The sequence below is a fragment of the Tursiops truncatus genome, chromosome 1 (assembly GCF_011762595.2).
Source record: "Tursiops truncatus isolate mTurTru1 chromosome 1, mTurTru1.mat.Y, whole genome shotgun sequence".
NCBI lineage: Eukaryota > Metazoa > Chordata > Mammalia > Artiodactyla > Delphinidae > Tursiops > Tursiops truncatus.
This window is the reverse complement of record NC_047034.1, coordinates 22,267,781-22,329,743: the sequence shown is the minus strand read 5'-3', so window position 1 is coordinate 22,329,743 and position 61,963 is coordinate 22,267,781. Positions and strand designations below refer to the sequence as shown.

Sequence of the window (61,963 nt, the reverse complement as noted above, 5' to 3'; positions counted from 1 at the left end):
GTGTCCACGCCTCAGCTCATCGTCCCTCTTCCCGCATCCCTCTCTGTAACATAGCATCTCAGGTGCACGTGGCTTTGGAGCGTCCTTCCAGTTCACAATAACCCCCTTAATCACAGCCACCTGTCCACCTCCAGCCATGTTACCCCCTCCCCTCCCTTGGTGCTGGGTCACTTCCCGTGGTTCAGCAGGACACCTCTGCCCAGGTGAGCGCGAGCCAGCTGGCCATTCAGTCTCTTCCCTGGGAATTTGGAACCAGGTGGTGCTGGTGTTTCTTCAGGTGAATTGGCCTATTCTCTGTGGGTGGGAGCTATGGGAGAGGCATTTTCCACCACCCTGGGGCCTGGAGAAGCAGTGGGAGTCAGTCTGAGGAGAGCTGTGCAGGCAAGATCAAAGGTGAGAAGGCTGAGGCTGAGGCCGAGGCCGGAACGTGAGGTGGCAGGGCAGGGGTCATGCGCCCATTGTACAGATGCTGAAGGAGAGTCCAAGGGAAGAACGATGTGGTCCCCAGGTCAGTAATCCAGGCTTTTCGGCCTTGACCCTCCTTCCCTCAAGTTCATCCCGTGCCCCTGAGCTTTTGCTCTCTGCAAGCAGGAGGGTCCCCTGAATCATCTGAAAGCCCGTCATGCTTTGGGTGGCTGGACCCCCCTGCATCTCTGCAGCTGTGCCCCTCTGCTGTTCCTGCCTCTTCCCCAGTGCACTCCTGACAAAGGGGTTGAGAGCAGGGAGGGCGGGACTGACCTGCTGAGTCTGGGCTGGTTTAGGGCCAGGTCATTCTTTATCTGGGTTTTCACAGAACAAAGCTGTGCTGTTCCTCCCGGCAGCAGGGGTCCTGAGGTGAGGAGGGGCGCGTACGCCTCCCGCTGGCTCTGGCTTTTGTGTTCTCTTCTAGCCTGGCCTGCGAGCCCAGCAGGCCCAAGATGCTGCAACCCGGACCGGCACAGCCGGCAGCGACTGGGGAGGGCCGCATAGTCCCAGCAGAGTAGCAGAATGTTTGCCAGAAAACTCCAACAGACCATCTGCTTCCAGAGAGCAGAGCACACGGTCTTGAGAGAGGCAGCCAGCAGGAGCTGTGGAGCCACAGAGGGCTGTCCTAAGGGAGTTCCTTTTTTAAAGGTTTGTTTTATCTATCGTTGGTTCATTTGGGTTTGAATGTGTTTGAAAGCAGCCCCTCTAGGCCTTGGCCAGCTGCTGCCCTGCCCCGCACCTGCCCTCCAGACCCTAGCAGACATCCTCAGACGGAGAAGGGATGAGGGACGAACAGTGGATGCAAGGCGAAGGAGAAGGGCGTGGGTCCTCCAGGTCCTTCAAAAGCAATCTATCCCTCTGGGTTAGCTCTGGCAGGGGCAGGAAGCCCCACACGCTGTTCACGCCCAAAACACTCAAGGGCAGCTGGAGGGGAGAGAAGTACCTCAAAGGAAAAGTGGAATCACCTCCCTAGCTGGGCCATTGCAGTGGCCATGGTTCGCAGCAGGGCCGTGAAAGACCCCCGCTGGGGGAGAGGACCCGCACTCTCTGTCACTTTTACCCTGTAGATGCTGATTAGCAATTCAACCCTGGAAAGTTTTGCTTCTTCATTTTTATTTAATCATATTTTATTTATTGATATTTATTTATTTATTTTTGGCTGCACTGTGCGGCCTTCAGTGCAGGGATCTCAGTTCCCTGACCAGGAATCGAACCCGTGCCCCCTGCAGTGGAAGCGTGGAGCCTTAGCCGTAGGAAAGTCCCAGGTTTTGCTTCTTGGGCTAAAAAAAAGCAACAAAGGTGGAGCCCTCATTGGGGTAATAGTGAGAAGCGACCCCCATTTTCGCCTGAAAGCCCTGGTGGGGAGAGCTGCTCCCAGGTGGGCAGGTCATTCAGTCATTCAGCAAGTGTTTATCTAGAGGCGGTGACGTGAAAGGGTCCTGAAGGATAGGTGGTGTCCTATGTGGAGGGTTTGGACGTGGCGGCAGAGGAGAGGAGCTTGCGGAGGTTAAGGGCGGGTGGGGGGTGATGGGTGGCGGCTGGCTGGCCATTGTGGCTGTGTGTGGAGTGTTTGGACGTGGCGGCAGAGGTTAAGAGCAGGTGGGGGGTGATGGGTGGCGGCTGGCTAGCCATTTTGGCTGTAGTTGCCGCTTTTACGTGAGATCAGGTTTTCCTCAAGCGTGACAAACAAGAAAGAGTAGTGGCACAGGCTGGCTTTCTGAGCAGAATTCAAACTTTGGTCAAAGCCCATTACAACCAATTTTGTGTCACAATAAACATACTCTACAGTTTAAAAACCCTCAGCTAACTATTCGATATTGTTGAAATCCTGAATATGCTCCCAAAGCAGTAAACCAGAAACCCCGGCTGTTCCTCGCTCTCGGTTGAGAGGCCGTGGTCATCTGTATCCTTCCGTGAGCATTTGCATTCTTCGCAGCAGGAAGGGCCGCCCGGGAGCCTCCAGATACAGACACCCACCGGGGCTCAGCTGGTGTCTGGAGGCATCCAGGACTGGAGGATTAGACACTCTCTCTCCTGCTCTCCCTACCAGGTGCCGGTAGGAGGACTGTCTTCAGTGGTTCTCACATAGGTCTGCGCTCCCCGTCTACTAACCTCACCCTCACTCACTCCTCCCACGACTGTGATCTGAAACGTCCCTCCTCTGACTCCCAGTGGCTGCCTGTCCTCACCCCACCTAAGGGCTGACACCTCCAGCCTCCCCTTCTGGGTGCCCAGGGCTCAGTCCCCGGTGAGCCTTTCCCTTTGCTTCCTGACTGTTCACCACATCCTTCTCTGGCTGCTCTTCCTCTGCCCCCCACCCTTAGTATCAGGAACCTCAGGTCTCCATCGTTGTTTCTCTCCTCTTCCCCTCTTCCGACTAGACTCTTACGCGTGCTCTCATTCACTCCCGAGGAGAACAAATATATCCGATGGTGTGGAAATCTGTCATTTCCTGGCCTCCTCTCTCAAGCTCCTTTTCCATTAACCCGTTGTTACTTGGAATATCTACTGGCTATCCCAGGGGCATCTCAAATTCATCATGTCCCAGGCTAAACTTGTCCCCTTCCCCCCAAATCCTTGCCCCTCCGTCAGTATTATTTTTTTTTGAAAAACTATATATAGTTTATATATAATTTGGTTTAAATATTAATTTTATATAGGACCCCTTGTTCCAAGTTTGGAATGCTCTAGCTTGTCCCAGTTTGGTCCTAATATATAGGTGATTCAAACTTTGTCTGCCACCTGATATGTGCCTGGTGATTCCCACAGTATTTCTCCCTCCCTTCCTTCCTTCCTTCCTTCCTCCCTCCCTCCCTCTCTCCCTCCCTCCCTTTCTTTCTTTACTGGGGTATAGTTGTTTTACAATGTTGTGTGAGTTTCTACTGTACAGCGAAGTACAGTTCCCTGTGCTATACAGCAGGTTCTCGTTAGTTATCTATTTTATACATATTAGTGTATATATGTCAATCCTAATCTCCCGATTCATCCCCAACCCCCTTTCTCCCCTTGGAGTCCAAACGTTTGTTCTCTACGTTTGTGTCTCTGTTTCTGCCTTGCAAACCGGTTCATCTCTCAGAGAGAGACGTCCCCTCCTCCAGCTAACCCACCCAGAAGCCAGGGGTTAGAGGAATGAGGCTTCAGAGTCGAACCACTTGGTGCAAATTCCAGTTCCACCACATCCTGTGTTAGCCTGGCAAATTCCTGAATCCCTCTGTGCCTCAGTTTCCCAGAATAAAAACAGCCCTTCTTAGAGAGTTACAGTGAGGAACAGAGGAGATGTTCCATGGGTCACGGCCATACAGAAGGCGCTCAATAAATACGAGCTGTTATTAGCTCCCTTCCAACGAGAACGAGAATGACAACAATACACACACACACACACACACACAACCCTGTGGGCTCTACCTCGTCTCCACATTCAGGCCCCTGTTCTCCACCCTCATAACCACAGCCTTGACTCAGACCTTCCTTATTTCTGCCCTGAACTGCTGCAATAGACTCCCTCACCCTCCATGTTCCCTCTACTCCAGTCCAGCTGGAAAATCCTTTTTTTTAAAAAAATATATATAACAGCTTTATTGAGATATAATTCACATACCACATAATTCATTCATTTAAAATGTATAGTCAGTGGGTTTTAGTATATTCACAGAGTTGTGCAAACATCTCCACCACCATTCTCCTCTCCCCAGAGCATGTCTGACAAGTTGGGACAAAGCAATGGGAGTTTGAAGATTTCTGACAGGCACGGTTCCTAGAAACTTTTAAAAAATTTTAAAATAAATGTTCCAGGAGGACTTCCCTGGGGGCGTAGTGGTTAGGAATCCACCTGCCAATGCAGGGGACTTGGGTTTGAGCCCTGGTCCGGGAAGATCCCACATGCCAAGGAGCAACTAAGCCTGTGTGCCACAACTACTGAGCCTGCGTTCTAGAGCCCACAAGCCACAACTACTGAAGCCCACGAGCCACAACTACTGAAGCCCACGCCCCTAGAGCCCGTGCTCCGCAACAAGAGAAGCCACCGTGATGAGAAGCCCGCGCACCATAACAAAGAGTAGCCCCCGCTTGCTGCAACTAGAGAAAACCCGTGCAGAGCAACAAAGACCCAACGCAGCCAAATAAATAAAATTAGAAAAAAAAAAAAAGGTTCCAGGAGATACGGTTCTGCCCTAACAAAAGAGTCTCTCAGGTGCGGGTCTCCAAAAGGTCACCAGGTTACATTACTCAGCGCTGGGTGAGGAAGTAACTGAATGGCAGGGGACTGGCTGCAAAGGGCCACCACTCCAGGAAGGGAGACTTTTCTTTCTCCACACTTGCTATTCAGAGGGCATCTTATTATACCACCACCGCATCTGTCCTTGTGAAGAAAGGACAACAAGCTGCCTCACGCACCAGGGCAGTGTGTTCAGTCTTTCACTCCCTTAGCATTTGGGGAGCACCTGCTCTGCCTTGTTCTAGGGCTGGGAAAACAGACAAACTCCCTGCCCTGCAGGAACGATTCTACCTTGGAAAAACTGATGAATGGAGTGACACGGGCGGAAAGGGCTCTGGAGAAAAGGAAAGGAAGTATGGGGTGGTGGGGAGCTGTCATTTTCAACGGAGTGGTCAAGAAAGACCTCACTGGGAAAGTAACATTGGGGTAAGACCTGAAGAAGAGAGAGAGAGCACCCGGCAGTGCTGGAGGATGTTCAGGCAGAGAAGGCAGCATGTGCAAAGGCCCTGCGGTGGAAGCCAACAGCTAGGAAGCCAGGGTGGCTGGAGCTGAGTGGGCAGAGGGGGAATGTCAGGGGATGAGGCCAGTGAAGGGGGTGGGCGTGGGCTTCTGCACCACTGTGAAAGAAGGGAAGCCACCGGAAGGTTTGAAGCAGACACATGACATGTCCTCAAGTTTTAAGAAGAGAACATCAATTGGTGGCTGTGTGGAAAGCAGCCTTCAGGGCAAGGGCAAATACAAGGGATCAGTTACAAGGCTGTTACAATAATTCAGGCAAGAGATGGTGGCAGTGAGGGTATGAGAAGTGGTCAGTTTCTGGATATGCAGCACTTTGGAGGTAAAGCTAACAGGATTTCCTGACAGGTCAGATATTTCTATTTTAACACAGAATAGAAACAAATAAAAGAGCCCTGGATTCGATTTCAACAAGCCTGGCTTATAGTTCTGGCTCTGCCTCCTGCTAGCCATGAGACGAGGCTAAGCAAATCAGCCCCTTAGATCCCAGCTCCCTTATTTGTAAAAAGGAAGTGAGAAATACCTGCCCCTTTACCCGACAGGTTTTGTTGAGAGGCTCAAAAGAGAAACTGAGGGTGACCACTCACTGAAAGCTACAGAGTGCCATGCTTCTGCCAAATAAAAAAACCTGATGATTTGTTTTAATGACAATTATATTTCTCTCCATCGGTGGAGTCTCTTACCTTGGGGAGGGCGTGCCAGAGGGATCAGCTCCCTCTCTTTGCCTCCCCTCTGGGTGCTGGTGTGCTGGGGTCGGGGACCTTCCCCTTCCTATAACCTACCAAAAGTGCCACGGACAGCTCTTCAGTTTGTGCCCTGTCCAAGGGCTCCTGGGTGAGATGCAGTGGGTGCTGAAATGCAGCCTGTGTGTGCCCTGCTTCAGACCTTGTACCCTGATGGGGGGCTGCATCTGCCCCAGGACTGTTCCTTGTTTTATTTTTTTTCTCTTATTTGCACAAGACAGAGGACCAGGCAGCCCCAGCTGCCCCTAATTCAGCAGCTGAGGCAGAGAAGGGAAGATGCAGGTAGGGGATGACGTGGTGAGCTCATATCTTCCCTGTTAGAGTAGTTTCTGTGGCCAGTCTTACAGGAGAAAACATTCTCTGGGGAAATCTTTTTTTTTTTTTTTAATAAATTTATTTATTTATTTTTGGCTGCGTTGGGTCTTTGTTGCTGCGCGCAGGCTTTCTCTAGTTGTGGCGAGCGGGGGCTACCCTTCGTTGCGATGCGTGGGTTTCTCCTTGCAATGGCTTTTCTTGTTGTGGAGCACGGGCTCTAGGCGCGCGGGCTTCAGTAGTTGTGGCGCATGGGCTTAGCTGCTCCGCGGCATGTGGGATCTTCCCGGCCCAGGGCTCGAACCCATGTCCCCTGCAGTGGCAGGTGGATTCTTAACCACTGCGCCACCAGGGAAGCCCGGGAAGTCCTTTTAACTTGGATGGACGTGGGTTGCCCAAGGCAAAATTGGGGCTCTGGAATCATTTGAATGCTAGAGAAGGAAAGGAAAAAAAAGCAAATTAGGGATCCTGCCACCGGCCCCTTTCAAAGTGACGCCACTGTAGAGAAAAGATGGAAACTCGAGATTTAGGCGGATGTGTTACACTGCGTCCCACCCGATCGGGTGCTTAGGGCGCCGAGGGCCGGATCCCACCTTGTCCTGGCCCCCTGCTTTGACCGCTCATCTTCTGAACCTGAAGTGCAAGTGTGGCTCCCCTTTGGCGTGATCTGTGCCCAGCCTCTGGCTCGGTTAGCAGCTGGCCGCTCTAGCGGGCAGGCCTGGTGTCCCAGCCTGGCCTCAGGCCATGGTGAGAGGGCTGCACATTTTCAAGGTCATTGTCTCTCCTCCAGGTTCCCCAAACCAGGCGAGAAGCAACTTCGGTAGAATGGGTTTGGTAATGTATTGTGTGTAGGGTGAGCCTCTGTTTTTCTCCGTCTTTCCTCTGCACGCTTCTCCTGGAAGGAGTACCCTAATTACCCTCTGGAGTAGCACCCCTCCCCCACTCCTAGATCATGACCTTTGGGCCGGGGGTGGGGGGTTAAATCCAGCTTAGCAACATGGCGGCCGTGGGACTTGCGAGCTTCTCACTGGGGAGGGGTAAATGTCCCAGGCAGAGCAATGACATGAAATGAGCCTTCCCAGAGGATCTTTGGGTCAGACGTTCCCTACTGGACCTAACGACAGGAAGGATGGCCTGAATCTTGAGCTGCTGGGGCCTGACAATGAAACCAACCTTCAGCAGAGGTGGAGCGAAGAGCTGCCTCTCTCCTGATGGCATCACGTAAGCCACTGGATCAAGCTCTACTGGAAGTACCAGATCTATCCCTGCCCTTCCCCCAAAGGCACCAATAAAGTAATTTCCTTTTTGTTTTTTTTTTTTGCATAAGTCACTTTTTTTTCTCCTTGCAAATTACTGCAAAGATCCTTGCTGCATAGACCACAGTTCAGAGAGGGCTGCTGCCCATAGCGGTGTAGCAGAGTGAGGTTATATGGGCCACTGTGACCTTCCTTTGACATAAAGCCGAAGGCTTTGGCTGGGACAGTTGGTAAAGCTGGAGTTACACTGGCTAATGGTGAGCTATGCCTCCGGAGCTTGTCCTGCCTCAGAGGGGACTGGCGGGTCAGACACAGGGGCTGCCTCTTCAGATGACCTGGGCCCCTCCTGGACCATCAGCCTCCCCTGAGGCCTGGCCTGCACTTCCTGTCTCTCTGACTCACTCTGCCCCCACCTTTTCTACATCTGCTGAAATCCTGCCCACCCCTCGAGGCCCATCTGGAACGCCGCCTGCTCCTGTCACCCCTGCTGCTCCTGTCACCCCTGCTGGCGCGTCCCCAGCACAGGAGGCCTCTCACTGTGGTGGGGACAGCACTGCGTAACAGGAGGGCCAGGCTGCCTTGAGGCCGGAGGGCTGAGGCCTGGCTCTGCAGCCTTCCAACTGTGTGAACCTGGGCACGCGGCTTGACCTCTTTGAATCTGATTGGCCTCATCTGTAAAATGGGAACGACACTCTACCTTGAGAGTACAGACCTCGAAGGACCTGGATGCAAGGTCCAAGAGAGGCAATGAGACTCCTGAGAGAGGTAGGGTGCAGGCAGAGGGGCCCAAATCACCGCTCACAGAGCCCCGTGCTGTAGCGTGGGATGCAGCTGCAGAATGATTCCCGCAGGCTCACGCTCCCCCAAAGTCCTCCACGGGGGCCTGGGGACAGCATGGAGGTGGGCCTAGGTGAGAAGGGTATCTGTGCCCTGAGCTACACACCCCCTGTGGCCGGGCACTTGCACCCCACATTTCCTCCTTTCTCCGGACCTCAGTCGAGAGGGCAGATTCTGCAGGGACAAGGGTGGATTCTTCCCCATCCTGTGAGCTCGACAGGTGAGCCCAGCCCAGTGGCATACAGATGCCTCTTTAACTGGATTGAGAAAGTGGAGTGTTTCCCCTCCCCATTAAAAAAAAAAAAGTTGAATTAAGGAGAGCTCCAGGCAAATGCAGAGGCTGAGAACAAGAAAGGTCACGTTTGTTGTTCCTCAGATACAGCCCGGCAATCTCAGCTCTCCACCCTGTTGCGGGTTCCTTCACTCATTCAGCTTTACAGAAAGCGTGTTTCTAGAATTCCTAGTCTGAGGGAGGCTCCTGAGGCAGAGTGAGGAGGGGCAGGTCTGTTCTCAGGCTGCACAAACAGCGGGCACCCTAGGCAGAAGGCCTCAGACACCATGAGGAACATCCAGACAGACGGAGGGGCTGGACCCCAGAGGCCGGCCGGATGCCAGACCCTGCAAGGGCTGACCCTGGCCTCCCCCGCTAAGCTGACTCTTCCTTTCCTCCCTAGAGTGGACAGACAAGCTGAAAACCAAGTCGGTTGAGCTTCCTTCTCCTTAAATCTCTGGCAGGGACAGGATGGAAGCTGGGGGCTGGGAAGGAAGGGAAGCCAAGGTCTGGCCGCAAACCTCTGATCACGGCGGCAGAGGGGCCAGACCCTAGGGGGCAGGAGGGCAGTGCCCTTCACGTGCTTATCCGGCTGTCAAATAGCCGAATGCTTGGGTCCAAGTGCCAGAGGATGAGAGGCTTTTGAGAACAGAGAGCTGTGAGAAATCTCCGAGTCAGATTTACACCAGGACAATAAACTTCTGGGAGAATTGCAAGACCCTTAACCAGCACAGCTTTGCAAAAATCCCCCAAGCCTCGCATCCTCTGCTGTGTGCTTGGCTCAAGGTATAAATATTCACTGTGATTCAGTCAGATGAAGCAAAGAATAAATATTATTCTGGGCTAAAGGAATAAAAAGTCCAGAGGCAAACGACAGGGATGTGTCTAAGACGACTGAATGTTTTCCTTGAACATTGTGGGTTTCCAAAGATCTCTTGATCCCAAAGAGATGCTTTTAGTCAATAAAATACTGAATAAAATGCATCATGTTTCCAGAACCAAGTCCAATTCCATTGGGAGGAAAAACGAAATCAGACCACATGGTGATGCTTGGAATACTGGGAAGAAGGCCCTTTATAGTGGGTACTGTTCTGAATCTTTGGATGAGAAGGGACAGAAAGACAGACTGACCAGCTGTGACTGCCCACCATTTCACCGTGGTGTGTGCTCAATTCCAGACCAGCCCCTAATCTGGGGAGGGAGGTCAAGGCCAGATCAGAGGGCAGCAGACGAGGGAGGGGCAGTGGAGATGCCTCACAGCCCCAGGGAGACCCTGGGTCCTGGGAGGGCAGGGATTAGTGTCTCCCTAGAGGCAGACTCAGTGAGATAGTGTGGAAATGGGGTGACAAGGAAGGAAGGAAAAGGAGAGAAGGCAGAGAGAGGAAAGCGGCCTCTCCCTGTTCTAAATACCAAGTGCAGTAGGAATCCTTCCAAGTTCGGTCCCGGCCCCCTCCATTCAGGGGGCTGCTTGCAAGGATGCCCTCCCTCCCACCCACCGCTTGCTGGGTCTGACTTGGACGCCCCCCTCTGGGCCCCATTGTCTCTCCCACTGGGCTGTGGCCTGGCCCTAGCACAATGCTTGCAAACCGCAGGTGCTCCAGAGGTGATGTCTTGAATGAGTGAACATCTGTCCGCTATCCATCTGCAAGATGCCTGAAGCCCCTTCTCCAGCGTCCTGAGGGGGGTGTGCCCTTTACTGCGGGCTCGTGGTCCCAGGCACTGTGCAGAAGGCCCTCCGTGCAGTGCCTCAGGGGTGCCAACTATATCGTTTTCTTTCTGGCAACAATATTTTGGATCATTAGAAGTGTCTTTGAGATGCAGCTTTTTAATTACAGAATGAATACTGTCCCTGGGAAGGGGCCTTTTCCCAAACGCTCCAGGAACAACTTGGCAGGATGCCCTTCCAAGGGAAGCGCAGCCCAACCAGTGCCTGTGGCTGTGACAGACCCAATGTCCTGTCCAAACAGGAACCCAAAGAGGGGCTCCTAGGGGAAGAGCAGAGGCCCCCTGCTCACCAGCTCCCTAGCATCCCCCCACCCCAGGAGGTCCCTTCGGCCATACGCCAAAGGCTGGGAACTAGGGCTTCTGCAGACATAGTCCCCTCCACCTGTATTAAAATATTCCCTCGGCTCCATGCAAAATGGCACCGTCTTCCTGGAGCTTTAGGGCTGGTGTGTGTTGACGTCTGTCAGCCGAGCCAGCAATGGCTTTCCCATGTGCGTCAGGCCCGGTCACACACACAGCTCTTCTCTTTGTTCTCAGGAACCAAACAGAGCCAGGAGGGCCAAAGCTGGGAGGGGGCTTCCGGAAACATCCGGCGTGGCTGGACAGAGGTGAGCCGTGACCCTGGCTCGCTGCAGAGCGCCAGCCTGCCCCCATCCCCTGAGAACTCCACATCCTGGGGTTCTCCTGGGCTGACTCCCTGTCTTGGGAGCTGGGTATTTATATTCATATCCCAAATGCTAATTAAGATCAAAGTGACTCTGCTGTTCACTCTGGGGGACCGCAGTCTGGACAGGTGACACAGCCTCTGCCAGTCCTCCAGGGGCACCAGCCTGCAAGGGCTTCTCTCGGGGAATCGCCAACATCATAGTCTGCCTTGGGGGTGTGCTTGGAAACTAGTTAAAGGTGTCAACTATGTTGACACTCAGACATTTCCTCAAATAAGCATGGTAGAACAACTCCCAGTCTTGCTTTTCCAATCTTGTTTACCTGCTGAGCCAGGGGTAGCAGGTGGCAGAGAGCTGCAGGGAGGCTGTTTTCTCTCCCCCTTGATGGGTCCCCAAAACCTTGGGAGCCAGTGAGGTTCACACTGCCTGTGCCGTCAGGATGCCTTTGATGTGACTGTCAGAGAGTATGTCTTCTTGTGGCTCCATCAGGATGTCCCATTTCATGAAGCTTCAGTATTTCTATCCTTAAATGGCATATCCTCACTGAAACTCTGTGGTCTCTTCTCAAGCAATTTTCTGGTAAAACGTTTTCCTGGCTAGCCTGTAAGCAGTATTTTCTAGCATTTGCGTTAGCACCGATCCAGGTGGCAATTGTCGACCATCTGTGAGACTACCTGGCAGGTTTTCAAGATCAAGCAAATCCACAGACTTAAACAGGCAGGTTGGCTCAAGCCGCTGAAACGCCCTGAGACACGGGATGGGGAGGGACGGAGCACCCATGTCTCCTCCATCTCCTGTCACCACTGACCCATGTGCTTCTCACTCAAGACAAACCATAAGGAGGGCTGTTAATTTTTAGAGAAAATCAAACTATTTTTTAAAAAATCAAATTGCATTCTTGTAAACACTCTTCTGACTCTCCCTCCCATTCTGATGGGACAGGGTTACGCTCTGGGGACTCTTTATCAGGTGCCAGGACCTGGGTGCTTCTCCGGAGGGCAAAGACTCGCTCCCCTCCTAAGCTTCCAACAGTAAAGGCTCCAGTTCGTTGCCGACTTTGACCCATCAGCCTCTTCTAAGATAAGCTTCCGGGTTTTCACGTTGCAACACACACCAAACCGCAGAGGTTATGACTTCTCTGTGTTTCTCCTCTCGTGAACCACCAGGCAGAGCAACAAGCCCTGCCCACTTCCTGCTCACGTGTTTGGTCTGCAACGACCTTTTATTCCATGAAATGAAGTCAAAAGCAAACCCTGAACAATAGCCAGGCGACTCTGTGAGGTGGACACTCCAGCCTGGTCACCGACTCAGAACTGCCTTATCTTCAGAACAAACTGTAACAAATCCCAGCCAATCTCATCAACTGCAGGCTTTAGGAATGGAATATGGATTAATTCTACTCTTATGCATAAAGATGTTGATCTTCTAGCTCTCGTATTTCTTTTTTGTCCCTTGGTGGTGTAGCTGAGGCTCCCAGGGGAAGCGTAAAAGAAAGAGCTTCTGATAGAAGCAGATATGGAGAGTTTGGAGGCTGGGTTTTTGTGACATCAAATAGCCCTGCAGGAGGCTGTTTTTTTGTTGTTGTAAAGAGCACAGCCTAAAAAGACAGCTGCGCAAACAGCAAGCAACTGATTGGGTGTGTTCACCACCCTGTGCACAGCCCTGGTTGCCAGCAAAGGGGATGGATAATGAGGTCACAGGACAAGTCCCAGCTTTCCTGGTGCCTACGGTTCACGAGACAACACCCACATCGAGCCACCACTCTCACTGGGTATATAATTACTGGTTCTGAGGGGGTGGGGCAGACTTACCACCAGGGACATCTTGTGCCCCGTCCCAGCTCTCTGGGAACCAGCTGGGATTTCAGCTGCTCTTGACTGGCCTCTCTTAGCCCCTTGTAGGTAACCATGGGCTCTGAGTCACTCTTGGTTTCTCTTCCCAGCTCTTCCCACTTACTCCTTGTGTCAACCTGGCAAGTCAGTCAGCCCTTTTTTTCAGTTTCTTCACCTGCAAAATGGGTATAATGTTCCCACCTCATCGGACTGTTGGAAGGATTAATTTTCTTACCCTTTTTTCGTTCCCCCAAGTGTTTTTGTTTGTTTGTTTGTTTTGTTTTGTTTTCTTATCCATCCAACAAATCTTTATACCATGAGCCTATACCAAGGCTAGGACACAAAGACCACTAAAATGATGCAACGGTGCACATCTTCAGTCTGGAGTTGGAGCCCAGCACACACATCACGCTCACTGACGTGTGGTAATACCAGTTATGAGGAGGGACATGCAGCATTAAGTTGTTTTTTTTTTTTTTGCGGTACGCGGGCCTCTCACTGTTGTGGTCTCTCCCGTTGCGGAGCACAGGCCCCGGATGCACAGGCTCAGCGGCCATGGCTCACGGGCCCAGCCGCTCCGCGGCATGTGGGATCTTCCCGGACCGGGGCACGAACCCGTGTCCCCTGCATCGGCAGGCGGACTCTCAACCACTGCGCCACCAGGGAAGCCCAGCATTAAGTCTTTATTAGCCAAGGCATGCCCTTCTGCTGGCAGTGCTGGGCCTCATCCACATGTGACAGCCCTCCATCGACACCTGACAGCCCTCCCATCTATACTTCACAGCCCTCTGAGGGCTCTGGCCAGTCGGCCCTTTCCTCCTCCTCGGGACAAAGATGGTACCTCCAGGCCCCGTCATGCTGGAGTGATTGTCATGTGAATCAAGCCTTTTTTGTTCTTCCTATTTAGAAACTTGAAACAAAACAAAGGGGGTCAGATATTGTTTTATTCTCTCTGAACTCCTTAGGTGCCTGACAAACAGAGAAGTTTCCAGCGCCTTTGCTTTCGGTTTCATCTGTTCACTGCAATAAGGTTCTAGAAGAGTTCCTGAGCTGTGCATCACTCACCCGTGCCAAGAACCACACAGACAGTCCAGACTTCTGCCTTGAAAGTGAACCTGGCAGTTCATCAACTTCTAGCTACTTTTTAAACATCCTCTGCTCCATCCTCTTGGTTTGTGGATTATAAATTGTTCTCTTCGTGGAAGAAGTAGAAGCAGAATTCTCCCCTGCCACAGCTGGCTGAGACAGAGCCAGGAGAGGGAGTTCAGGGATGTCATTAATTATTAATTAAGTGCATTCAGAATTTCTAACACTTGCCACACGGGCAACGGGAGAAAACATTGAAAGATGATCCAAATCTTACCGACAGGGAGAGAAACTCGTCATGAAACGCTGCTGAGCTTGTGGCCAGATAAAGCAAGTTCACGTCAACATGGGCTTCGATGGCCATGCGATCTTCAGGAGCCCCAAGTCGGATTGCCGAACCTGGTATGTACCACGTCCCATGTCCTCTTCTCTCTACCTGAGGCGAGTGCTTTCTTTCTGGACCCAGATCATCAATCCTCAGTGAACACCGACCTGTTGGTAAGCTCTTAAAAGCCCTGGTGTGAACTCAGTGAGTATTCCTTGCCAAATCAACGTAAAGACAGAGGACGAGGTAGAGGCCTTGGTTTGTATGTGGTGGGCAAAGAGCGTGCTGAAGTAATTCGAAAGACTTTCTTCATGGTCCCTGGCATTTTAGAATCACCTGGTGATTGCAAAATCACCAGCAATACAAGTATTTTGGGCAGGGGGAGGGTATTTTTGGATTTGAGGTATTTCCAAACCCTAGGAAAGACATTTTTCCAATTTAGTTACTCTAAGCTGTTTTAGGGACGCCAAAGAACTTATCTGGTTATAAAGTAGTCAGTCCAGTGTCACTGGTATCAGGGATTGGGTGATGATTTTCCAGCCCAAAGTGTTAATTCAGGGAACTGGAACCTCAGTCTCCTTCTTGTGGGAGGCTGTGTTCTGAGCCATAGCTACCTGGCTCCACTAACTTTTCCAGGCAGTCTAATTCCAGGCTGCCATGTGGATCCTTGCTGGAAAGGCTTGTTCCTCAAAAGCAGTGTACTTCATCCCCCTTCCTGCTATGAACTTATATCTCATTTAGATAAACATAAAAATTCCAGGCACTACTGGAATTTGTTGTAAGATTTGTTTTAAGTTTTGTCTTCAAATTTCTTCCATCGTAACAGTTTCATACATATCTGCTGAATGAATGACTTAATAAATTAATGAATCAGAACTATTTAGTGATTGCTTATTGTTAAATTTAAACCTCACAACTGCGCTGTGAACGATGGGTATTATTTTCCCCATTTTATAGATAAACAGTCTGAAGATAAAATTTAAGGGCCTGAGGTCTGAAGTGTAGGAGGAGAGGTGAGGATTCAGGTGCAGGTCTCCCAGTCTCTGAAATCCACATTCTCTGTGGGACTCCGTCCTGCCAAATCAGTAATCCTCTGACTCAGAGCACAGGCTCCGGACGCGCAGGCTCAGTGGCCATGGCTCACGGGCCCAGCTGCTCCGCGGCATGTGGGATCCTCCCGGACCGGGGCACGAACCCGTGTCCCCTGCATCGGCAGGCGGACTCTCAACCACTGCGCCACTAGGGAAGCCCTCCTCTGACTCTTTTAATCATGGGTTCTTGGAACTGAAAGGGAACCATCCTGCCTCTTAGTTATCATTTCCCTGTGTATATTCCAAAGGTTGATGTAGCACTGGACTTTAAATGCTTATGTGTCCAAAAAGTTTACCCTGCAAAACAGGTACAGCCAACATGCTTTTACACTTCTCTTCCCTCCTTGGAAACCGGGCTGGTTAACTGTCGCTTCACTGGCCTCCACTCACACATTCACCAATGAAAAAATGTTTCCGTGCTTTGCAAAGGACAGTCCCATGAAAGAGCAAACATGTTGAAGCTCAATTCTCCTCCTCCTTGAATTAATTATCCTGAGATGAAAGTAACTCGAGGCAATAGGTTGCTTTTGTGTTAATTTACTATTGTTAATATTTTATATTTTCGCTCTTCTCAAGTCATATTTTCCTGAGGAAATGGTAAGAGTTTGTCACTTACTTGCAAACATTTTTCTTGCCTTGGCCTAAAGAAGTTAGAAAAATTTTGATCTATACTATATACAACACTAGCTGGTATTGTACTTAAAAAAATGCATGACACAAATACCTCTTAGTCTCTTAGCGCAATAATTTTTAATCTAATGGACATATCCTGAATCAAAATTTCCAGGGTGCCTTGTGTGGTTTGACAAACCATATATGATATTATAAAAATATTTAAAAATCATAAATATTTTAAAAATTATTTATTTATCCCACGAGGTATGTGGGATCTTTGTTCCCAACCAGGGATCCTACCTGTGCACCCTGCATTGGAAGCATGGAGTCTTAACCATTGGACTGCCAGAGATGCCCCCATAAATGTTTATTTTATTAAAACATTGGTAGTACTACCTTCCACCCCTTAGGATGGCTACCATCAAAAACAAACCAAAAAACCCCAGAGAATAACAAGCATTGGTGAGGATGTGGAGAAATTGGAACGCTTGCGCCCTATGGGTGGTACACTGCGATGGAAAACAGTACGGAGGGGCTTCCCTGGTGGCGCAGTGGTTGGGAGTCCGCCTGCCGATGCAGGGGACGCGGGTTTGTGCCCCGGTCCGGGAGGATCCCACGTGCCGCGGAGCGGCTGGGCCCGTGAGCCATGGCCGCTGAGCCTGAGTGTCCGGAGCCTGTGCTCCGCAACGGGAGAGGCCACTACAGTGAGAGGCCCGCGTACCGCAAAAAAAAAAAGAAAGAAAGAAAACAGTATGGAGGTTTCTGAAAAAATTTAACATAGAATTACCATATGATCCAGCAATTTGACTTCTGGATATATACCCCCCCAAAATTGAAAACAGGAAGTCATATACCTCTACACCCGTATTCAGAGCAGCAATATTCACAATAGCCAAAAGATGGAAGCAACTCAGGTGTCCATCGATGGGTGAATGGATAAACAAAGTGTGGTATATACATACAATGGAATATCACTCAGTCTTAAAAAAGTAGCAGATTCTGACATATGCTACAATGTGGATGAACCTTGAGGACATTATTCAAAGTGAACTAAGCCAGTCACAAAAGGACAAGTACTTTGTGAATCCACTTATATGAGGTATATAGAATAGTAAAATTAATAGAGACAGAAAGTAGAATGATGATTGCCAGGGACTGGAGAAAGGGGAAATAATTATTTAATGGGTACAGAGTTTCAGTTTGGGAAGATGAAAAATTCTGGAGATGAATGGTGATGACAGTTGTATAACAATGTGAATGTACTTAATGCCACTGAACTGCACACTTAAAAAGGGTTAAGATGGGGCTTCCCTGGTGGCGCAGTGGTTGAGAATCTGCCTGCCAATGCAGGGGACATGGGTTCGAGCCCTGGTCTGGGAAGATCCCACATGCCGCGGAGCAACTAGGCTCGTGAGCCACAACCACTGAGCCTGCGCGTCTGGAGCCTGTTCTCCGCAACAAGAGAGACCACGATAGTGAGAGGCCCGTGCAACCGCGATGAAGAGTGGCCCCCGCTTGCCACAACTAGAGAAAGCCCTCGCACAGAAACGAAGACCCAACACAGCCAAAAATAAATAAATAAATTTAAAATGTACAGTATTCCAAATCATTGTATAAAAATAAAATTATAAAAACAAAATAAAAGGAGGGCTGTATATTCGTAGAAATGACATTTTTGATGGGTCCTGCTGTTATGCTATCTTGAAGGTTAATGCTATGGGAAGGCTTATAATCTTGTACTTTTGGTACTTTACAAATGGAATCATTCTGAATGGCCCAAGATAAACTTTCCTTTGTTACATTACATAGACAAAAGATTATTTTACTGAGATTTCAGAAATCTAAGTATGTAAAAACTGTACTCATACAGGCAAAAACGGCGTTTTGTTCCACAGTGTGACTTACCCTGGAGTAGACTCCAGTTCAGAGTACCATGACTTGCTTTGCTATAGCAGTGGTTACCTCTGGGATCCTAGCCTTCTGTATAAAACATAAACAAGCAAAGAAATATCTTAAGTAACTTAGTATGAAGATGCAATTTTTTTCTGCCAAACTATTCATGTCAAATAATATTTAGAGTTGTTTAATGGCTATTCAAGCTGGTTCTGTACAGCTTTCAAATACATCTATATTGCAATTACATTTCATCTGTTTTAACAGATGTAATATTCACATATATTGTTCGTCATTTATGTAGGTGTGTGTTCTGAATAAAATAATACACTACTGCGCTCCAAATAGGTTTTAGGTTGTACAATCAGTTAGGATGCACTTGCTCAAGTAAAATGAAGAAATTTAAAAGAATTCTGCAATCTGATTTTAAACATTCATCTCAAATATTTTGTATCATTGCCCTCAAACGTGTTTTAAGCAGATTTAATTGCACTGGATGCTGCAGTAAATATACTACAAAGATTACCGTGATCCTGCTCTTGCTATCTCAAAGTGAATTTTCTAAGACAGCCCCTTAGAAGAAGGAAGGAAGAGGAAGACATACAGGCAATTTTACAGAGTCCAGAATTAGGGCATCAGAATTAAGAGTCATGGCGGAAAGGATCAAAAGTGGAGACAAGGGTAAGTTTGCACACCAGGTGTGCTCAGAGGAGCATAGTCACAGGGGTCCTGTGACCCCAAAATGTAGACAAAAAGCCCACGAGCCGTATTCTGATCAGCCTGTGAAGCATCCAGCTGATATGACAGTGAGGTCATGTAATAACTGGGAGTTAATGGCCGGCAGAACCAAGAGGCTGCCCCGGGGACCAGGGGGGCTCAGGTGGTGGGAAGACCAGATGCTCTGGACCTTAGACCTGGGTTAGAATTTCCGCTCCAGCGCTTATTTGCTGGGTGTCACTTGGTGCAAGTTTGTTGACCTGAGTCTCAGTTTTGTCATCCTAAAAATGGTGATAATGATAACTATTTCACTGAGTTGATTTGAGCCATAAATAAGATAAGGAATGGAAGTGCTCTCCGCACAGCAAGGTCTCATTACACATTAGTCCCCTCCCCACATTGTCCCTTTCTCCACCACCTGGATGCCAACTGCAGGCGCTCCCCAACTTTTCCTAGAGGGCACAGAGCAGTTTTAGTGAGAGGGTTGGAGCAATCACTGAAGAGAAGTGTAAGTGTCAAACAGTATCACTGATGGCTAAGGCTTAGCTTTGGCTAGAAGTGAATCAACATGGCAATTACATATTACATAAACGAGTATGCTCTGTTCTACGCTCGAGCCCCCAGTCTGCCCCAGACAGACTCTGGGTAGGAGGCAGGGGTGGAAGGCCACCCTCAGGGACTCACAGGTTAGCAACTGTGCCAACACAAACCATGCACCTGTGTTGTGCAGCCCCACATGAAACATACAGTAGGTTCTTAATTGAAACATAATCTGGATTAAAAGAGATGAGGGCGCAGAGATCAAGACCAAGGCAGAGGGGAATTCCCTGGTGGTCCAGTGGCTAAGACTCTGCGCTTCCAATGCAGGGAGCACGGGTTCGATCCCTGGTCAGGGAACTAAGGTCCCACATGCCATACAGTGCGGCCAAGAAAACCCCAAACAAACAAACAAACAACCAAAAAGACCAAGGCAGAGGAGAGAGCAGCCAGCATAGTGGATGGCGATGGCGAGGAAGCAGGACCAGTGGCAGGGGGCAAGGGAGGCACAGAGGGGAGGGCAGTCAAGCTGTGCTCCCAAGGCAGAAAGCTTCTTCATCTACCCTAGTTAGTGGGAACAGTTAGTGCCAGCGAAAGTTCCATTGCTTCTTGCCTTAATGCAGCCTCGTAGAAGCTTAGTAACTAGACCAAGAGGGAGAGAATTTACTTAGTCCGGCTTTTAGAGGAGCATAGATGACACAGTTTCATAATTAATTAATCATTCATTTCTTTAATGGGGAGAGATGCAAAGAGGAATAAAATATGGTTCCTGCCTACCAGGATGCCCATAACGTCAGGTGTATGTGGAAAGTTCCATGCAGACAGAGAGACAGGGGAAGCTTTGCTGAGATTCTCAGAAGAAGGGAGAAGGCATTCAAGCAACATGTCTGTGGCCCCATTAGAAATTTTGTAGAAATGGAGGGTGAAGTGAGTGGGAAAGGTAAGATAGGCATAAAAAGGAGCAGAAGGGGCTCAGCCCGGCAAAGATCTATGAGGGCAAGAGTTTCTGAAGTGCTTTCCTGTATGTCATGCTATGAAGTATGAATTTTTTGCTGCAGAAAAATAATTCGGGACTCCCAACACATCGAAACAAATTTTACACTAATTAAAATATAGTTATTAAAAAAGTTATTCATCAGCAAATGTTAAAAACAAAATGTTTGAATAATAATTACTTTCTGAACAAAGGATCTTTAAGTTTTAAGATTAAATCCGGTGAGCGGGTTAGATTTTTCACTTAGAATAGTATAGACGAAAAGCCTGAAGGTACAGCAGTCTTATATTTAAGAAAGCACTACAGGAGGATTCAAAGGATTTAGATACTTAGATAAAAAACAAATGCATTAAAATTTTATTGACACATATGATAGTCCAGATCCTCTGGGAAACAGAGCCAAATAATGGGCACAACAGAAGACAACACACTGCAGTTCTTGTATTTCATATGTAAGGTTGGTTTCCTGGCCCCATGTGTGTTTTTCGGCTGTTTTTTTTTTTTTTTTTTTTTTTTCTTTTGCGATACGCGGGCCTCTCACTGTTGTGGCCTCTCCCGTTGCGGAGCACAGGCTCCGGTCGCGCAGGCTCAGCAGCCATGGCTCATGGGCCCAGCCGCTCCGCGGCATGTGGGATCTTCCCGGACCGGGGCACGAACCCGCGTCCCCTGCATCGGCAGGCGGACCCTCAACCACTGCGCCACCAGGGAAGCCCTTTTGGCTGTTTTAGTGGCAGCGCTGATGGGCTTTGCTTCTCCATTACTCCCTTTCCTTGTAAGTGCCAAAGGGGACCGTGCCACTGATGGCCACTTTAACACCAATGCCAAGACACAGCTCTTCAAGTGACTTTTTATATATTTTGAAAATTCACAGTTGGCTAATTGTGGTTGACAAGCATCTCTCTGAGAACTAAACTGGGAAATTCTCCACTCCCAAATCTACATAATTTTTGGTAGTCTCTAAAAAAAGAAAAAGAAGAGGAAAATACCAACAGTTCCTTTACTGAGAAAGTAGCCTAGATATTCATCTGATTTTTTGAAATATGCTCCAATCCACTAACTAGAAATAAACAATAATTATTCTTTAGTTTCTCTGATGTCAAAAGCAGTTCTGTTTTAAGAATGTCTTTAAAAATTTATAAGGTAGAATGTTAACTAAGCTAACTCTAGTGATTTACGATCTTTTAATTTCATTTTGTTACGATGAGACTTTATAAACCTGACCTTTAAAACCAAGTGTGTGTTTTTTAATGAATCTTCTTTTATTTCATAAGTGGAAAAATCCAGGAAATGTGTACCTCAAGGGAAATCCAGTGAAATCTAGGTTCTGTGTAGAAGATAGGAAAAAGGAATAATGAAGCACTTCATGGCTATTAGGAATAGTTACTATCTTAGGTCCCCCCATACCCGCTACAGTGTTTTCATTTCTGTGTCATTTGCTGCAAAAAATGAGGTAGCACTAATACTATCTCACCTTAAGGGCTAAGACAACTGAGGCTGAGGGCTTTGCCAAAAATCACAAAGGTTTTCTGACTTTGAAGTGCAGTGTGCATTCCTATAGCTCAGATTTCCACCCAGAGCAAATTTGATGACAATGAAAATTTGATGTCAGAATTTGTTCTAGGGAAAGGCTCGGATGAACTCATTCACACTGGATGTGAATGACAGAGAAAGCTCAATATATATATATATATTTATTTATTTTTTTTTTTTTTTCTTATTTTTGTAGTAGTAAACCTGGGTGTTTTGTAGTTATTAAGTGTGAGAAAATGAGAGCTCTTGCACCTGAAGCTGGGCTATAAATGGTAAAGCCTACTTATTATAATTTAATGGATAGTGCTTCCAAAATAGAAATTCACTTAAATTTACCTAGTAAGTTAGGGTAACCTAGTAGTTGGGTTAAGAAATACTTTGATTAAAACCACACTGCAAAATGGGGAACCTCAATGGATTGCTTTAAACTCTTGACCTCAAAGGAAGGAAACAAACTAACCAATAATGATAACTTGGAGAGAAAAAAAAGGTTTAGGATCCATAACAGATTCGGAGTTAACAATGTAATGATTCAGCATTTTGGAGGCCAAGTAAAACCAGACTTGTGGGACGCACGTCAAGTGGCATCTCACTGTGTACGGCACAGAATTTTCTCTTCCACGCCGCACGTTGTTGAGTATCTTCTACCATATCTCTGCAGGACCTCCACTTAATGTTAATCCCCCTCCTCACAGCGGTCGGCCTAGGAACGCTGCGAGCTGTAGGGAATCCTTGGACATTCTTTACCAACCCCCTCCCACCCACTGGCCCCACTGCCCCCAAGCTGCGGTCCAGGTCAGTTTCTACCGACGTGCAGCCATCGCCAAGACAAAGGAGCCCCAGATTGCCTTCGTAGCCACTGCTTGGCCTGGAGTCTTCTGGTTTTTTTGGGTTCTTTTAAACACGGTAAGGAGAGCAGTAATAGTGTTTTAGCAAGAAGTACTTTCGGTCTCGGTCAATTGATCTTTAGTTATCACTACGCAAATTTACTTTATAGCCCTTTTATATCTCTCGCCAAGCCACTTCACACACCAATTTCCCTACTGTGCATCGCAAGACAACTGTGGCGAGTGCCGGGAGGGAAAGGGCAGGGAATGCGCGCGGTCAGCGGGCTAGAAAAGTGCCTGGGCGGCTGAGATAAGGCCCGCTCAAATATGCCTTCTGGGCCGCACCACGGCTAGACCCGCGAGGATCCTCTTCCCCCATCGCGGGCCTTGACGCGAAGTGGGGCGGGGCGGGCGGACGCGCCATGTCTCAAAACCAATCGACAGCGCCGGGCACTATTCAAAAGGCCGAGGGGCCAATGGGAGCCCTGGGAAGCCAACTGGGGGGCGGGACGAGGAGAGGGCGGGGCCGGGGGGCGCGCGCCCGGGCTGCGGGACCGCGGGGCGCGAGAGCGCGAGAGCCGGCAGTGTCGCGCGCGCGGAACCGCCGCCGGATAGCTGCTCAGCAACTCTCCCGGAGCTGTTCGTGTTCCCGCCGGAGTCCGGAGCAGGTGAGCGCCCGTACCCACGCCCCGCTCCCCACGGCGCAGTCTCCGAGGGGCCGCGGGGAGGCCCGCAGGGCGGGCGGGGCGGGCGCGGCGGGTGGACCGGGGTTCCTGGGCGCCGGGCCTGGTGCCGCGGCCTCGCCCTCCCCTTCTCCGAGTCGGTCCGGGCCGCTGCTGGCGAGGCTGAAGGTGCGTCCGGCCCGGCCAGCTGCGGAAATGGAGCTGCGGTTTTAAATTGCAGACGTTTCCCTCCATTTTGGACGCGCCGCGTCGGTGTAAAATGATGTTGGCTGGGGAGGATGAGTGGGTGGGTGACCCACCCCGGTGCCTTTGTCCCCGCCCTGCAGCACCAGCCCTCCCAAACCGGCTCCGAGCGCCTTTTGACAGATTAGCGGGTGGCTTGGTGGGCCCTGCTCTCGGGGAGGCAGAAAAGGCGCGGCAGCCTGGCGGACGGGGAAGTGGGGTTGCAAAGTTGCCTTTAATTCTCGCTGGTTGTCACTGGCCTTGAGGGTCGTGGCGGTCTCTGTTCGGCTATTCTCCAGTGCTGGCTGCGCGCGTTGCATTCCCTCGCCCGGTGTTTCCTCACACTCAAGAAACGGGTACTTAGGCAGGTTTGCGTACTCCAGCTAAAGCTCGATCCTACTTTTTCATCTTTTTAAAGGCTTTAAAAAAATTCTTCGTAATGACACCTTCCGACACTCGCAAGGGACACTTAGCGCTTGATGGCAGAGGGCCTGGTTCCAGGCGGTTCCATCAAAATGATTGCACGGTCTGGTCGGGAGTCAGGCTGTGGATATTCAGAACGACCCAGTAGATACATTGGACAGCGCGTGGACAGTGCAAGGGTTCAGCCTGGAGCGAGCGAGCTTCCTCACGGGCTGTGGCGGGCATGCACCCGGCCGGAGCCCAGGTAGATCCACGCTCCTGGTCCCAGCCCTCAGGGACCTTGCAAATAAATACGTGCAAATCTGTAATTACACTTTGTAGCAACTGCCGTGGAGGAAAGGGTGTGTGTGTATGTGTGTGTGTGTGTGTGTGTGTGTGTGTGTGTGTGCGCGCGCGCGCGCGCGCTAATTTAGACTGGGCACCAAGTCCAGTTTAAGTTTAGTTTCTGAGAGCTGTCTAGGGAGGAGGGAAGAGAGTGAGTAGGAGGGGAATTATTGTTACCTTCAGTTCTTTATATTGCTTAGGGGAGAAGTCAGGCCGTGCCGCCCCTACAGCCAAGAAGGTGGCGTTTCTTCTGCTTTGTGCGACAGAGGCAGGAGATAGGCCAGGGGTTCCTGTTTGGGTTTTGCCTGCCAGGCCAGCCTTGGGCCCAGGTGTTGAAGAGGGAAGCTGTCAAACTTCATTTGAGCTTCCCTTTCTCTGCCACGTTTAGACTAACTTGGGAAAGTGAGGAAAGATGACCAAAGGCCTCTGTAACACTGCGATCAGCAGAGAATAGCACATTCAGTTGTGCTGATAAACAGTAACATATTGGAGCTGATATGTGTGGAGATTCCAGTGCCAATTGCCACTGAAGTTAGCAAGCATGTTGTGGCTTAATAGAGAAAAGCCTGAGGGTCCCCATGTTTCCACTGCTAATGGGGAATGGAGACATTGTGCTCAGTAAACAAAATCTTTCTTTGCCAACCTACTTGGCTAAAACCTCCCTTCTGAGGGAGGCTGATCCCTGTGTGTTTTGATTCCATCAGGTGAGCATAGCGATGTGTGCAAATGTCCTGGGGGTTTTCTGTCCTACCTGGCTAATTCACTCCTGCAGAATTAGGATGTGATGCACTGTGTGACACTTGTGTGTGGATCTTGTGCAAAGTGGAGGTGCACATAATGTTGGTAGTTTCGCCTTTTGGAACATTTGTGTGTGAGATAGTGGTCTCCGAAGGAGCGTGCTGGTTTGTTCCTATTTTTTCCTTTTTTCAGCCATTATATGAAAGATCGTTATCGAGTCCTAATTCCTAACTCTTTTTTTAAAAATGTTTAGAGACCTAACAGATATCCACCAGCTATCTTAATTTGTTTAACCCCAAATATTTAATTGATAGCAGAAAAACCTCTTTGGCATTGACCTGTGTCCAGTATCGCACAGATACTGTGTGTGTGGCGTAAAATAGGTACAACGGAAAGATGCCAATAAATGTATTTTCCAAAAAGGACAGAATCTGCTCAAGGGCCTTTTAAAAAATCCAGGTGGCTCCCGAGTCCTGAGGGCCTGTGTTTCAAAAGTTTACAAAGAGTTGTTTGAAACTCGGATGGCATCTTCACGTAGAAAGATGTAATTGCCTTCTGCTCACCCTGGTTGACCAATGTCAGAGAACTAGTACTAATAGCAGTGGTTTGATTTTAGGGGGTCCGAGGAGAAGGAGGGAGCACGAGAGAAGGGCACATTTCCTTCCTCTTTCTTAGTGTTTGGAGGCTCAGAGCTAAATGTTGAAATAGGCAAAACTTGCTGTTGTCACCTTCCTTTTTTGTGCCCCTCCTCCGGGTCCCAAGGTGTCTACCGCCCTCTGCTTCCCAAGTGCCCCTCACGTGACTCCTCAGCCAGGTGTGACTTCATTCCCAGAGTGTCTGGGGTCCTCCCGGTGCCCCGACCCCTCCCCCCAACCTCCGCCCAGCCCAAACCTTCTCATTACCACAGTGATGCTCTCTCAGGTAGGTTTGGGAAGAAAGCCATCTCTTGTACCTAATGAGTAAATGGACTGACATCCTCTAATCACCACCTAAGTCTCTGTGTTTTCTTTCATCTACTGACCTAGCTCCTATCTATCTAAGCAAGTGAAGCTTGTGAAGTTTTTTCCTCAGGCGATTAACAGTGAAGAAATGTGGTGCTTGGGAAAGACTTTTTCTCAGGAGGGGTGTGGTAATCTTTCTCCTTTCTTAACTCTGGAGAGTCTTCAGAAGTTCTCAAGTGTTGTTTTTGTTGACAGGAGCCGGGTGAGGATTGTATCTTTATATGCCCAGAGGATGTTTCGGGAATTGCTTCGTTGGTGGGATGAGGGTGACTGTAAGGAGAGATTTTTGGGTCCTCCTGTCTCCTTCTTAGACGAGGCCCAGCTAGTTCAGTTGGTGTTGGAGCTGTCGGCAGGCGCTGGTTTTGTCCTGTGGAAAGGTGAATCTGTTGGTCCGAGGAGGGAGAAACATTACTACCTAAGAGCTTGAAGCACTCAGCAGTCAGTTGATGTTTGAAAAACAGGCCTCATGTAAGTGACAATTGCTGCAGATTGCTTGTGGCTTCTTAGAGTGTTGTTTTCATACCAGGCTTCGTGGGCCACGTTTTGGTTCAGTGGAGAAGAGGGTTATAACTGGGGGTTGATGTCTGCTGTAGGCTTTTGAAAAAAGAGCTAGGATGCTGGCCCAGGTATGTGGTTGGCAGTTACTTGGTAGGCATTTGAGACTTCAGCTGTAAGACTTGAAAGCTTGGTGAAAACCCCAAATTTGCTATTCATTTTAGATTTGGAGTTATATTGTTCTCCCTGTTGGTAGGTTATAGTAATGCTAATTACACAGCCTTGATTTTCCCCATCTGTTGCCTAGTTTACTGTTTTTAGTAAAGGTAATTTGTTAAAAGTTAGATAATACATCTTTAAAGCTTTTGTAAGACTACAGTCATCCCCCCTTATCTGCAGTTTCACTTTCTGAGGTGGTCACCTGCGGTCCAATAATATTAAATGGAGAATTCCAGAAATAAATAGTTCATAAGTTTTAAATTGTGTGCCACTCTGAGTAGCGGGATGAAATCTTGGGCTGTCCCTCTCCATCCAGCCTGGGATGTGAATCGTCCCTTTGTCCAGCGCATCTTGCCCATTAGTCACTTAGTAGCCATCTCGGTAATCTGTCGAGGTATCACACTGCTTGTGTTCAAGTGACCCTTATTTTACTTAATAATGGCCTCAAAGCACAAGAGTAGTGACTCTGGCAATTCAGATATGCCAAAGAGAAGCTGTAAAGTGCTTCCTTTAAGGGAAAAGGTGACAATTCTTGGCTTGATAGGGAAAGAAAAAAAATCCTATGCTGAGGTTGCTGAGACCTATGGTAAGAACGAATCTTCTGTCTGTGAAATTGTGAAGAAGGAAACAGAAATTCCTGCTAGTTTCGCTGTTGTACCTCAAACTGCAAGTTACGGCCACAGTGTGTGGTTAAGTGCTTAGTTAAGATGGAAAAGGCATTAAATTTGTGCCTTTAAGGTATTTTGAGAGAGGGACCGACCACCTTCATATAACTTTTATTAAAGTATATTGTTATAATTGTTTTATTATTAGTTATTGTTGTTAACCTCTTACGGTGCCTAATTTATAAATTAAACTTTATCATAGGTATGTATGTATAGGAAAAAACACAGTATGTACGGGGCTCTGTACTATTTGTGGTTTCAGGCATCCACTAGGGATGCCTGGGGGTCTTAGAATATGTCCCTCTTGGATAAGGAGGGGACTACTGTATCTGCAGAGTTATCAATCAGAAAAGGTGTGTCCTTTGTGAGATTGTGCCTTATTAATTAAAGAAGTATAGTTACTGTAGGTGGGTAGCGTTTTGCATGGTGCAGATCATTTGGAGCCTTTATGTTTTGTCATATTTAATCCTTAGTGCCACTTCCGTGTACAGTGGCTGTATAAAGTGATTCCCAATGAGATATGGTGTAGCAGAAGGAACAACCTCTATGTCCTGACTCTGCCTCTTCATGCCATCTGTTTCTATAACCTTGAACAAAACAGTTAACATCTTTAAGCTTCAGTTTTCTCACCTTTAAAATAGGAGTTGTTCACCCTCTCCTCTAGAGGCTTTTGTAGCCTGAAAGTCTTGACCAGTTAAACATTTTGGAAAGTTGTACTTTAGCGTTTAATCTATGAAAAAAGACAAATGTAAGTGTGTATGCGCTGACTCTAATTTTTTTTTTTTTTTAAACTATTCAGACTGATTTTCAAAATGCCAAGTAGGAAATTTGCCGATGGTGAGGTGGTAAGAGGTCGATGGCCCGGGAGTTCACTTTATTATGAAGTAGAAATTCTGAGCCATGACAGCAACTCCCAGCTTTACAACGTAAGATACAAAGATGGAACTGAACTTGAATTGAAAGAGAGTGATATCAAGGTAAGCACTCTGGTTTACAGAGCATGTTTATAATAGTTGGGAAATCACTGTAGGTGTGGTTTTTAAGCTTTAGAGCAGTCAGGTCTGGCTCTCTGCAGGCGTAGGGTCACTCTCCTGCTTTAGGTCAGATCCTGTTTTTTGGCTTTGGGAATGTATGAATGAGGCACAGTGCCCTGTTGCTAAGAAGCTGTCAGCCTGCTGAAGTCAGACACTTACATCGTCCTCTCCCTGGTTTAATGCACTCTGTCATTCTGTGACAGTTTGTCATGCGTGGCGTTGGAGCACATCAAGGGTAGGGAAGGGCACTGGGTTTTGGGGAAGGCTTTCAGAGCTGAGTGCTGAGGACAGATAGGGAAAACTCAGGTGATGGGGTGGGGGGACTTCCACGGCGGACAGCATGCCAAAGGCTTGGGTCGGGAGTCACAGACGACCAATGCTGAAAGGGTGTGGTGGGCGAGGGCCGGAGGAGGGGAAAGAAGGAGCCAGAACTGGAGGGGTTTGGGCTTCATCCCAGACACCGAGGATTTAATCAGGAGAGTGACATTAATTAGATTTGAGTCCAAGGCTTCTCAACCTATCTGGTGAGGACCTGAGCTTGCAAATATCTGGTCCATGGTATAGAAGTATTTACGTAACATACCGTAATTACTAGGCAAATGGGGAAAAAAAAAAGGTACAAAATAAAACCCTAACTTTTCACTGTCAGATTCAATAGACATAAAATTGCTTTGTCAAAATGCTATAAAAATTGCTGCCCATCTCTTCTCAGTTTCATTCCTTGCTGCAGATCAGTAACGAACAGTTCTTGAGCCCGCAGCCTGTGGATCACAGTCTGAGTGCTCTAGACCAGGGGTTGGCAACATTTTTGAGTAAAAGGACTTGTACATATAGTTCGTGCACTGCAGGAGCAACTGTGGACATGGCTGTGTCCCCATGCAATTTTATTCATGGACACTGAAATTTGAAGTTCAGATGATTCTCACATGCCACCAAGTTTCATTCTTCTTTTGATTTTGTTTGCAGTCATTTGAGAACTGTAAAGCCATTCTTCACTCCTGTGCCACCCATACTGGGTGGGAGGGATTTGGGCTGGGGGTTAGTTTGCCTTCCTCAGGTCTAGGTTCCTGGAAATATTCGGAGTAGGTGAGGGCAGGGTAAAACATTGCTGTGTAACCCAGTCTTGGACTCGTTTTCAAGATCTGATCGTGTTTTATTCAGAGTGAAACTGAGATGAATTTTCTTGTTATTGTTTGTGTGCTAATTTTTTTTTTTTGTCCTATCATCTCAGTTTTAATCAATGTTATTTGTATCTCTTACATATGTTATTAGGAAAATGTACAGCTGCTTGGTTTAGAACATTCATTTCCTGGCAATACCTTCAAAGAAGAGTTAGGGGTGGAAAGGCTGCTTTGGTCTCAGGAGAGACGGGTCATTATAGCTGAAGCTGTTATTGGCCTCACCTGATGGATGCTCAGATCCCATGAGTTCCCAGGGTGCTTTTAGAGTCACTGGTGCAGTCATTGCCGTTGCTGCCCTCTGGCAGTGTGTTATGACTTATGGTGAAGCTCTGCCTTTTCTCCTCCCTCTAGCCTTTAACCTCCTTCAGGCAAAGGAAAAGTGGCTCAACTTCCAGTTCTCCCTCCAGACGCAGAGGGAGCCGCTCCAGGTCGCGCTCCCGATCCCCTGGCCGGCCCCCAAAAGGTTCCCGCCCATCCGTCTCAGCTTCGCACCAGGCTCACATTAAGGAAGCAAAGAAGGAAGCAAGGAAGGAAATATTGGAAGTTAAACTGACTCCACTGGTGTTGGTACGTGTGTTTGGGAGATCTCCAACCTTACAACAGTGTTTAATCTGCCCAAATCATGTCTTCCCCTTTATGTGTACTCAAGTGATTTGCAGTTAATAATATTAAAGATTACATGAAAAAATGAATGTTTGGAAGAATAGAAGGTATAATGCTTTTAAATACCATGAAAAAGAACATTTTTAAGTTATGAGTGCAATTTAATATTGTGGGTTTTTTTCTAAAAAAAGCAGTGTTTAAATTTGAAATAGATGTAGATTGTAGACTGAACTGAATAGTTTTTATAGTGAATAAAAGTTCATGTAGAAAATAATGAGACATAACTGTATCTTATAAAAACATATTCTTGCTGTCTTAGTATCATTGTACTTGATTGCCTTCCCTATTCAGAGATGATACTTTTAATGGAATTTACTTTCAGAGTTCAAGGTTGGAAATATTAGGTAGGGTGTGCAGAGCCTGGAGGACTTTGCACAATGAACATTTTAGATAGTAGACCAAATTGAAATAATAAATAAACAGAATTGAAGAAAGGTCACTGATTATTCTCTTCACTTACTGTTACCTCTTTTCTGGATAAAATGTACAGATTTTTGATAACCTTAAAACACTGGATTATTACATAGTGTTTTGTAGTCAGATTTTTAAATTTTAAGATGTTGGGCGTAACCTTCTGTGTTGTATTTTCCTGCATCACTTTTTTTTTTTTTTTTTGCGGTACGCGGGCCTCTCACTGTTGTGGTCTCTCCCGTTGCGGAGCACAGGCTCCGGACGCGCAGGCTCAGCGGCCATGGCTCACGGGCCCAGCCGCTCCGCGGCATGTGGGATCTTTCCGGACCGGGGCACGAACCCGCGTCCCCTGCATCGGCAGGCGGACTCCCAACCACTGCGCCACCAGCGAAGCCCTGCACGTAGCTTTGACATCACATCATCCTTATTCTTTTGGACTCCTAATTGTGATCTTTGCAGTACCTTGCCTCACTGTGTGAATACCCCGTCAATTTGCAGTCAGTACAGTTCAGGGTCAGCTGACTAGCTATGTTACAGGATTACATTTGTGGTTGCTGTGGATTACACGTTGGACCTTTGAAAAACCGAGAGTGTAGTTTTTAGGTGGGTCCGTTTGCTGCTAAGTGGCTCGTTGGCACTTTGGTAAACTTAAGTATATGTTGAATGCTGTCACTGCTCAGTTAGACCTTGATTTGAACTAGAACTTGATACTATATTAATGCCGTCTTTCGACAGCTGGCCTCCCAAAAGATATATTTCTCTTTTTAATTAATCTGTCAGTGACTTTAAAGGAGCAAAGTCACCTATTTCAGCCATACATTGCCTGGAAAATGTTTTGTAAGCAAAAGTCCTTCCTCTGTACAGTCAGCAAGAAATTCCCTCCACTGCTTGAAGAGAATGACATTCAAGGAAAGAGACTGAATTGAGAAAGGAGACATTAGGGAGAGAAAATGTAAGGTTAAATAGAAATAAGGCAGATGAAATTCAGAAAGTAGGCAGTTTGTAGGTTACTAGTAATACTCCATAAGTAGCCACTATTTCTTAATTTCCTGTTATTAAGCTGTTTGGGGGCCGTGAATGTCTTTTCCTCTTTTTTTTTAACCAGTTAATGAGCTGATTTACCAATTTTTACTGTATCTACCTCTCATAGTGAATATTATTAGAGCATCTGTTATCGAACAGTGAAATTATAAGATTTAGTCTAATTTTGTTTAAAAGATGGAAGATCTTATGTGGAAACCTCTACTGTAAGAGCCAATCTTTTGAAGATTAGGAAATTCTAATCAATTTTATTCCATTTCATTTTTTTAAAAAGTGGGCTGAAATTCTTCAGCATTACGGCTGTGAAAATCTTTGGTTGGTTTTATTGCTTGGTTTCACAGTACTGAACTTTTACCATCATGTACCTTTTTACTAAGTTATCATTCTTATGGTTAAAATGTTTTATATTCTTCAATTTAGAAGCCATTTGGAAATAGCATCAACAGATATAACGGGGAGCCTGAGCACATAGAGAGGAATGACATACCTCACAAAAACACGCAGGTACAGAGGGGTTCATTTTCCTCTCAGGTAATTTTTTTCCTTGTTAAAGTGACTTTCTCTAAAGAAGCACATTGAAAACCATAATTTTTCTTAGAATCTTTTCTAAGATTCTGTTCTTAAATTAAGACTGAGTATAATTTAACAAATTTATTCTTATTAGTGTATATGGCTGTACTAAGATGCTGAATTACTTAATGTGGTAGCATTAATGATACTTACTGACTACAGGTATTTAATACTTTTTATTTTTTAAATAGGAAAAATTCCCTTTGTCACAAGAGAGTAGTTATATACTTACACAGTATAGCCTTCATCCACGAAGAGAAGAGGTCAAATTAAAAGAAATAGATTCAAAGGAAGAAAAAATTGTTACAAAAGGACCTACGTCGTTGAGAACCTTTGAAGTGACAGCCACACAGCAGAAGGACTTAGAATTTGGAGGAGTACCTGGTAGGCATCAGAACCGGCCTAGGGAGGGCAGGCAGGGTGGGCAAACGCTGGTTGCGATAAAGTGAGCGGGAAAGGGCTTTCTCTGAAGAAATCTGAAGGCGGCCAGGTAGTGAGCCAGGTGGGAGCCTGGGGAAGAGTTTCCAGTCAGAAGGGACAGCAGGTGCAAAGGCCTGAGTAGGAGCATTTTTGAGGGTTATCATGGAGTAGAAAGGGTGCCACTGTGGCTATATTTAAAACTTTTAGCAATCTTTTTTTTTTTTTTTTTTTTCGGTACGCGGGCCTCTCACTGCTGTGGCCTCTCCCGTTGCGGAGCACAGGCTCCAGACACGCAGGCTCAGCGGCCATGGCTCACGGGCCCAGCCGCTCCGCGGCATGTGGGATCTTCCCAGACTGGGGCACGAACCCGTGTCCCCTGCATCGGCAGGCGGACTCTCAACCACTGCGCCACCAGGGAAGCCCTTTAGCAATCTTTTAATAGGTTTTGAGCAAAGAAGTGCAAAGAAGTGATGAAAGGAAGGTTGGTATGACTGTTGTATATAGGAAGGACGGTGAGCTATTCGTGACTGGGAAATCTGCTAATAATCAGATCTCAGTGACAGGGCCTGGCTTGGCAGTAGCACTGGGAATAAGCTGCATGCATCCAGTGGGTTCATGGTGTCTACACTACCTGTTAGACAGGTTGCTCTTGAGGGTCAAAGATCTGAAGCATTCAGAGGTTTGGAGTTATTAAGTGGGTGGAGCTGGTGAGGTCTTATGACTTAGTAAAAGGAAGTACTTATTGGTTAAATGGTTCAAAATCCTGCATGGCTTAACTGCTTTGTATTTTGTAATTTATAACTCTTGGCTAACTGAATCTGTTAAAGATGGTGTCCAGCATCGCTTAAAAGTCTGCGCACATGTAACGTGAATGTGATACTATTTTAATTGTGAGAAACTTAGGGGTATAAAGTTTTTTGTTCTTTAAAGATGAGACCGATAGTTTTTAGATGTTCCAATCTTCAAGTTTTTAGATGTTCCAATCTTCAGTTTGCTGGAGTTTCAACATGTTTGCTCCCATAGTGGTTGGATTTTCAGTGTTTTAGAGCTTGGTTTCCGAGGTGGAATTTAGCTCTTCAGTGCTGGGCATTTGCTGTTTTACTACCTTCATGCCTGTGGTTGCTTCCCACAGGATGTGACAGGTAGAGTTAAGACTTTCTAATGATGCATTAGAAATTGGTTTCAAACAGCTAGCCAGACTTGAGTTTCGACCTTAGAAATTCAAGTGAGTTTTGAAAAAAATAAAATAAAATAACCTGGATTGAAATTAGAGCCTTGAATGTTCACTGATTATTTGCAGGTGTTTTTCTCATCACGCTTGGCCTGCCTGCTTTCCTCTTCCTGTTGCTGTTGATGTGTAAACAGGAAGAGCCCAGTCTTCTGAATTTTCCGCCGCCTCTGCCAGCTTTGTACGATTTATGGGAAACCAGGGTATTTGGGGCCTACCTCCTCTGGTTTTTCCTTCAGGCTCTGTTCTACTTACTGCCGATTGGAAAGGTAAGCGTTTGTTGGCGGGGCGTATGGTATTATGAGATTTTCTTCCCCTCGCTCCCATGTTTATATAAAGACATTTATAGTAGTTTTAAGGTTAAAAGCTGTCCTTGGTCATAACTACCCAGACTTACTTAGTTTTAGTTTGTTAAGCGTTTACTCTTGTATTCTGTAACACATACTTATTAAGCGAAACTTAAAGAATCTGACTGAGGGTTCTTGTGTATCTTTCCAAACCAAATAGAGAAGAATAAGCCATTTTTCAAAATAGCCTGACTAATGGTAGAGGTGGCTGGGAAAAAAAAATTCCCTCTCGCTATATGTCCTTTCAGATGCAGAATTTTAAATTACCAGTTGATAAGGTACTGAGCTCAATGGACTTTAGTCCGTATCTTTTACTTTTTTTTTTTTTTAAAAAATATGATGAGTTTCTGATTTTCATCTCTTTCAGAAATTTGTTGTCTGGACCATGGAATGTTCTTTTCAGACTCATGCAGTGTCTTTAAAACTGGTCCTCATTGCTAAGTGTAGTTTTTTCTTCTTTCATTAGAATACTCTACTTGGATATATTTAAAAGAACATGAGATTCCCTAATCAATAAATAATTCGTTTAAAGATCTTGTTCTTAGAGCTTTGCAAGTTTGCCAACTGTCTGTAAACCAAAGGATCAGTTTTATTAGGAGTGGCAAATGCCAGTGATAGGAGGATAGAGCTGCAGACTTGAAATACTTTGGAACCTCACCATAACATTGGCTCTAGCGAGGATTCTTGTGATGTGAACCTTCAGGTATTTTTGTGATAAGGCTCTAAAGTAAGAAATCACAAATTCAGATAAACTCAGGTAAAGCTAGTTCAAACTAGGTAATATTTATTGAGAAAAGCAGTTTTGATGGTTAAAATATATATATATGTTTGTATCTATATCTATATATATAGATAGCTATATATCTATTTTTTCCCCACAGACTAAAACCCAACGCAGTAGTTGTTAGATACCTTTAATAGATAAGGATCATTTGAAATTAGCCTGTGGGGTTTTGCTAATCCTATAATCTCAGACAGATACTACATTTCTCCTGGGTTCCCTTTCATAGCTAATGAAAGGGTAAAGTAGTTTGGCCCAAGACAAGTGATACCATATTAGTATTTTACAATTTATAATGAATTGCACTATTTCTGAATAGTTATTTTCGGGAGTAAAATGTAGCTGCCATTGGGCAGGTGGACTTTTTCTCTTAACTCATCCTGTTCAAGTAGTGTGTTTCTTGAGTACCTTTTTTATGGGGATGCTGTGGGTGATCCAAATGAAGAGATGAAATGGTCCAGTGGACATGCTCTCGGTCTCTTATTGGAGATAAAAGAATCACATGAAATGATTGAATAACTAAGTGAGCGTATATGTATAAATAGCAGAGCAAGTAAGTATATGAGTCTGTATCATCAAATAGCACATGGGCCTTGGGATTGGGTAAGTGGGGTTGAACCCGATTGAAAGGATGACACCAACATGAGATAGTGGAGTTGTATTCTGCTTTGTAAGCAGTGGGGAGTCATTGAAGAGTTTTGAGCTAGAGATCGACTAGATGTACAGGTTTTTGAAAACACGTCTAGTCTTGTGGTGGGACATGGGATCATTGGGGGAGAGTGGCTATGGCAATAGTCTCAGTACATGGAGAAGTCATTACTAGATTTGTATTTGAGATAAATTCCTGAAGGTGGAATTACTTTACCTAAGGGAGTGCCATGAAGATTTTTGAGACTTGTTACTAAAGTTTCCTACTAAAAGATGATCCTCCTTCTTGGGCATGTTGAAATTTAGGTGATTTTACAAGACATGTGTATCATGGTAAAGTGTTGTGCTTTTAAAATTTTAAATTAAAAAAAAAAACCTTTTCTTTTAAGGTTGTAGAAGGAACACCTCTTACTGATGGAAGAAGACTCAAGTACAGATTAAATGGTGATTTTTTTTTTTTTTTTTTCCAAAACTCAAATTGATGACTCGATAGCTCAGACTTTTGGGTGCTGTACTCTTTAAACTGTCAAAGCTGATTATGCCAGAGGAGGAAATGGTAAATTTCTCTCAGTAGTCAGAAGAGCATGCAAGTAAACTGTTCGCATTTGCAGCCGATACGTCAGAATTATGCCATGTTAAGTAACAAGCCACTCAGTCACTGTTTTCCACTCTCCAGTTTTATTTTCTTAATAGCATTTATCGCTCATTGAAGCAATTTTGACTGTGTATCTTATCATCCTGAGTCATCCCCATGGCCTAAGTTCTGCACTGGTGTGGGCTTCCTGGCCACTCCTGCCCTCCGGAGCTCTTGCTCTTTTGCTCCAGCCACCAGCCTCCGGGCCGTCTCTAGGCTACATTCTCAGTGCTTTTGCCTGGAAAACTTTCCCCCAAAGTGTCGGCTGCTTCATCCCTGACGTGTCTCTGCTCAGAGGAGCCCTCAGATCCCTTTCTTTCCTTTACCCTGCTTTATTTTCCTCTATGACAGGTCTTCCTGACATCAGTGTACTTGTCTCTTCACTGGGGTCTCCCCACTAGAAGGTGGCTCGTGGGCAGGGACTTGGCTGTGTTCATTGTGGTACCCTTTGTGGTACCAGCATAGGGACTGGCCTGTAGGAGGCGCTTGTTGGTAGGAGCCCTGAGTGGATGGAGTGGAAGTCTCGATGAGCGTCTCAAGAAGTGGGCATTGTCCCTCCTGACGTGGGCACCTCCTGGGGTAGGAGTGTGTGCTGAGTAAGAGGAACAGTCCACCTTTGGCACGTGAAGACTTTGATAAAGTACAGTTAACCTGCTTTTAAGAAATACGTGTATAGTGTAGTTATCCTTAAATGATTTTCCATTTTAACTAGATTGGGTGGACTGTTTTCCTTTTCTTGGGAATTATACTGTAAATTTTAGTTCTTGGCCTGTTTTAATCCTATCATTTCTCACCTTTCGAACTGTGGATACTTTTTTCAGTGACTCATCTAGCATCCACTGTATCTGAAATCACTCGACTGGGCTCTAAAAGGGAAGCCAGAGGTGTTTTAGATGACTGCCTCTTGTGCCAAGTGGGTAAGGCGTTGAACCTAGCTCCGCGCCTGACCCCTGGTAGATGCTTAGCACTGACTTGCTGCTACTGTCAGATACTTTGTTTACTTCTACCAGATTCCTTGCTGCTGGAACCAGGTTTAGAATCTCCCACACACCCTCTCTCCTGCGCCTTGCGGCCTCAGTGAGGCCAAGTCTGGGGAGGGGTGGGGTGTTCCCTTTGGGCCATCAGGTCTGTCGCTGTTCGTGTTTTGTGGGCTTCTCTCTAGGTACCCACTTACTTCTCGTCCAAGTGCTCTTCTTTTTTGTTTTTGCTTCCCTTTGAGGGCGTGGCTCACTCAGAGGCTGAGAACAGTAGTACTGGGCTCGGAGCTGTCGAGCAAGCAGGCAGTGGCTGAACTAGTTGCTTGATCCTTCCTTTGAAAATTTCCTCGTTACTCTGGTTCTAATATTACGAGATTTTACCATCATCAACTAAGGAGAGTCCTGAGACATTTTGAATAATTTAATCCACGTAGGCTAGAGAGCAAGAAACGGCTTCATCTACCATTCTTTTTCTTTAATATTCGTAAATTTTATGAGCATTAAATGAATGCTTTACAAAGTTAAAGAAAAAGTTTAAAAAGTTAAAAGTTACTCTTTGGAGTAAACCTGACACTGTGGAAAATGTGGACTTAAATAATAAATTAGAGATGACCATTTGACTTTACAAAAGCTTTGGTTTTAGAATTCTTACAGAAATAACACCTACGTCTTTTCTGTGTTAGACTGTTTTTATCCAAATGTGATTTGACTGCTTACTCAGAGAACAGTTTTTGCAGGCACTCAGCTCCTGAAAGGAAAACTGTTTCTTGGGTCCAAAGAAGAAGCAGCCAGTATACTCAGCTTCTGTCTGTTGAGCCATAGCAGGGCTAGCTCGGAACAGGAGCTCCTCCTGCGGGGCCTCGTGGGTGCTTCTGACTTCGGAATGAACATCTGTGGGCCTGGCAGTCCCTCCCTGACGTCCCCACTCGGCTGGTCCCCTCAGTCTCCTGCCTGGCCCTGGGGAACATTTGGGTTGTGGCCTCTTCTTTGAGGGCAGGGTCTTGAGGTCTTTGTTTGGGAGGTAGAGGACGACCAGGATCCTTTGAAACCCTTATTGATAAGTTATTTCGGGTAAAAATGTTTATAATTTATAACCACCAACATTGCCCTAAAGGCTTTAAACTGTGTGTTTGGCCCAGCTCTGTCAATAATTAGCCATTTGACTTTGGCCTCAGGGGTTTGGATTATGTGAATTTTGAGGTTCTTTTCAGCTTTTTAATAGTGAATTTCTGTGCACTTCTTTTCAGCTCTCTCTTCATTAAAAGCAGATGACTGTTCACAACGAAAAATAATAACTTAAGTATGAGAATATTTCACAAATTGTGTGCGAGATACAGCATCTGTATTGAAGACTGCTAACCTCAGGGGCACTGCTCGTTCATGTATTTGTGTGTGTGTAGCTTGAATAATGAAACTAAGATTTTACAAAATAATGTTGTATTATTTTATAATGGTGTAAATCCAATGTGAACCCTGGGTTAACATTCATTTTTTTCCCCTCCCCTCCCTTTTTTAAGGATTCTACGCTTTTATCCTGACATCTGTACTCGTCGGAGCCTCTCTCTTCTGGGATGTAGAGCTTTATTACGTGTACAGTCATTTCCTTCAGTGTGCGCTTGCGGCCACCGTTTTTTCTGTGGTCTTGAGTGTTTATCTCTACGCCAGGGCTTTGAAAGCGCCCCGGGATGAACTGTCGCCGGCCAGCTCTGGTGAGCAGTGTTAGAACGTGGGTCCCACAAACGCCTCCCACAAATGCCTCTCCACACCCTCACCCCACTGGCCCCTCAGCATCTGTTTCTAGGCTTTCATAGAATTCTCGCTTCAGTTTATGAGAGATGAAGAGAAATAGGAAAAAAAAGGAAAAGGTGAAAAAATTTAGAGAAAAATAAAAGGAAGAAAATCTGATTTTTTCCCCTTGTGTTTTCCTATTTGTTTCTTCTTCCTTTTTTAGTCACTTGATGACAGTAAGACATTTGAACAACTTACAGCATTTTAGTAACATTAGTATTATAACAATTTAGGACAAATATTTTTTGTCCAAAATAGTAAACATCCTTTTAAAAAAAAACAACCAACAAATAATAGAGATTACAAATTGGTTGATTCTAACCTAAAGTACTTAAACATTAAAAAAAATTAAGTGGCTTATTTTTAAAATGGTGAGTCTACATTTAAAAAAGCTCTGGTTCCCCCAAAATCTAGGAATCTGGCCCCATAGGCCCCATGCCTATAGCAGCATGGATGTTTCCAGATGGGGCCAGTATCCCCTGCCCCCTGTGTCCTCACGGCCCCTCTTGGCTCTCACCACCATGCCTTTCCTCTCTGGCTGTTTGCCAGGCTCCTGGAGGTGATTGAATTGTGACCCTGGAGAGTGGACAGCAGTGCAATTTTAAAGCCTCATAATTGGGTTTGGAATACTGTTTGGATAAGGACTTTTCCCTTCATAGGAAACGCTGTCTATGATTTCTTCATTGGCCGTGAGTTAAATCCTCGGATCGGTACTTTTGATCTCAAATACTTCTGTGAATTGCGCCCCGGATTGATTGGATGGGTATGTCTTTTTTTTTAAATTTCAGTTCAGTAGTACAAATTAGTCTTGCATTTGGAAAGGATTGTAGACAATGTTAAAGTAAGCTGTGGGTGGTATGTTTTTAGGAATAATCACAGCATTGCATAAATCTGTCTACTTAAAATATTTTCTTGCTGTAAATATAGTCCAGAGGGATAAGATGCCCTGTTACAGGTTATTAAACATTAAAAGAGTTTGTTTTATTTTGATTATATCAGTTTATGTTTATGTAGGAAAATAATAGTGTATGAATTAAGAAAAAATGTATTTTCCTCCCCTTTAAAAAAATGTATTTTGACTTAATTTTAGACTTGTTCGAGTTGCAAAAATAAAGAGTTCCTTCATACCACTCTCCCCAATGTTAATTAACATTTGGCAGAACCATAGTATAGTTATAAAAAACAGCAATTAAAAAGAAAAACCCCCCACAAATTAACATTGTTACAGTAGTATTAATTAAATCCCTAGACCTTATTTGAGTTTCACTAATGTTTCATGCTGTTGGCCTTTTCCTGTTCCAGAAACCTCTTCAGGGTCCGACAGTGCATTTATTTGTTATTTGGCCTTAGTCTCCTCTAGTCTGTAACAGTTGCTAGTCTTTCCTTGTCTCTCATGACCTTGACACTTTTGAAGATACTGGTCAGTTATTTTGTAAGAGTGTCCTTCAGTTTGGCTTAGTCCAGTGTTTTCTCATGATTGGAGCGAGTTATACGTCTTTGGCAAGAACACCACAGAATAAGTGTCCATCTCAGTAAATCTTATCAAGGGACTCCTGAGGTTGATATGTCTTATCACTGATGGTGGCTTCTCGGTAAGGTGGTGTCTGCAGCTTTCTCAGCTGGGAAGTTACCACCTTTCTCTCTGTAGAAACTATACCTGCCCCTTTTATTTCAGGTGGTCATTAACCTGGTGATGCTTTTGGCTGAGATGAAGCTACAGCATCGCACTGTTCCATCCTTAGCAATGATTTTGGTCAACAGTTTCCAGCTCTTGTATGTGGTGGATGCTCTCTGGAATGAGGTAATTAATTTTAAGAGCTTTGGAGTCAGATGGCGTTGAGTGTGGGTGATTGACCTGACCCCTCTGAGCCTCAGCTTCTTCCACACAAAGTGAGGAGAATATAACCTGCCTGCAAGGCTTGTGAGGATTAAATGAGTTGTGGATCCATGTGGCGCATTGAGCTGACACACAGTGAGCACTGACAGCGGGTAGGTGTCGAGAACTTTGGTGATACTTCCGTGTATGTCAGCTGCTCTGTCAGGTGCTAAATATTTAAGATCTGTGGATCTTGGCTTTGTGGGTGTGACCGATTCATATAAATAAAACTTTATTTATATGAATTAATGAACATTAATTTCTTAATGATTCTGTCAGATGAAAATGGATGGACAGATCATCATCGAGTTAAGATAGTGTTCTTTGGACTGTCAGATTGCCCTTTATAGTTCTTAGATAAAGGGGGAGATGTTTTATTGTTGGTGTTTCAGAATAAAAGAGTAGCTCTGATTAGATGGATATAAAACCAGAAATCATGATACATTGAGGAAAACAGTTTAAATAAAGCTAATTTCCTAACACTCGGCTTTTCTCATACGTTGATACATCATCAGTTTTTTCCGCTACTTGAAGACTGGTAAATGTTTGCTAATCTCGGTCTCACCTAACTATATTCCTCTTGAAAATAATTTCTTCCTTGGGTCTATTTTACAACTGTTTTATCATTTACTGTTATCTTTGTCATCATCTCCTCCAAATTCCAAGTTGAGTTTTCTTTCAGTTTGAAAAACGAAATTGGCAGCCCTATGTCATAATGTTACAAAATAAATTCTCTTGGCAGTCTGTTGATATTTTGAGAGAAGGTCCATCTCCTTTAAGGTGTTTTTTTAAAGCTGTCTTATTTGGTCATATTCAGTCAAAATGACTTTGAAAGCTTGATATTGATTTGTCGATAACCTTCCTTTTCTTTGGGAGGAGATTAGGACCTCTTTGAGGTGAACAGACCTCGAGTGCAAGTAGCCACATTTGGATTCTTGTTGAGCTCCTGCCACTGAACACAGACCTGGGCCCAGCCTTAGAAGCTGCAGAGATTGTGGGAGCATCTGATACAGAGTCCTTTGAAAATTCCAAGTCTACTCAAAATTAAACATGCTTTTGAAATTAAAAAAAAAACCCAACAATTCTTATAAATGCACTTAGTCTTGCCAGTTGTAGGTCTTTCTTTGATTATGTAATAAAGGGCTCCTAAGAAGATGGTAGGTTACATTTTACAAGTCAGATGATATTTCCTCTGTTGCTTTATCACCTCAGAGATTTTTTTTTTAACTTCCTGTCTGGAAGCTTTTCAGTGGTGAGTAATTCTTCCTTCTCGTTTTCTGTCGTGTCATGGTAGTCACTTTTGAAGTGACTTAGAAATTCACATTTTCTAGAGATTTAAACAAACATTGATTTCTGTTAATTAACAGAAAATGTTTGTATTTTAAGGCAAAACTGTTAAGGCAGTTTTTCACCAGGGGTAGTGGATTAAAGTTGGGAAGTTATTTTTTTAAATATGTTAGCAGTATCTCAGCCAGATTATAGCAGGCTTCTTGAAGAAAGGACTTGATTTTATGATTTTCTTTAGTATCTGGCACACTTTCGGGCAATTAGTAGATGCTTGATACTTTTCTTATTAGATTGGGTGCTAGGAATTCTTCTGCGTGTTGATGTGCCGCACCTTAGAAAGTGGAGAATGTGAACTTAAATGACCCTTCCTGTGAGCCTCCGCTGGCTGTCCGGCAAATCCCCTGAGGCCCCAGGAACTGGGTAGGGCTGAGGGTTCTGCCCCTGCTGGCGCCAGCTGCTTATACCTTGTCCCTCGCTCACTGCCCACTCCCGTGTGCCCTGTCGTCGTCACTGGTCTGCTCTTGTACCTGCTCCCGTGTGCGTAAGAATAGGCGCTCTTCACTAGAGGGTGACCCAAAGGGCCTGGAGTTGTTGCATCCATTTTTCTGTTCCATGGTCCTTTTGCTTGCTTTCTGGGGAAAAAAATGCGTTTTGGAGATTATCATGCTTTTTCTTTAACCTAGAATATTGATTATTTTTTAAATTTTAATTTTATTGGAGTATAGTTGATTTACAGTGTTGGGTTAGTTTCAGGTGTGCCGCAAAGTGATTCAGCTATACGTACATTCATTCTTTTTTAGGATCTTTTCGCATATAGGTGATGTTCCCTGTGCTACACAGTAGGTCCGTGTTGGTTTGATTCTTCAGCAGAGCTTACTTATACTTGCTAATTTTTCTAGTCAGCGGGGAGTACTGGTGTCAGAGGCAGATTGGAGATGCCCTTGGGCAGGGCCGACTCCACTTCCAGAGCCTCCACTTCCAGAGCCGGGCCTGCAGGTTCTGGTCCAGGGGATCTGGCTGCTGGCTTGCGCTGACCAAATCCACACGAGAGTGCGTTCAGGTCCTGATTTACCCTGAGCAGCGAGGCAGGCATTTTCCCATGTTGCCAGGTAGTGTGGAAAAGCTACATGAAAAGCCAGATTGCTATCAGAAGTTAGGTTGGTGCATGTGTGCTGGGTGCAGGGGTGGCAGGTGGAAACCCATGCTCCCAGCCTTCCATCTTCTAGTCTAGTGGCGAGAGTCGCTTATTTACAGGACAGTCACACGGTCGCTCCAGGCTTCAGCAGGTGGTGGGTGGTGGCATCTGAGAAGTGCCTTGTCTAGGGGGAGGGTTGAGGAAAGCAGCATGGGCGAGGCTTCAGCTGAAGCTGGAGCGGGGTGTTCCAGGCAGAGGCATGGAGGCACAGGGGCGTTGGCAGCTCTGTTGTTTCAGGATCGCGGAGGGAGAGGGTAGAGCGACAGGAGAAGAACAGAATGATACACGTGCCGAGGGAACCAGATGCCCACTCCCACTTTAAAACGGTTTTGGTTGGTGTACTTTCCCTTAGCCCTTTATAAATTTGACTGTAAGCTAGAACTTTACTTGAATACTTTAAACATTGAAGCTTTTGTCCCCCAAAGTTTAAAAGAAAATTTCCCCCCTCCATACCCTTACAGGAAGCACTGCTGACGACCATGGACATTATCCATGATGGATTTGGATTCATGCTGGCTTTTGGAGATCTAGTGTGGGTTCCGTTTATCTACAGCTTCCAAGCCTTTTATTTAGTCAGTCATCCAAATGAACTGTCTTGGCCAATGGCGTCTCTAATCATTGCTCTGAAACGTGAGTATTAACTTCGGTCTCTGTGTAGTAAATATTGTGTGTGCTGTGGATCTGCATATTTATAGTGTGCCCTTTTATTTACTTTTTTCAAGTCTGAGTGGCTCTTTTTATTATAATAAATGGATAAATAACCACTTAGTCCCAACAACCCAATTAAGTACTAAGTAACCAAGTTCATGTTTATAAAAGGGACACATATGGCAGAGTTATGTACAAGAAAATGCTGGTATACACTGGGAACAGCTATCTAGCAGTAGGACACAACTACAGATCTTATCAGAATGAGGTGACTGAGAAAAACAAGGCTGATGGGAGGGAAGAACAGAAGACACAGACATAATAAGATATCATCTTAGGTAGCAGAAGGCATCTGGAGCATGGGGCTCGATGCTAGCTTTGACACTAGCTGTGTATTCTTGTACAGGTTGCTTGTTTTCTCTGATCCTTGAGCTCTTTTGGAAAATCAGGATTGAATTTTAGTCTTTCCTGGACCTTTTTTTTTTTTTAATCTTTATTGGAGTATAATTGCTTTACAATGTTGTGCTAGTTTCTGCTGTATAACAAAGTGAATCAGCTATACGTATACATATATCCCCATATCCCCTCCCTCTTGCATCTCTCTCCCACCCTCCCTATCCCACCCCTCTAGGTGGTCACAAGCCACCGAGCTGATCTCCCTGTGCTATGCAGCTGCTTCCCACTAGCTATCTATTTTACGTTTGGTAGTGTATATATGTCCATGCCACTCTCTCACTTTGTCCCAGCTTACCCTTCCCCCTCCCCATGTCCTCAAGTCCATTCTCTATGTCTGCGTCTTTATTCCTGCCCTGCCCCTAGGTTCATCAGAACCATCTTTTTTTGTAGATTATACATATGTGTTAGCATACGGTATTTGTTTTTCTCTTTCTGACTTACTTCACTCTGTATGACAGACTCTAGGTCCATCCACCTCACTACAAATAGTTCACTTTCGTTTCTTTTTATGGCTGAGTAATATTCCATTTTGTATATGTGCCCCATCTTCTTTACCCATTCATCTGTCGATGGACACTTAGGTTGCTTCCATGTCCTGGCTATTGTAAATAGAACTGCAATGAACATTGTGGTACATGACTCTTTTTGAATTATGGTTTTCTCAGGGTATATGCCCAGTGGTGGGATTGCTGGGTCATACGGTAGTTCTATTTTTAGTTTTTTAAGTTACCTCCATACTGTTTTCCAGAGTGGCTGTGTCAACTTACATTCCCACCAACAGTGCAAGAGGGTTCCCTTTTCTCCACACCCTCTCCAGCATTTATTGTTTGTAGATTTTTTGATGATGGCCATTCTGACTGGTGTGAGGTGACACCTCCTTGTAGTTTTGATTTGCATTTCTCTAGTGATTAGTGATTAGCATGCCCTTTTAAATGGCCATGATTGGGTCAGGTTTGAAGTAATCTGTGATGGATGAGTTGAGTAATAAAAAGATTCTTGCATCTTACAAAGAGAATGGATGTTTCTTTCTTGGGTTCTCAGTGGTTCTTTAAACATAATTTTAAACAAACCATTTGGTTTTAAAATTTATTAAATTTAGTTTAAAATAATAAGTTCATTTAAAATTTTATTGTCTTAGTAATGATTCATTTTTTCTGTTGAGTGCCTGCCTTTTCTGGTAGCACCTTAAAAAGTAGGGAGATTGGTCTTGCCTTCCGAGAGCTTGCATTCTAGCGGGAGAAATAAGACGCTCAGACACTGCATTGAGTAGTAGGAAGAGTCTAGAGGAGGGACTTACAGACCGAATATGATGGGAGTTTAAGGTAGAGAGTGCGTCTCTCTGGGGGAACATCAGTGTAAACCTATTGGAGGATATGGTGCAGTGGGGAAAAGTGGGATGGGGAGGTAGATACATCGGACAGAGGGAACCACTTGGCCAGGGTGGATGCTGGAGACGAGCGAGGAGAACACTTTGGCCGGGTGCTCGTTGGTTAGCTTCAGGATGGCTTTTCTTTCGTTTCACTGTTGGTTAAACACCTCCGCCAGAGGGAGGGCAGGGAAAATTAGCACTGGACTTCAAATATTGCTAGTTTTGCTGCACTATTCAGTATTTATGGTAGAAGAAGACATTCAAGCTGTTGGTTGAAATTAAGATTCAGTTTCTTCATTGGTTTGGTTAAACGTGCCTGTGTGTTATTCAAGACAGGATATGTATATTTTACAGTTAAGCTAAAAATAGGGAGTAGAGTTATTTCTTACTACTTCATTGAGGACTGATAATAAATAGTGATATGCCAGGGCCTCTTAATTTTGACATTTCGGAATTTGAAATAAAGCCACCAACTTGGAGGCTTACAGTGGGATTCGGCATATATTTATGTGCAAGTTGTTCTGGTGCAGATTCTGAGCTATAGTTTTATTAATAAAGCATTCATGTTGTGGCCAGTAGGTCTCATAACTAACAGATGAACTCCAGTATTGATTTTATTGTAATGTGGGCTGCATTAGATTTTATTCATGGATGTAACTATATTTGTTAGTTTTGCCTTCATGGTAGATGATGAAAGCTGTACGATAGTGAGATATCGGGATCATATCTTCTTTTGACCTTCTAAGATTGAGAGGTTTTGAATTGTTAAGAAATAAAGCTATTCTGTACTTTGCAAATTTCCTTGGAGCACAGGAATAATTTCTAAATGAAATTACAGATGCTTTTAAATAAAGATTAAAGCTAAATTGTTAACAAATGAAATTTTTAAAAAATTACAGTGTGTGGATTTGTAATCTTCCGATGTGCAAATTCTCAGAAAAATGCATTCCGGAAAAATCCCTCTGATCCAAAGCTTGCACGTAAGTATTGGTTTATATTTATAGTATTTATACCACATAAAGATTTTATGTCTGTTTGTCTAGAGATCATTAAAAATGTATTTTTATTTTTGTATAGATTTAAAGACCATTCATACTTCAACAGGAAAAAATCTTCTCGTTTCTGGATGGTGGGGTTTTGTTCGCCATCCCAATTACTTGGGTGATCTCATCATGGCCCTGGCATGGTCCCTCCCATGTGGTAAGCATTTAAGAAGAGAACTGATTTGACTCTTTCTCCGGCCACCATAGGATGTGTGTGTGCTCGTTGGGTCTGGGTGTCGCCTGTTGGAGGTTTGGGTTGCCCGTTCCCCATCTGGGTGTATGCGCTTTTCGGTATCCAGCACCTCATTCATCCAGCGTCTGAGGGTAATTAGGAATTCACCGAGCCTGAAGTTTGAGTCTAAACTTCTGCAAGCAAAATTTTAAGTTTTAAGCTGTGCCTGGTAGCTTTTTTTCTAAGAAGAATATGTAGAAATTAACTTTCTATTTGTGACTCAGTGTACGTAGATTCTGAAAAACTCCGGTTCTTAAGAAGAAGAAAAGGCACACTCTGTTTTGTTTGTGTTAGTGTCAGCCCATACCCTGCAGTGCTGTCTGCCCTGCCCACCCTGCCCCTCACGGGTGGCCTGCCGTCCTCTTCCTGAGCACTGGCGGGGAGGAAACGGGGAGATTTGCTTTAAATACAGAGGTTCTGATTTTGAAGGATTGTTAGGGTGGATTAATCACTGTTCTCTGAATAGCTTTTAATTCAAATACTACCTCCTGCCACACACTAGTGGGAATTTATGAACCGGTGTAGTTGTTTCCCCCATTGGAGAAAATGAAGTAACGGGATGGTCCATTTTTAGACGATTTGCGGACCAGCAGGAAACAATACTGTGTAGTTGTGTAGTGATAATAAAAATACCTAGTACTATTTACTGTTGCTGTCCCCAGGTTTCAATCACGTTCTTCCTTATTTCTACGTGATTTATTTCACCATTTTGCTGGTGCACCGGGAGGCTCGCGATGAACGCCACTGTAGGAAGAAGTACGGCCTGGCGTGGGAGAAGTACTGCCAGCGCGTCCCGTACCGCATATTCCCATACATCTACTGATTCTGGTCTAGGCGCTGTCTAAATGCTCCTGCAGTTTTGGTTCCATTGGCAAAAAAAGGAAAAAAACCCAAAATGAACCTTTCGTTGCACTGACAGGATCTTTATGTTTCTCTTTCTTTTTGAGGCAGGACTATAGAGCCAAGTAGTAAGTCTTTTAATGTAGCTGTGTTCATTTTTATTAAATCATAACAATTAACATAAGGAAAATATAAATAAAGATGTTAGAATTTGCATTCTAATAGGAAATTTTCAATCCTTAAAAATCTGAAAACAGAAAATAGTCTTACAAATGCACTGAATACTGTTGATGTTTAGGGTTTTTGATTACCTTTCAAAGTTTGATTCCTTTGTCCAGTTGGTTTTTCTTAAATGAAAACAGTTACATTTTAAAGTACGTTTATGTTTTATTGCATTAAGAGAATAGAATTTGTTTCCCTTTAAATTAAATCATTTACTAGCTATGTGATTTGAAAGTAAAAACTGGTCCTCTCTGTTCAGTGCTGTACGGGAAGGGGGATGATTGATAGTGGACACTGTTTAATGAAGACCATTAGTAGAGGTTTGGTTAACCTCAACTTGTAAAACTGCATTTGAAACTGTAAATACATAGCTTTTATGTAATATATGGGGACTTCAGATTTTTCTGTATAGTATTTTGAATGTGAAATAATTTTCGGGACTAAGTATCTTTTTAACAAACATTTGCAGTATTTTAAATTAAGTTTTGTAAAGTACTACATGCGAATTAAACATTTTGAAAGAAGTGGAACTCATTTAATATTGTATGAAAGATGCTATTAAGAGTAGGAAGGGTATTTTTCCTAATCCAAAGTTTGTGAATTTGGCTTTGCTACCTCAACGGCAGGTGTTTGTTTGCCTTTATAAACTGTTGCAAATAGAAAAATAGAATAAATATATATTTTTGGAATAACATCACTATTTAAACATTTTTACACAGAGTGGTGTTTGAAAATTTGCCATTTCTGAAAGGCTAATATTTTTATATGTTTTTGACTTTTTAAATTAAACTGTGTTTTTGCTACTGTTAGTTCAGGCAGTTTATACTGTATTTTGCATAGCCTTTATATTTACAACTCTACTCCCTGTAAAGGAGTGTTGTACTCATCTTTAGAAATCTATTTATCTAAATACAATTTAAGGGAATAGTTTAAAATCGTTTCTTTTAGTTTAATAGCTGTGCATAAGGTAGCTTTAGCCATTAGATTCTACTTCAGTTGATACAGTCTCATTATTAATTGTCCTATAATGGAACAGTAGCAAATTCACTAAGGTTTCGTATTCAGAGTTAAATTGTTCTCCAGAATCTTAAACATAGGGGAATCTAATAAATATAGTGTATATGTATGTTTGGGTTTTTAATTATACATTTTACATATGAGCCATTTAGATATGCAGTGTTTGTTCTACGCTGCAGTTCGAAGTGTATATAACAGAACTTACGTTAATGTGATCATGAAGAACATTCCGCATCCTTTAGTCTTTAAACATCGTTTTGGTGAAATTTTCAGTGTTTTATTAGTACTGATGTATGCAAGCAGTTTTTTAATGCTTCTCTCCTGGCATCAAAAAATGGCGTCCCAGCCTATTCTATACTAGATTCACCAATGAAGCTTTAGGGGAGGAAGAAGGACCTTTAATTCTTTCCTTGGTAATGAGAAAAGAGCTGTTTCCAACACAGTGCTGCAGTTTCTGGATATCAGCTACAATTTGTTTTTAATTTTGTTTTTGACATGTTTGTTTATTTGACAAGTTTTATAATGAAGTTTTAAGTTGGAAATAAAGTTGAAAATAAGATGTTGCTTTGATCACTTTGGAGTCTCTTTTTTTTGGCCTGTAACTCTGGGATCATTGGGACCAAAACAGGAGCCCTTAGATTACCACTCCCCACCCAACCCCTGTTTTTTTCTAGGATCCTTTGGGACCCTCCTGGACCACAAGGCAAACTGGGACCCCTGGCAAACTGCTGTTTGCATTGAGGCTGTCAGAAGTTGGAGCTTGAAAGGGGTTAGTGGAGGGTTCCCAACTCCCAGACAGTGGTCATGGATTTAGTATTTGCTTTTGAGCAAACAGAGGAATGATCAAAAGTATCATAGACTCAGTAATACTTTCAAATGAATTTGTATTACTCACAAAAGCACCTAAGTGCATGTGAAAGATAGATAGTACATGTGTGTGAGAGAGGCATTTGTGTGTCAGTGAAATGAGATGAGACACTTTCATGTCTTCGTCTCTCTTCCCAGTGTGACATGGCTTTGCAGAACGTGGGTGTTTCGAATATGCACCAACACCAAGTAGGCTAAAAATATCATCATATCATGTGATTCTTGGTCTTATTTTTGTACTCTTTGAGGAAAAGGCTTTGCTTATTGGTGGTTTCCATAACTCATGGAATGTTTTGTTTTAGCAGATTGTGGATAATTCCTAAAACTATTTTAACAAATGAATTGGACCAAATAAGATCCCACCTTGTATCCTTTGTTAAAATCCTATGTTTTATCATTTTCTTATTGATTCCTAAATGACAGGGGCTAGGTCTTTATAATTCTTTTCAATAGTGCTGTGTGTAATTAGATTCTCAGTGTATGTGTTTTTGATAATGGGACCTTCAGATAGTACAATTTCCTAGACACCAAAGTAAGTAGACGTTAATATTTTGTTCATGGCTGTTATAGAGTCTAGTTCTGGGTGTGAGCCCCACCCTCCCTACCCCCCTTATTACAGACAGAACGGATTGTTTGATCTTCATTTGTGGAGATGTGGGATTTGTTTTCTGCCAGTGGACCCATTGCTGAGGTAATGTGACTGACAATGAACATGGCTTTGAATCCTAGCCCTGCTTCCTCCTGGCCATGTGAGCTTGGGCCAGTCACTTCATCTCTCTGAGCAGCAGTTTCTTCATGTATTAAATTTTGTTGATAGACCACATAGTACATAGGTGGCCTTAAGATAATATAGGAATTTTTATGATTACTCAACATAATTGGTGCTCAATAATAAAAATCTACCTACAGAAACACATTTGACATTTATCCAATTTTCTGAATTCTCAGCATTGAATTCTCAGGGTTGGTTTTTCAGTGGAAAGAGAAGGTCTGGTGAAGTCAGAACAAGACCATTTCTGTAAGGGAAGAAGAGCCTCTTTTGTCTCAAAAGTGTGCCTCTTTGAACCTTAGTTTCCTGATCTATAAAATGAGGATACTTTTTGAGGATTAAATAATACAGATAAAGAGCTTAGCACAGTATCTGGCACACAGGAGATACTCAGTAAACGTTGGCTAATAAGCAACAGTGCCATCATTATCAGATAGATTGTGATCTGGAGGGCAGGAGCCTTATTTTGTTCATCTCTATATTTGCACCACCTAGCACAGCACTGGACACGCACACGCACACACAGGTATATGACATGATACATGTATATATTGCAAAATGATCACCACAATAAGTCTAGGTGACATTCATCACCATATATATTTATAATTTTTTTCTTGTGATGAGAACTTTTAATATTTACTCTCTTAGCAATTTTCAAATATGCAATACAGTATCATTAACTATCGTCTCCATGCTGTACATTACATTGCAGGTCTTAATTTATTTTATGACTGGAAGTTTGTACTCTTTTGACCACTTTTACCCATTTCACTCACCTCCCTACCCCAGCCTCTGGCAACCACCAGTCTGTTCTCTGTATCTGTGAATTTGTTTTTTGTTTTTTTTTCTGGATTCCACATATAAGTGAGATCATATGGTATTTGTCTTTCTCTGTATGACTTATTTCACTTAGCATAATGCTCTCAAGGTCCATCGATGTTGTTGCAAATGGCAAGATTTCCTTATTTTTTATGGGTGAATAATATTTATTCCATTGTATATTAGAGAGTAGATCCCAAGAGTTCTCATCACAAGGAAAAAAACATTTTTCTTTTTCTTTTTGTATCTATGGGTGTTAACTAAACTTTTTGTGGTAATCATTTCACAATATATCTAAGTCAAAAAGTCTGAGAAAACCATAATTCAAAAAGTCATGTACCAAAATGTTCATTGCAGCTCTATTTACAATAGCCAAGACATGGAAGCAACCTAAGGGTCCACTGACAGATGAATGGATAAAGAAGATGTGGCACATATATACAATGGAATATTAGCCATAGAAACGAAATTGAGTTATTTGTAGTGAGGTGGGTGGACCTAGAGTCTGTCATACAGAGTGAAGTCAGTCAGAAAGAGAAAAACAAATACTGTATGCTAACACATATATATGGAATCTAAAAAAAAAAAAATGGTCATGAAGAACCTAGGGGCTGGACAGGAATAAAGATGCAGATGTAGAGAATGGATTTGAGGTCATGGGGAGGGGGAAGGGTAAGCTGGGATGAAGTGAGAGAGTGGCACTGACATATATACACTACCAAACGTAAAATAGATAGCTAGTGGGAAGCAGCCACATAGCACAGGGAGATCAGCTCGGTGGTTTGTGACCACCTAGAGGGGTGGGATTGGGACGGAGGGAGATGCAAGAGGGAAGAGATATGGGGACATATGTGTAACTGATTCACTTTGTTATAAAGCAGAAACTAACACACCATTGTAAAGCAATTACACTCCAATAAAGATGTTAAAAAAAAAAGTCAAATCATCGTGCTCTATACTTTAAACTTATACAGTGCCGTATGTCAATTATATCTCAGTAAAACTAGAAAAAATATTCCATTCTATGCATATATACCACATTTTCTTTATCCATTTATCCATCAGTGGACACTCAGGTTGTTTCTATATCTTAGCTATTGTAAATAATGCTGCTATAAACATGGGAATGCAGATATCTCGTAAACATAGGGTTTTTGTTTCCTTTAGGTATATTCCCAGAAGTGGAATTGCTGGATCACATGGTAGTTTTATTTTTAATTTTTTGAGGAACCTCCACATTGTTTTCCATAGTGGCTGCACCAAACTATATGCATTTAAATAAATGTTTAAGATCAACATAAGCTACAGAAGTTTTAAAAGATCTAAATAAATATTCATCATTGAACGTCTCAGTATTGCTAAGATATCAGTTCTCCAAAAAGCAAGACAACTTTAAGGAAAAAGAAAAGTTGGAAGACTTTATACTACCAGATATTAAGAATCACTATAAGCTACAGTAATTAAAGGAGTGTGGTGCTGGCACAAAGACAGGCAAATAAATCAATGGAACAAAATTGAGACTCAAGAAATGGGCCCAGGCATATAAAATTACTTGATCTGTGACAAAGAAGAAGTAGGGTAAGGATGACCATTTCAATAAAAAGGAAAGGGTGCCAAGTCAATACTTGGATACTCATATGGAAAAAATGACTTTTGACCCCACCTCATTACACACAAACTCAATTCTATGTGGCTCATAAGCCTAAATGTGAAAGGTAAAGCAATATAGCTTCTAGAAGATAACATAGGAGAATACTTTCATGACCCTGAGATAGGCAAATATTGCTTAAAAAGGACACTCAAAAATACTAACCCCCAAAGAAAAGATGGATATACTGGATTTTATTAAAACAGAGATAAAGAAGACATCATAAAGTAAAAAGGAAAGCCACATACTGGCAGAAGAAACTTCTGATACATATATCCATATATATATCTGACAAAAGACTTATGTCCAGAATATATAAAGAACTTCTGTAAATCAATAACAAAAAGCCCAATTAAAACGTGGGCAAAAGACTCAAACAGGAATTTCACAAGAGAGGATATTCACGTGTCAATAAGCACATTAAATGGTGTTCAACTTCATTAGTCACCAAGGAAATGCAAATTAATACCATGAAGAGATATCAATACATACCCACCAGAATGACAAAAATTAAAAGATAATACCAAATGTTGGCAAGGATGTGGACTAATCTTACACATTACTGATAGGTCTGTAGATTGGTACAATCACTTTCAAAAATGATTTGGTAGTATCTACACTTAAGCTAAATATATGACCCTCAATTTAATTCCCAGGTATGTATTCAAGAGAAATGAGTATTTATGTCCAGCAAAAGACATATACAATAATGTTAAAGCACATTTAATCATAATAGTTCTAAACAGAAAACAACCCTAATGTCCATCAGTCAGATAAGTTGTGGAACATTAACACAGTAGAATACTACAGAGTGATGAAAAAGAGTAATTACTATATGCAAAATAAGGATGAACCTCACAGATGTAATGTTGAGCAAAAGAAACTAGACACAAAAGAGTACATGCTGCATGATCCCTTTTATAAAAAGTTCAAGATAGGAAAAGTAATTGATGATGATAAAAGCCGGAATAGTGATTACCTTTGAGGAGGGCATTAACTCGGATGGGATGTGAGGGAGCCTTCTGTGGTGGTGACTGACAGTAGTCTTATAGCTTGATCTGAGTAGCTGAGTGGAATAGTTAAGATTTGTGACCTTTACTCTGTATATATTATACCTCAGTGAAAACAAGCAAAAAGAAACTAGTAAAAGAGCAATAAACCCAAAGAAAGCAGAAGGAACTAAAAAGATAAACAGGTTAAAGAAGGGAAAGCAAATGAACAAAACGCCATTAGAGTTAATTAATAAAGGCAAAATTTGGTTTATTTGAAAAAGTAAATGAAATAGACAAACTTGGCCAGTTTAAATTAGGGGAAAAAAAAAAGAGATGAGGAAAAGGATGTATAATAAAGAATTTGGCTAGTCTATGTCCCTGGTTCCTGGAAGGTGACCTCTAAACCCTTGGAATTTGTTATTCATGGTGGGCTCCTGGGACTACCCCCGAAGGTTTATGCTAATGAGGTGGTTGTTGGTGGTCCCTGGATAGTTGATGCTAATGAGATGACTCAGGGTGGGGGTTGGCTATGCCAGAAAGAGCCACTGTAATATTAGAGGTCTGTGACATTGAGCCAAATGATAGCAGCCCAACCTCTGGGGATGAGAGAAGACTGAAGATTGGATTCAGCCATGTGAGCAGTGATTCAATCAAACATGGCTACATAATGAAACCCCAAACGAAAACTGAACACTGAGCAACCCAGGTGAGCTTCCTGGGTTGGCAATACTCCATACACACCTAGCTACACCTCGATACCAGGAGGGTAACACATCCCTGAAGATGTGGAAGCTTTGTATTTGGAACCCTCCCAGTCCTAGATTCTGCCCTATGTGTCTCTTCCTTTGGCTGGTTCTGATTTGTATCCTTTCGCTATAATAAAACTAACTGTGACACTTTCCTGAAGCTCTATGAGTCTTTCTAACAAATTATTAAGCTTAAGGATGGTTTTTCATTTGGTGTGAGGAGTCTTGGGCAGAATTAGTCTTAGACAACTGTGCCCTTAACCTCGAGTTTGGCTAACCCCAGGTAGAGGACAAAGAGTAATTTGGAGGGCATTAAAAATCCTATTCACAAGGGAACCCCCCTACAGTGTTGATGGGAATGTAATTTGGTGCAGTCATTATGGAGAACAGTACGGAGGTTACTTAAAAAGCTAAAAATAGAGCTACTATATGATCCAGCAATCCCACTCCTGGATATATATCCAGAGAAAACCATACTTCGAAAAGATACATGCACCCCAATGTTCATAGCAGCACTATTTACAATAGCCAAGACATGGAAGCAACCTAAATGTCCATCAACAGAGGAATGGATAAAGAAGATGTGGTACATATATACAATGGAATATTACTCAGCTAAAAAAAGAATGAAATAATGCCATTTGCAGCAACATGGAAAGACCTAGAGATTATCATACTAAGTGAAGTCAGAGAAAGACAAATATTGCATGATATCACGTATATGTGGAATCTAAAAAAATGATACAAATGAATGTATTTACAAAACAGAAACAGACTCACAGACTTAGCAAATTTATGGTTACCAAAGGGGAAAGGTGGGGGGTGGGATAAATTAGGAGGTGGGGATTAACATATATACACTACTGTATATAAAATAAATAATCAACAAGGACCTACTGTATACCACAGGGAACTCTACTCAATACTCTGTAATCACCTATATGGGAAAAGAATCTGAAAAAGAATAGATATATGTATATGTATAACTAAATCACTTTGCTGTACATCTGACACTAACACATTATAAATCAACGATATTCCAATATAAAATAAAAATTTTAAAAATCTTATTCACAATAGCAACAATTATAAACCACTTAGGAAAACAATCTAACAAGAATTTTCTAAGACCAATGTGACAAAAACAAAACTTACTAAAGAATACAAACGACCTAAGTAAATGGAAAGAGAAACCATGTTTCTATTTGGGTTGGCCAAAAAGTTCCTTTGGTTTTTTAAGTAAAAATAAAAGACATATTTTTCACTTTTATCAAGAACTTTATTGAACAGCGTATTCACCGTTTTGTTCCACTACCTTCTACCATCTTTCAGGCAACTTCATAATTCCATCTTACCAAAACTTTTTTTTTTTGCAGTACGTGGGCCTCTCACTGTTGTGGCCTCTCGCATTGCGGAGACGCGCAGGCTCAGCGGCCATGGCTCACGGGCCCAGCCGCTCCGCGGCACATGGGATCCTCCCAGACCGAGACACGAACCCGTGTCCCCTGCATCAGCAGGCGGACTCTCAACTACTGCGCCACCAGGGAAGCCCTTCCCAAAACTTTTTATCTTTTTGAGCAAAGAACTGTTCCAGGTGCCTTTTATAGTCTTCCAGGGAATTGAAATTATTTCCATTAAGAGAATTTGTAAAGACCGAAGTAAATGGAAATCCCAAGGTGCAATGTCTGGTGAATAGGGAGGATGAATCAGAACTTCCCAACCAAGCTCTAACAGTTTTTGCCTGGTCATCAAACAAACATGAGGTCTTGCGTTATCCTGATGGAAGACTATGCGTTTTCTGTTGACTAATTCTGGACGCTTTTTGCCAAGTGTTGCTTTCAGTTGGTCTCATTGGGAGCAGTACTTGTTGGAATTAATCGTTTGGTTTTCCGGAAGGAGGTCATAATAGAAGACTCCTTTCCAATACCAGCATATACACAACATCACCTTCTTTGGACGAAGACCGGCCTTTGGTGTGGTTGGTGGTGTTCATTTCGCTTGCCCTACGATCTCTTCTGTTCCGCATTATTGTACAGTATCCACTTTTTATAGCCCATCACAATTTGTTTTGAAAATGGAACGTTTTCATTATGTTTAAGTAGAGAATCGCATGTGGAAATACGGTCAAGAAGGTTTTTTTCGCTTAACTTATGTGGAACCCAAACAATCAAAGCGATTAACATAGCCAAGCTAGTGCAAATGATCTTCAGCGCTTGACTTGGGTATTTTGAGTATGTTGGCTCTCTCCCGCGTGGTATAACATTGATTGTTCTCAATTAATGTCTCGATTTTATGGCTATCAACTGGTCTACCCGACTGTGGAGCATTGCCCAGCGAGAAACATCCAGCACGAAACTTTGCAAACTACTTTGCCACGTCTGATCAGTCACAGCACCTTCTTCATACACTGCACAAATCTTTTTTTGCATTTCAGCTGTGTTTTAACCTTTCTTGAAATAATAAAGCATAATAGGCCCAAAATGTTGCTTTTTTCTTCCATCTTCGATATTAAAATAGCTACACAAAAATTCACCAATTTTGATGTTTTTTCAAAAATGCACCCTGATATGACAGCTGTCACAATACAATCTAACAAAACTAAGTGCTACTAGAGCCATCTTATGGAAAAAACCAAACTTTTTGGCCAACTCAATATTGGAAAAACTCAATTTTAAAAAGATAGTAATTCTTTCCCAGATTTATAGGTAAATGTAATGTAAGCTGATCAAAATCCCAACAGGTTGTTTAAAAAGTGAAATGTGGTCGGCCTATTCTCAAATTCACCTAGAAGAGAAAAGGTACAAAAGTCAAGATAGTTTTAAAAAGGAACAATGAGTTCATGGACTGGATGACAACAACAATGCCAATACTACCCAAAGTGATCTACAGATTCAACATAGTCTCTATCAAAATCCCAGTGATGTTTTTTGTAGAAACAAGAGAAATCCATCTTAAAAATTCATACGGAATCTCAAGGATAACTGAATAAACAAAGTAATATTGAAGAACAAAGTTTGAGGTCTTACACTTCCTGATTTCAAAGCTTATTACAAAGCTACACTAATCAAAATAGTGTGCAACTGGCACAAAGACAGACAATAGAACAATGGAACAGAATAGAGGATGAACCCAGAAATAAACATGTACATGCTCAAACGATTTGCAACAAAGGTGCCAAGATATTCAATGGGGAAAGGACAGCCTCTTCAACAAATGGTGTTGGTTAAATTGATATCAATGTACAATATGGACTGTTACCTTACACTATACACAAAAGTTTACTCACAATGGATCAAAGACCTAAACGGAAGAGCTAAAACTATAAAACTCTTAGAAGACAACATAGGGGAAAAGCTTTATGACATTGGATTTGTTAATTATTTCTTGGTTATGGCACCAAAAGCATAGACAACAACAACAAAAAATAGATAAATTGGGCTACCTCAAAATTAAAAACTTTTATACATCAAAGGACACTATCAACAGAGTGAATTGGCAACCCACAGAATGGGAGAAAATATTTGCAACTCATACATCCGATAAGGAATTAACATCCAGAATATATAAGGAACTCCTACAATTCAACAACAATAACCAAGAAATCCTGATTAAAAATGGGCCGAGGACTTGAAAAGATATTTCTCCAAAGAATATATACAAATGGTCAATAAACACATGAAAAGATTTCAGTACCACTAGTCATTAGGGAAATGTAAATCAAAAGCACAATGAGATACCACTTCACATCCTTTGGGATGGCTACTATCAAGAGCCAGAAAATAACAAGTATTGGTGAGGATGTGGAGAAATTAGAACGCTGTGCACTGTTGGTGGGAATGGAAAATGGTGCAGCCACTATGGAAAAGAGTATGCCATTTCCTCAAAAAATTTAACAGAATTACCATATGATCCAACAGTTCCACTCCTAGATATCTACCCAAAAGAACTGAAACAGGGACTCAAACAGATATTTGCATACCATGTTCATAGCAGCACTGTTCACAATGGCCAAAAGATGGAAATGACTCAAGTGTCTATGGACAGATGAGTGGATGAACAAAATGTGGTGTTATGGACTGAATATTTATACACCCCCCCCGACCCCCACCAATTCATATGTTGAAGCCCTAACACCCAGGGTAGCTGTATTTAGAGATGGGGCCTCTAGAGAAGTAATTAAAGTCATGTGGCTGGGAGTCTTGATCCAGTAGGATTAATGTCCTTATAAGAAGAGACATCAGAGAGCTTGCTCTCTCTCTCCACACATGCACACCAAGGAAAGGTCATGTGAGGACATAGCTAGAAGGCAGCTGTCTGCAAGCCAGGAAGTGTTCCGCAACAAGAGAAGCCACTGCAATGAGAAGCCCGCACACTGCAACAAAGAGTAGCCTCTGCTCGCCACAACTAGAAAAAGCCTGTGTGCAGCAATGAAGACCCAGCACAGCCAAAACAAAACCAAAAAAAGTAGTAGTTAAAATGGTAAATTTTATGTTATGTATATTTTACCACAATGAAAAGTAGTAAAAATATAATAAAAATTTGATTAAAGAAAAGGAAAAACGAGGACTGACTTGCTCTACCAAGTCTCCACATATAACTTTACAGCTTCTAGACATGTGTGGTGTTGGTCCTGCTATAGAGAAATAGATGCCTAGAACAGATTGGAGTTTAGTAAACAACAACAATGGCCTCCACATCAGTGGGGCAATGGTGGGAGAGCGACTGGGCTGGGGGTGGCCTTGGGCATCTGGCTGTCTGCACACTCACACTCCCCGCCTAAACTGCCTCTATTCATAATCAGCACGTTGCCCAGTGCCCTGAGTTTCATTGCAGGCTGGCTGGGGGTATCTCCTTGAACCTAACTGAACACTGGAATGAGTAGGCTGCTGGGTGGCAGGCAGTTCAGCTGAGCCACCCTCAGGAGAGGTTTGCCCCACTGGTTTGAAATGCCACCTTCAAATCCCAACCTAGCAGCATTCAGTCTTCATTTATGTCAGGGGAGAGTTTTTCATAATTTTTTCCAACCCCCTAGAAGAAGAGTGGGAGAGACGGCATTTGATGGCGTTCGGATTTGATGGGGACAGCACCATGCCCCGTGCTGCAGCCATCAGACCATGGGCCCCTTGCCTAGAGCATGGCGGCGGTTCCCATTGCCGCTGGAGGGAGCAGGCTCCCTGGGAGCTGGCCTGCGCTCACCTCTCCAGCTTCATCCTAACCATTCTCCCTTTGTCGGTCTGTGGCTGTGGTCATGATGAACATTTGGTTTCTCTAATGTGCTTTTTTCCTCTCTCACCTCTGTGCCTTTGAACGGTATTCTCTCTAATAAAAATACAATTCCCAGTTTAGTGCAGTGGTTAAACATGCGAATTTCCAAGTCAGACAGGCTAAGTTCAAATCTTGGTTCAGTCCCTTAGTAGCTGTGTGACTTTGGACAAATTACTTAACTTCTCTCTGCCAAGGTTTTCTTGTCTGAAAATAGGGATAATAATAGTAACAACACCATAAGATTGTCAAGAGAACTGAATGACTTCATATATCCAAAGTCCTTAGAAGAGTGCCTGGCACCCGGTAAGTACTCTACAGTAAGTACTAAGGGTGTTAATTACTCTCCTCTTATTCGGTCCTGACCTGGATAATGCTTAACTGGTAACAAGCTTCAAGTCTCTTCTTAGAAGTTATTTCCTTAGTGGCCTTCCCTGACCCTTAGTTCTGGTCTCCCTGTTTCAGGCTCCAAGAGTATTCATCTATTCTTATATTCATTCAGAAAGTTATTTGCTCTTTCTTCAAATGTTGAATATTTATTGAGAAGTTTTTCGGTGGTGAGGGCTGCATTAGGTGCTTGGAATACAATAGGGAGTAAAAACAGACCTGGTTCCTGCCTTCATGGAGCTTACAGTCTAGTGCTGCCCCTTTACAACACCCATTATACCCCGACCACACATTATTGTAACAGGCTCTAGCTGGATATCTGCTGGACGTTTGTGCCAAGCTGGTGGGGCCTAGGACCCGGCAAACATTTATTTATTCTTATGAAATGAATAAATGAATGAAGTGCCTGAAACACGGAATCAGTCCCTTGGGTAGCTGCCCATCTCCAGGAGTCCACTCTTAAAATGTAGGTGCCTTTGGGAGGAATCTAGTGTTGTTGGTCTCTGACCTCATAGAATTAACGGCATAGAGATGAGAAAGTGAGACACCTGCTGGGGTGCAGGTGAGGTCTGACAAGGATGTGGGTTTATTTTGGTTCATGAGGAGATGGGGCGAGGGAGGGATGTGGGTGGAGAGGGAGAAGAGAGACTGCTCTAGTGCATGCAAGAGGTCCTGGTACCTGTTGGGGGGCGGGTAGGGATGTCATAGGGGCCTCTAATCCTAGAAGGGAGGAAGACATGGGGGAGTGCTGGTGGAGGGACTGGAGACAGACCTGTCTGGACCAGGTGTCTCTGGTCCCGGTTCTCATGCTCACCTTGTGGAAAGAAGCAAGCTGGGAGCCAATATCTTGCAGGAAATCCTTCAGAGAACTCATTCTTTTGATCAGTGGGGTGTTGGGGGTTTTGGCTAGGTGATGAGCTGGAGTGCTTCCAAGCTGTGACAAGTCTCATATACCTATTGGAAGGCAGACCACAGGTTGGTGTAGTTAAGGGCACAATAATTGCACATTTTCAGATGATCTGAGCAATTTCTTCCAGCCTCTCCTAGATTCCTCCTTTTCTTTTCATCTCAAGCTCTCCCCTTTCTCTGGACCCTAGTCCTGTACTTTAATGAAAACCAGCTATGGCTTTAAAGCTTTTGAGACCACAAAGCACTGGAACACATTGGATTTGGGTAATAAGGGATGTTGTTATTACAGTAGGAATACTGGCTGGGCCTTGTGGAATCTTGCGGATTGGTTTCGAGTTACTGCCTTCAAACAGTAACACTTACTTATTGTTCAGTGGTGTTAAGAGACAGTTTGGTACAGACTTTGGAACTAGATTTTCTGTGTTCAAATCTC

At 43.9% G+C, this 61,963-nt stretch overlaps 1 protein-coding gene and 1 long non-coding RNA gene across 3 annotated transcripts in view; both read left to right on the top strand.

The window, feature by feature from the left end:
- The window catches only part of LOC109547510 (uncharacterized), a 10,122-nt gene extending 2,566 nt beyond the window's left edge, over positions 1 to 7,556 (top strand). The window contains exons 1-2 of the long non-coding RNA XR_002173276.3: positions 1 to 1,113; positions 7,040 to 7,556. The exon at positions 1 to 1,113 is cut by the window's left edge and continues 2,566 nt beyond it. This is a non-coding gene — a long non-coding RNA (uncharacterized lncRNA). The remainder of the gene's footprint in view (positions 1,114 to 7,039) is intronic.
- Positions 7,557 to 22,984: 15,428 nt separating this feature from the next.
- LBR (lamin B receptor) lies at positions 22,985 to 49,698 on the top strand. 2 transcript variants are annotated; one of them, XM_004324404.4, is made up of 14 exons: positions 22,985 to 23,118; positions 28,020 to 28,197; positions 29,787 to 30,002; positions 31,971 to 32,054; positions 32,312 to 32,504; positions 33,841 to 34,037; positions 35,934 to 35,988; positions 38,673 to 38,864; positions 39,603 to 39,706; positions 40,619 to 40,744; positions 43,763 to 43,931; positions 46,674 to 46,754; positions 46,852 to 46,974; positions 47,712 to 49,698. In XM_004324404.4, exons 2-14 carry the CDS (start codon positions 28,033 to 28,035, stop codon positions 47,870 to 47,872), a joined length of 1,866 nt encoding a protein of 621 aa, XP_004324452.2. In that variant the 5' UTR covers positions 22,985 to 23,118; positions 28,020 to 28,032; the 3' UTR covers positions 47,873 to 49,698. The 2 variants fall into 2 exon arrangements, with proteins under 2 accessions (XP_004324452.2, XP_033707066.1); XM_033851175.2 differs by lacking the exons at positions 22,985 to 23,118; positions 46,674 to 46,754.
- The last annotated feature ends 12,265 nt before the right edge of the window (positions 49,699 to 61,963 follow it).

Excerpts from the sequence above, each read along its gene's own strand:
- LBR (XM_004324404.4), top strand. The coding sequence starts at position 28,033 with ATGCCAAGTAGGAAATTTGCCGATGGTGAGGTGGTAAGAGGTCGATGG. Across the intron at positions 30,003-31,970 it reads AACTGACTCCACTGGTGTTG|AAGCCATTTGGAAATAGCAT; the intron begins GTACGTGTGTTT and ends TCTTCAATTTAG. Across the intron at positions 39,707-40,618 it reads GCCCCGGATTGATTGGATGG|GTGGTCATTAACCTGGTGAT; the intron begins GTATGTCTTTTT and ends CTTTTATTTCAG.